This window comes from Vigna angularis, chromosome 1, assembly GCF_016808095.1.
Source record: "Vigna angularis cultivar LongXiaoDou No.4 chromosome 1, ASM1680809v1, whole genome shotgun sequence".
NCBI classification, from domain to species: domain Eukaryota; kingdom Viridiplantae; phylum Streptophyta; class Magnoliopsida; order Fabales; family Fabaceae; genus Vigna; species Vigna angularis.
In genome coordinates this window covers 60306374-60376877 of record NC_068970.1, presented here as the reverse complement: position 1 = coordinate 60376877, position 70504 = coordinate 60306374, and the positions used below count along the sequence as shown (strand labels likewise).

General features: G+C 29.8%; 9 protein-coding genes across 11 annotated transcripts in view; 5 read left to right on the top strand and 4 right to left on the bottom strand.

The window, feature by feature from the left end:
* The window catches only part of LOC108323843 (protein BONZAI 1-like), a 12485-nt gene extending 7583 nt beyond the window's left edge, over positions 1 to 4902 (top strand). For both annotated transcript variants that reach the window (XM_017556618.2, XM_017556617.2), the window contains exons 11-16: positions 3087 to 3163; positions 3238 to 3375; positions 3457 to 3621; positions 4067 to 4180; positions 4303 to 4399; positions 4486 to 4902. In XM_017556618.2, coding sequence (XP_017412107.1) covers positions 3087 to 3163; positions 3238 to 3375; positions 3457 to 3621; positions 4067 to 4180; positions 4303 to 4399; positions 4486 to 4580 — 686 coding nt within the window. In that variant the 3' untranslated portion in view covers positions 4581 to 4902. The remainder of the gene's footprint in view (positions 1 to 3086; positions 3164 to 3237; positions 3376 to 3456; positions 3622 to 4066; positions 4181 to 4302; positions 4400 to 4485) is intronic.
* Positions 4903 to 11430: 6528 nt separating this feature from the next.
* LOC108325386 (ethylene-responsive transcription factor ERF115-like) lies at positions 11431 to 15264 on the top strand. The gene is made up of 3 exons (XM_052872934.1): positions 11431 to 11464; positions 11735 to 11983; positions 14675 to 15264. Exons 1-3 carry the CDS (start codon positions 11431 to 11433, stop codon positions 15097 to 15099), a joined length of 708 nt encoding a protein of 235 aa, XP_052728894.1. The 3' UTR covers positions 15100 to 15264.
* Positions 15265 to 24024: 8760 nt separating this feature from the next.
* On the bottom strand, positions 24025 to 40192 carry LOC108321891 (uncharacterized). Of its 2 annotated transcripts, XM_017553828.2 has the most exons (7): positions 39784 to 40192; positions 28279 to 28467; positions 25030 to 25288; positions 24870 to 24906; positions 24665 to 24770; positions 24375 to 24485; positions 24025 to 24293 (listed from the first exon to the last, which is right to left on the bottom strand). In XM_017553828.2, the coding sequence occupies exons 2-7, from the start codon at positions 28402 to 28404 to the stop codon at positions 24177 to 24179; spliced, it is 756 nt and encodes a 251-aa protein (XP_017409317.1). In that variant the 5' UTR covers positions 28405 to 28467; positions 39784 to 40192; the 3' UTR covers positions 24025 to 24176. The 2 variants fall into 2 exon arrangements, with proteins under 2 accessions (XP_017409317.1, XP_052727539.1); XM_052871579.1 differs by lacking the exon at positions 39784 to 40192 and having other exon boundaries at positions 28279 to 28788.
* Positions 40193 to 47621: 7429 nt separating this feature from the next.
* LOC108320754 (probable beta-1,4-xylosyltransferase IRX10L) lies at positions 47622 to 51151 on the top strand. The gene is made up of 4 exons (XM_017552308.2): positions 47622 to 48150; positions 49398 to 49786; positions 49863 to 50104; positions 50427 to 51151. The coding sequence occupies exons 1-4, from the start codon at positions 48045 to 48047 to the stop codon at positions 50938 to 50940; spliced, it is 1251 nt and encodes a 416-aa protein (XP_017407797.1). The 5' UTR covers positions 47622 to 48044; the 3' UTR covers positions 50941 to 51151.
* Positions 51152 to 53562: 2411 nt separating this feature from the next.
* Positions 53563 to 56298, top strand: LOC108334399 (uncharacterized). Its single transcript, XM_017570231.2, has 7 exons — positions 53563 to 53718; positions 53894 to 54077; positions 54193 to 54242; positions 54782 to 55082; positions 55177 to 55365; positions 55566 to 55748; positions 55967 to 56298. Exons 1-7 carry the CDS (start codon positions 53633 to 53635, stop codon positions 56198 to 56200), a joined length of 1227 nt encoding a protein of 408 aa, XP_017425720.1. The 5' UTR covers positions 53563 to 53632; the 3' UTR covers positions 56201 to 56298.
* Positions 56299 to 57138: 840 nt separating this feature from the next.
* On the top strand, positions 57139 to 59558 carry LOC108334678 (uncharacterized). The gene is made up of 4 exons (XM_017570585.2): positions 57139 to 57460; positions 57599 to 57657; positions 59100 to 59217; positions 59306 to 59558. The coding sequence occupies exons 1-4, from the start codon at positions 57249 to 57251 to the stop codon at positions 59382 to 59384; spliced, it is 468 nt and encodes a 155-aa protein (XP_017426074.1). The 5' UTR covers positions 57139 to 57248; the 3' UTR covers positions 59385 to 59558.
* A 1321-nt stretch (positions 59559 to 60879) lies between these two features.
* Positions 60880 to 62401, bottom strand: LOC108335040 (uncharacterized protein At4g14100). The gene is made up of 2 exons (XM_017570962.2): positions 61855 to 62401; positions 60880 to 61370 (listed from the first exon to the last, which is right to left on the bottom strand). Exons 1-2 carry the CDS (start codon positions 62378 to 62380, stop codon positions 61162 to 61164), a joined length of 735 nt encoding a protein of 244 aa, XP_017426451.1. The 5' UTR covers positions 62381 to 62401; the 3' UTR covers positions 60880 to 61161.
* Positions 62402 to 63025: 624 nt separating this feature from the next.
* LOC108323780 (succinate dehydrogenase assembly factor 2, mitochondrial) lies at positions 63026 to 65804 on the bottom strand. Its single transcript, XM_017556514.2, has 4 exons — positions 65447 to 65804; positions 65205 to 65331; positions 63503 to 63571; positions 63026 to 63394 (listed from the first exon to the last, which is right to left on the bottom strand). Exons 1-4 carry the CDS (start codon positions 65638 to 65640, stop codon positions 63248 to 63250), a joined length of 537 nt encoding a protein of 178 aa, XP_017412003.1. The 5' UTR covers positions 65641 to 65804; the 3' UTR covers positions 63026 to 63247.
* Positions 65805 to 68183: 2379 nt separating this feature from the next.
* On the bottom strand, positions 68184 to 70194 carry LOC108323779 (uncharacterized). The gene is made up of 4 exons (XM_017556513.2): positions 70002 to 70194; positions 69481 to 69742; positions 69052 to 69246; positions 68184 to 68910 (listed from the first exon to the last, which is right to left on the bottom strand). Exons 1-4 carry the CDS (start codon positions 70091 to 70093, stop codon positions 68515 to 68517), a joined length of 945 nt encoding a protein of 314 aa, XP_017412002.1. The 5' UTR covers positions 70094 to 70194; the 3' UTR covers positions 68184 to 68514.
* Between the last annotated feature and the right edge of the window lie 310 nt (positions 70195 to 70504).

Below are 70504 nucleotides of genomic sequence, written 5' to 3'. Positions count from 1 at the left end.
ATTCTCTGTATAATGTTCCGATTCTTCCTTGAGTGTTCTGAACTGAATGAAGTTTTCAGCTTATTATAAACAAACTGAGTAAAGTTTTCAGATATTGTCATTGTACATTGTCTACGAGCATCCAGGACTTCTTGTAACTTTGAGACACTTTAGATATCCTCAAATTAGTCTTTCCTTCAAGTTGTTGCACAATATTGATTTCATTTTCAATGGATGGAGTTATAAATGGAACCAAATTAAGGATCCAGGAATTAACCAAGTTGTTGCAACTTGCAATGCTCCCAGGCTTCAAAGTTCAGATCTTGACCTGCTGGATTTGCTATGCTTCCATCAATGAATTAGTGCTTGTTCTTCAAGACCAATGCCCCCTTCAAATGGTTGTTGCCCACACATGACAGTCCTCCTGTTAGGATATAGGGTATTTGGGATATAAGGGTATAATGGGAAATGGGATTAGGATAGAAGGTAGAGGAATTGTATAAATAGATTGTTTGGATAGTTAGAAGGCAGTTTTTTGAGTACATTGTTTGTTAACAGGTCATTGACCTGTGAAGAGGGTTATGCCTCTGGATCTTGTATACACACACTATTCTTTCTGTTAATAATACACAATTCACCATATATTTCTCTCTGTTTTCTGGGTGTGAGAGACTGTGAGGGAGTTCTTGATTAGGTTCCCAGTTTTAGGAACCTATCAATTGGTCCGACCTGTCGGATCCCAAGTCGGAGAGGTGAAGTCGCGCATGATGGATGAAAGAGTGGCGGCAGTAGAAGGGCAGATGGAGGCGGTAGAGATTGCGATAGCCGAGACGAAGGCTGATACGGTGTTCTTGCGGCATGAAACCGGGGCATTGAGGTAGAATTACGAAGCAATGCGCCAAGATATCCAAGCGATCCTGAAGATGTTAGGGGATCGTAATCGCGACCTACACGGGCCACGCCGAGAGGGAAGTTAATCCTCTGTGAATGAGAACGAGGACGGACCGGAGGGGGAGAGAGGAAGACGAGGAGAAGGGCGACAGGACAGACAGATTAATTGGAGAAAACGGGTGGAGTTACCCGTGTTCGAAGGTGGCGAACCGTGGAACTGGATCAGTAGGGCGGAAAAGTTCTTCGAGGTGCAGAGAGTGGACGAAGACGAGAAATTAGAATTGGCTTTCATTAGTATGGAGGGGTATGCTGGGAGTTGGTTTCAATTTTGGAGAGAGAAAACCAAGAACCATTCTTGGGAAGGGTTGAAGAGAGCTTTAGGGATTAGGTTCGGGGGAGGAACGCAGGGAACGGTGTATGAGAGGCTATCGGCCCTTAAGCAGGTCAGGACTGTGGAGGAATACATGAGAGTTCGAAGTGTTGGTGGGGCAGACCACCAAAATTCCAGAGGAACAGATTCTGGGCTACTTCATGGCGGGACTCCAGGAGAAGGTGGGCGACCATGTCAGGCCGCATGATCCCTAAGACTTGATGACAGCCATGCGAGTCGCCCGTGATGTGGAGAAATTAGGTGCGCATACGAAGACGGGAGGGGGATCGGTGCCCAAGAACCAGAGTTCGTGGGGACGAACGGCGGGGGTGGTGGCGCGAGTAGAGTTCCAACGCGATAGGCAGAGTCAAGGAGGGGCCGCGGAAAGTGTCGATTCCGTGAAGAAAGAGGCGACCCTCGGAGGCGGCGCCGCAAGAACCACTGGCGACTGGAGGGAAAGGAACACCCGCAACCTACCATATTCAGAGTACGTGAAAAGGAGAGAAGAGGGAAGATGCTTCCGGTGCGGAGGGCCTTTCAGCCCAGGTCATCGATGTCCAGAGTGGGGATTGCGAATGTTGATCTTGGCCAAAGAAGAAGAGGAAAATTTGCCACCGCCCAAGCCCCCTGACTTGAATTGAAGGGCAAAGCCAGTGGGTTTCCTTCATATGGTAACCCGATGAGGAAGAGGAGCCATGAGACCAAGCTTCCCCATTCCAACCTTGAGGACAAGGTTGTTTTGTAGCGGGTGTAATGTTAGGATATAGGATATTTGGGATATAAGGGTATAATGGGAAATGGGATTAGGATAGAAGGTAGAGGAATTGTATAAATAGATTGTTTGGATAGTTAGAAGGCAGTTTTTTGAGTACATTGTTTGTTAACAGACCATTGACCTGTGAAGAGGGTTATGCCTCTGGATCTTGTATACACACACTATTCTTTCGGTTAATAATACACAATTCACCATATATTTCTCTTTGTTTTCTGGGTGTGAGAGATTGTGAGGGAGTTCTTGATTAGGTTCCCAGTTTAGGAACCTATCACCTCCCTTATGAGAACTGGTGTTATTGCAACCAGTTGATTGACCTACCTTCATTGGGATGCCCATAAGAGACTTGAATGATCTGAATTACCGTTGCTCTGTATAATGGAGCTTTCAACACTATTGATCCTCTCACTGAAACCTCCTCTGGAGTTTGAGTTTATTGTCATCATAAATGTGTGAAAATGTGAATGATGTGCTGCAGAGTTTTATGTGTGGTCTGTATGACCTGTGTTGTCAACCTGGAATCAGTCATCAAACATTGAATCTCGAAAACCAGTCTTGTAAAGAACTGGTAGAACTTGTTCAAAACCAGGCATAATCTATTTGCTTTATATTTTAATTAAAAAACTCAATATTAGCATGATTGATACAACTTCAATCCAGCTGATAGTTGATAGTTATATTATGTTTTCTTAGTTTCTATTTATTGTTGCTTTGTGTGGTGTTGAATTTAAAGGTCTTCAGACATATTTGATTTGATTTCATGTTTAATTTTGAATATTATATGTTATGACATTTATAAGTGAAGTTTAATTCTAAATATTATGAATTTATGGATATTATACTACTTTGTCTTTAATATTGCTTAATATATTTATATTGAAATTAAAATCATATTATTTAGTTATTACTTGTTCAACTATGGTTATATAATTGAACCACTACTTTCATTAGTTAAGGACCTGTTCAATTTTTAAAGTTCTAGTGATAAGATACATTTGAAACTTTTCATCTAACATTCTGGCGGGTATGTGGATGCTACGGGTTTTCATTGACTTAACTCCTCCTGTTTACCAGCTTCAAATGGAAATCCACGCCTTCCAGATTCTTTGCATTATATCGATCCTTCAGGACGGCCAAATGCATACCAGAGGGTGAGAAATGATTCTTGGTTTTGATTCACAACTTTTATGTGACTGATCCATATTGTACGGATATTCTTTTCCAGGCAATTTCAGAGGTCGGGGAGGTCTTACAGTATTATGATTCAGACAAGCGATTTCCGACATGGGGATTTGGAGCACGACCAATTGACGGTCCTGTCTCCCATTGTTTCAACTTGAATGGAAGCAGCCATTACTGTGAGGTAGAAATGTTAAATCTGATCTTGCTTTTGTTTTCGTATTAAGATTGTTTAATAATAAAAATAGGTGGTGTCTTTTTGCAGGTGGAAGGCATCCAAGGAATCATGAAGGCATACACAAGTGCCCTGCTTAACGTTTCTCTTGCAGGACCAACTCTTTTTGGACCTGTCATAAGCAATGCTGCAAGGATTGCCAGCCAATCTGTAGCAAATGGCGGAAGAAAGTACTTTGTCTTGTTAATCATCACCGTAAGAGTTGGAATATGCAGTTTTCATTACTATTGCTTTTTGTCTGGGAAAATGTTAGTTATAATTTTTGGTAGGTGGAATGGCGATTCCACTCATTAAAGTGAGAAAGTGTGTAAACTGAGAAAGGTTGCATTAACTCATAATTAAGTTCACGAGGTACTTCACATTTTAAAAACTTAATCATTGGACTGGGATTGTCGATTCCACTGTGACTCACATCGTATTTTTTCCCCAGTACAAAATATGGCTAGTGCTTCACTAGTTTCTCAAGTATTTTTTTTAGCATTGCTTAGCTTATATTGTTTGGATTTGTGTCAATAGCTGAGGCATACTAATATTTGCCTTCCACACACGAAAAAATTTGCCTCCTGAGAACATTTTAAGATTTTTCCATCAACTAGCCTTTTCTAATGCCTGGACTGAAATTTATTTAATAACCTTCCAGGATGGAGTAGTGACAGATCTCCAAGAAACAAAAGATGCTCTCGTTAAAGCATCGGATCTACCATTATCAATCCTTATTGTTGGTGTTGGAGGAGCCGATTTCAAAGAAATGGAGGTATTAGGCTATATAACATGTAGCACTTTACACACAAAATCACAATTGTTTAACGTCTAAAGCATTGAGCTATGTCTGGTATGCCACTGCAGAGCTTTATGTAGTTTTGTTCAATGTCTCAGATTTTAGATGCGGACAAAGGAGAGAGGCTTGAAAATTCATCTGGTCGCCTTGCTTCACGTGATATAGTCCAGTTTGTTCCATTTCGTGACGTTCAAAGTAGGTATCAGTTTGTTTGCAAATCATGACTTTTTGACAAATGGTTTCTAACTTGGCAATCTCTTGCAAACTTCTCCCTATTGCAGGTGGAGAAATTTCAGTAGTTCAAGCACTTCTAGCTGAATTACCTACTCAATTTTTAACTTACGTGCGGAGCAGAAGTATCCAACCGACTGTTTAGTAATGTAAAGTCTGTACATTTACAAAATTTCTATTCATTGATATTGTGGAATTTCCACGCTGTTCCATTTTCGGTATCTTCAATCGGAAAAAGGGCTTAAAGGGCAGATAACTCGTCCTTTGTTCTAATTGTTGATGTTGATTAACGTGTCAAGATGAGTTCACCAGTGTCCCATCCAGCCACATAGTTGGAATTTCATTTTCTTCCATGTTTTTGGGGGGCTTTTCGGGTTAATTCGGCCCCCAAAAAATCTACTCTTGTACAGTGTAACTCAAATTTCTCATTATATGTTCTAAGCATATTAAATATATTTATTTTTGAATGAACGAATTTAAAATTATGGAGGTTCTATCCTCCACTAATAAATAGATGATTTATAATAAATCCATCCTATGTTGTAACAGGTAGTAAGAAATACCGAGACAGGAGCCTTTTCTTTCCTTTGTCCATTTTGTTGTAAAAATGCTTACTAAATATATGACGAGCCTTCTAGGTAATGTTATATAAACTATCCTTATTCCAACCAGCATTTTGGAACAAAATTAAGGGACTCTGTAAGAATTAGATCTAGGATGCACCTTTCATCTTCAAAATTGCAGTTCATTTTATTTGGAAAAAGGTACACACCAAAAGTGATGCCTACAACAAAGGGCTGGTGACATAGTTTAAATGTTTTAATATTAAAAGGACATAGTTTAAATGTTTTAATATTAAAAGGATGGATTAATTCGTCTTGTTCTATAATATTAATTTATCCGTTTCACAACGATTATTAAATATAATTAAATTATGGACCTAAATATAAATGAATTATAACTTAATTCTCTTTATTACTGTTATTTAAAAAATACATTCAAATTTGCACAATATCATTAAAAATTGGTGGAAGGAATTAGAATATTCATTTATGTAATATGTTTTCATTTGTTTGTGTACATACTCCTATGTGAAAATGGGTTAGTGCATTGTGGTTTTGGGTTAGGGATGTGGATTGTTATGAGTTTTTAGTTTAAAACGTTGACATTAGTGTGAGGTGTGAAAAAAAAAGTGATACATTAATGGAATTAAACAAAAGGAAAGAGATAACCACAAAAAAAAAATACATTCGAGATATTTTAGCTTTAATATGGTATAATGGTGTTATGTTTTTTTTTATTAGCAATAAAGAATATAAATATTAAAAGAAGCATGCAACAGACCCAAAGTAACAAGAAAACTATCAACCAATACACCAAAAAAATTTAATGAGAAAAACTGCTCTGAATGATGTTAAAGGAATATTCAGAAAACAAATGAGTAGCTATGAGCCCCATTCCATAGCTTTACAGAGCAAAAACGATGTAAGAAGAAACAACATAACTCTGCCGAAAGAAAATGCAGTGAGAGAAAAAACAGAATTAATCTTTCTTACCCTCTCTCCTTAACCAATAGAATATATAGACTAGACCCTGGACCAATAAAAACCTTCTATTATTTTGTCAAACCAAAGACAAAATAAAGGAAAAAACAGACAAGAGAATATCCTTTCACACAAAAGACAATTCATACCCAACCTACATAAATATTCTCAGACAAATAACTATCAAAATATAGAACAGCATCCCTAAAGGAACGATGGTGTCACTGAAATTATGTAATCTACAAGGACTAAAAAAAACAACGATCGTCCCCGCTAGCTTTGAGTAAACATTCATTTTCCTTGTATATGCCTTTGCCACCAATTCATAGCCCAAAATTTGTACCTTGCAAGAAGGACTCTCTAGGCCATACATCCGGAAACTTGTTGATACGTTAGCATAGTAAAGAAGGTATTGTGTATATGGGTAATAAGTATTAATATGATGTGATGCTATAGCAAGTTGCACCTAAGAATTTGAAAAACATCATGTCATGATTTTGGCTGAGAATTATCAAGGTTAGCCAACAATAACATTCCCCATCCCGAGCTTGTTAACTTAATCTAAAGACAACATAAAGTGAAAGATCATAAACATATGTGAATGGGAATGTATGCATGTGAAACCAAGGTGAGACTAGCATCCTATTGATGTTATGCATAAGATTGGACACAAGCACTAGTCTAATATGAAAACCTCACATTCATAACTTTATTATTTATTCATAACCAACTCTTAGTTTGAGCTAAGTTAAACAATATTGTCTTATGGTATGGTTAGGTTTTGAGTTTGAAGTTAAAAGCTCAGACTTTTTGACACATTCAAAGGAATTAAAATAGAATTCACCCAAACCAATAATATGTTGGAAGAAACAATAACCTTTAAGTGTTATCCTTTTATTTTAAACAAAAGATTTTACTTTTCATATTATTTTTTGTAAAAATTGATAAATTTTTTTAATCCTTTTAGATACATATATTGTCTTTCTTTTTATAATTTATTCAAGGACCTAGAAAATAGTTTAAAAGTAGTAGTGATTTTAAGGATGTCATTCAATTATTTTATTCATAAAAAGTTCAATTATAAATAGATTTTTCTATTAATTGAATTTTATTTCATAATAACCATTATATCTCTAAAACTTTTTCTAAACTCTTTATCTGTCTTTCTTCTATATCTTTGAATTCATCCTTCATCTATTTGAAGATCGGGGTACACCATAGGACTGCTGGCATCGAGGTCTATAGTCTTATCTAATTAAAATCTTGAGCAGAGTAAAATCATCTTTTGCTCTTGTTTTGAGTTTTGTTAGAAAATCTGTTGATTGTGGAATTATAGAGGTTTTGATGTGGAGTTCAAAGGCTCAAGATGAGTCTTTGTTTTGGTTATAATTATTAGGATGTGTGTTTTGATCATTGACCAGAGTTTTCTATGCGTAGGTAACGCAACCTATGTAAGGTAGAGTTTGTGGGGTGCAACTTTTGAGTTTAGGAGCGTGTATCCGGGTAAGGAAAAGTTGGTAATAATTTGAATACTTGATGAATAAATTGTTTGACTTGTGTGTGTGGATTTTTAATGGTAAAATGAGATTGGTTGATTGTGTGTTTCTTGATTATGCTAATATGTGATGAATAAGATGATATGCTTGTAGGACATGTGGTATGAATTGATCTTATAATTTTATTTTATGAAACTTAGAAATTTTGTATGATAAACTTTATCAGTAAATTGTTTGAGTATAATGATGGAATTGAGTCATAATTTATTTGCTTAGAATATTGATTTGGGTTGTTTTAATATGATTGTATATGGAACTTATTTGATTTAGTTAGGATGGTCCAATTTGATCCATCTTATGGTTATTTTGAACTAAAATAAGGTATTTTAAACTAAAAAGGAACTAAAGTCACATAGATAGTCAAGTTGGACAACCTATTCAAGTCAAATTAGGGGTTAAAACTCTAATGTAGTGTCGAATGGTACCATGGAACTGCTAGACACCAATCGTAGGATTCAAGTTAGTGAGCTCCAGTGATCTAGAGTGTCGGACACAACTCTAGGACCGATGGACGAACTATATGTGATATGTGGTTTTTTGGCTATTTTCTTGTGACTGTGTTTACCTATTTGGTGATGTTTATTGTGAATTAAGATGAATGTAGTCTTTATATTGATGTAAAAGAGTGGATAGTTTGGAAAGTTGTTACAAAGAGATGTATATTTTGTTATTATGGTGTTCCTAAGGAGAAAGGCTACTTTTGTGAATTTAGTGTTATGCATTGACTAAAGATACGTATTTATGAGAAGTCATCCTAAACTCTAACTCTACTAGACTTACAAAGTCACTAGAGTATTGTAGTCTATGTATTGAGAGTTAAAGAGGATGAGGGGGGTTTTATAGCAGGATTTGTGGTGGGACCCCTTTCTTGACAAGTTAATATGGTCGGTCTTGGTATAGCCGACCTTGGTGACTAGCTCATATGAGTATAGTATTGATGACAAAATCCTTACCCATGACCAGTGTAGACAAGAAAGTGGGCCTCAACTATTGCGTTGGTCCAAACTCTATTTTTTGGACCAACTTTGTTTGTAAATATTATAATAGATTTATTTTTGGGTGTTGTATTCATAACCAAGTAATATATGATTTTCTTTGGGCCTTGTATTTACGCCTAAAAGGAGAAATGTATTAATTTAGGTTTTAAATTAGGATTTTCTATCCTAACAGGCGCAAGATTGAAGAGCTAGGTTTAGCTCTCCTTTATGCGCCTCGTGGCATGGGAGGTGTGACCTTGCCACTTAAGGAAGTTACACTAGTTACATGCTCTCTTTTGGCTCCAAAATTCAATTTTCTAGACTTGAATTTTCTCTCCTTTTATGGAGACCACTTGCTCTCCTTTTCTCCTATAAATAGAGAAGCCCACCTCTTGTAAAAATCATTCATTCATGTTAGTAGAGAAACTCTGTTGAGATTACTCTATACCCTTCTTCTTTTGTAAATCAACCTAAGCTAGACTTTTCCTTTAGGTTTCCTCTAACCATATATCCTTCATTAAGAGGTGACTTAACCTCTCTTAAGAGCACTCCTACACTACTATATCACCATAGTCGAACCTTCAACCTCTCCACTTCTTCATTGCTTCCACTCAACCTTGTCTTCTCTTCAAGTTGCACCTTGAATGCTTGAAGGAGGAGTCATCAAGTATGGTCTCTGTATTGTAAAAATGAGAAAAATGAACAACATATGAGGTAGAAGACTTATGAATTCATTGTTTTAAGGTTTTTAGTTGAAAGTAACACTAGTTTAGGGAAGAGATTTGACACCAATTATTTTCGCATTTTTACTCCATCCAACCAAAGCATATTCAAACGAGGAAAAAAGAGAGAAAGTTTTAAGTTTGGTTCTTAACTGAAACATATTCTTAATAGATAGGCTTCAGTTTTTCCATAACTGAAGCCTATATATGACATAAAATTTTTTTAAAATAATTTAAATGTAGAAATGGAGACAAATTATTTAATAATTTGAAATAATATATGAGTGCATGGTGACAAGGGAAGGGAAGAGAATGCAACGACAATGAATTTGCGTTTCGCAATTGTAGAGGAATGTCTAGGAGAAGACATTGACCGTGACCAAGTTAGGCAATGGTGAAGAGGAACAATGTGTCTCTCATGAAGAACCTGGACACGAAATGCTTGCGATAGGAAAAACAAAAAATAAAAAACACAAGAATGAGAGAACGAACATCTCATGAGGGAAGATACAGTACAACAATGTTCGTGTCACAGTGGAAAAGGAGTGAAAAAAAAAAGGAAGACAATGGAGCAAGGTTCACGTTCGTGGTGACAATGAAGAAAGGGTTAAGAATGACAATAACATTTGCGTCTCCCAATTGCATAGAAAAGCGAAGAGTTAAACACGGTGCAATATAACAAATGTCTATAACGAGATTCTTAATATCTGAAAAAATAACCCTAGGAATAAGTTTTGATTCTTTATAAAAGGAAAACATATTCTCTTAAACAAAGATAAAATTAAAAAATAATAATGATATTTTTAAAACTTTTAGTTGACTTTATGTTATATAGATTTAATAAAATTTTATTGGTAACATTTTTTAAATTGTTTGTAAAAATATAGGTTTCGATTATTTAAATAATTAAAACCTATATTAGTATAGGGTTCAGTTATTTTAGAATCATAATTTATAGTTGTGAAAAAATTTCAAAACTACAACCCCATTTTAAAAGGTTTTATTTTTTTTTTAAATCAAAACCTATTACACAATCTCAAAAACGTATTTTTACAATATAGTGTGATGCTAATTCTTTACATGAGATACACACTCCTGGTGTGCATTTATACATAGTTCACTGATAAAAAAAAGTTGTTTAATTACAATAGAGTAGAGAATGAAACTATTAATCATAATATAAGATTATATTGTTATGTAAAGATAAGACAAAATATGTACTAACAATAAAAGTTATTTGGTTTGGTTTGAATTTTTTTTTTTATACGGAATCAAATCACACTATAAACACCCTTAGTATAAAATATTTTATAAATATAAATCTATAGGTAAATATTTTATTTGTCTTATAAATAATATTTTTTATTGGACACTCTCTCATGTAATATAACCTTAATCCTCAATGTCATATTTCAAAGAAAAAATTATAATTATATAAATTTTAAAATAGAATACTAAATAAAATTATATTGTTGAATACTTGTAATTGATAATTAAACATTCTTACATAACAAAAAAATAAAAATTTAAAAAGGAACATAGATTATGTATGCTCTATAGATAATCTAATTAATTTATAAATTTGTATGCAAGTCTAAACACATTACACAAAAAATAGTTAAACTCGATTGATATTCAAAATTTGAAACAACCGAGAAAGAAAATGAAAAATTATATATATATATATATATATATATATATATATATATATATATATATATATATATATATATATATTTAAAATAAAATAAAACAAAAGGCCAAAATATAAAAATAACGGCAAAATTTCTACAAATCATCTAATAAAAAATGTTTTAATAATTTAAAATAAAACAAGTACATGAAACATCGTAAACATAACAAGCATATCTTCATAAATGATGTGAAAAGAATTAAGAATCACTTATATTAATAGTCATGCTTAATTAATATAAAAATTATCCACTAAAATTAAATTAAATTAAAATAATATAGCCACAGATACATACCTGTTTACCCCTGACTCCGAAAATCAATATACATGAAATCAAAGTAATAACATTATTGTAATAAGTTGGTAGTAGGCGAGTCGTAAAAGCATTATTAGTCTCATACAATAAGACAAACAAGAAAGAAAAATGAATTTAAGAAATGGAAGAATTGTTTCAAAAAGTAAACGAACAAAAAATAAAGTAAAGGAGGGAGAAGACGAATACGATGAACAGAAGACTTTTGGGTTCCTCCTTCTTCGGTTTATTTATAGTCCTCAAAATTTCATATCATTCAAAAACCCTAGCTTCTTCCTCACTCCTCCTCCTTCTACTTCCGTTTCTTCTCCCTTTCCACCATCGCCTTTACGTTCGATCCACCCAAAAACAATAACATCAATTTCACGCAGATTCAAATCCCTCCCACGTTCACCAAAACCATACACAAAATTTCACTCACAGTCATCGCAGAACGTCCGAGTGAAGAATTACCTATTTCATCGTACCTTTCACGTACGTGATCGATATCTGAGTTGCAAAAGTGGATCGAAAGCATGGAAAGAGGCCACTTCCTTTGGAAGAAGAAGAAGAAGAAGAAGAAGAAGAAGAAAAAGCGTTTCCGTTTTATTTTTCTCGATCTAAGCAAGACGTGTCAGCTGTGGTATCAGCCCTTGTTCAAGTCATTGGTGGCAATCCACTGCCCGAAGATCCAACCACACTTTCTCACTCCACTGCTGTTCAGAATAATTCGAACGAACCATCACATCCACCACAACACCAAGGTATGTTCCTCCCTGCGCCGTTATCATATATACTATACACTGCACATTTTTCTCTTTTTTCTTCCATATAGATTGCTTTCGTAATTGATATTTGAGGAGTGATTAAGAACCGTGGAATATTGGGAATTAGAATATAGGGTTCATGACTTGATGCAGAAACAAGTATTATGTTCCCCTGTTGTGTTCTTCTGTATCTTTGCTGAAACCAGAAAAGGACATATGTTATTACCTTGTGTAGCTGGAGATAGCAATCTTTAGGGTTTCTTGATTTGTCTCTAAAAATCATTGTGTGCTTCTGCGAGTTAGGTTACTGCATACATGAATGTTGTTTTGTTTGCACTGATGTGTTGTTCATGGTTTTTCTCAAACTTCATGAAAAAATTTCATAAAAAAATTGTATTCGCACTCCTCTTTACACTATTAATTATAGGACCAGGATATATACTTAACAACTCTTTTTTTTCTTTATACTCATACTTACCATTCTTGATACTTTTCCTCATTATTTAACTACAAATATACCCTTTATTGTATATTTTTAAGTAATCACAATCAAGAGTATTGTATATAAATATACCATCTCTGTTAGTTATAACCATGTTTAATAAAATTTTAATGATGTGAACTATAGAAAGAGAAAAAAAGAAGTGAAGGAAACTCTTTTTTCAACAGATGATGCAAGCGTAAAAGAAATACAACGAAACGGTTCAAGTTATTTTTATTTGCTATAATGTTATTAGTATATAGACACAGTTCTAGATAATGATGAAAATTGATAATTTCTTATATTTATAATACAATCTACTTTAAAGATTACAGTGAATAAAGTTTGGACGATCGTATATAGTGTGGAAAAGCTATATTCTAGTTAATTAGAACATTGAAGTTGTCGTTGTGCGTAGCTATTATCAATGTGGGTGATTTATATTTTTCAGAAGGTGTGTTACGAGTTAAAAGGTTGTTTCGTGTTCTTGTGATTACAAAAATAATTTATTTTGTCCAGTCCTTTTCGTGTTTGTGTTGTCTTATATTTAGTTTTAAAATCAAATATAAAACTAGTTTTTTTTTGTTATAATTTTAAAATGCCAGCTTCAATACAGCTTAGTTATAGAATGTGAATGTAAGTTGTATAATGAAAATAAAGATCTAAGACTAAAAGTAATAGTTTACGGACAGGCTGTGAGTCCTTTTTCTCACTACTATTTCTATTGCAACCTAAAATGTCTTGCACTCCTATGTTGCCAACAAAAGAGAGATATAAAATCATTTAAATTTCTCTCTTTTTTTTTACCATAAAATGATAGTTTAAAAAAATTTTACTTAGATAAATAAATAACCTTAATATGGCCACAAGACAAGCCAAAGGTCAACATAAAAAAAGTGTAATACATGTATTAACAATCAGTAAAGGCACTTAGTGGCAAATTAAACTGATATAATGCAATCTGAACAAATCCAGGTCAGAGTTTGCGTATTGTAGCTTAGGAAAGGTGTAAGATAATTAGTTATAAAATAATTAGCATTCATAAAATATAATTCATATTATATTATGTATCTCTTTATCATCTTTATATTTTTTTTAGGATTAAATATGATTTTAATCTTTGCATTTAGGCATAAAATTAGAATTCATTTTTTTTTAACTTTGATAATTTTTTAACTTAATTAATATAGTTATTTTAACTTAGTGATATTAAGCTTTTTTTTTGCATGTTAAACAATATTTTAAACTAATATTTGAATTAAAAAAAGTCAAACAATGTAAATAGCTCAAGCATAAATCTAAAGTATCGTTTAACACCAAAAAAAAACTTAATGCAATTGAATTTTGAATCAAAATTTAAGATATAACTGAATTTCAATTTTATATCAAAACTCTCTCATTTTTAAGTCATAATCACCAAATAAAGAAAAGGAAGAGAGAAAACCATTATTTGTAAATGTGTACAAAAAAAATAATTAATGTTCACAAAAAAATGACCAGATTTTTTGTTTGCTCAAAGATAAAGAAAATAACATTTGTTTTAGTAAGATAAATTTTTCATTAATAACATAGTGAAGAAGTTGTGTCCAGATTTAAACTCATTTACATAATTCTAGACAATCCAGACAAAGTCATGTTATATGCCATCCCATAATAGTTGTTAGTATGTGACGTGTCTATACACATATTACATAATTCTAGATAATGTCTTAAATTATTTTGAACACCAAAACTATTAATTTTTATTTTGAAAAATAAAACTAATAAAGTTTTAATACATATAAGTATGTATTTATTGAAAGAGTCATAGTTTATTCCACTATAAAGTACAAATTTTAGAATCTAAATTATAAAATAAAAAATATATCTTTCTGCTAATTATCAAATAAATCTCAATTAAAAAATAGGTTTTATAAGAGACTGTGAAAGTGTAAAAGATAAATTAAAACATTATAAGATAAATTAAGATATTATAAAATAGGCTTTGAGAAAGAATTCTACCCAATGTTTAAATTTAATGGCACCATACTATCTCTAAAACAAAAAAGTTTGGAGTAAATGAAAAACCACTTACGACTTTCCAAGTGTTTATAATGTCAAGTTATTAAAAGTAACATATACTTGAACGTGACTTGCGTGTGCACAACGAAAGATGCTCGCAAGGTGTTTGCTGAAATTCGTGACGTGTGATGTGGCTATGTGTGAAGGAAGCGCAAGAAAACAGTACAGAGGAGTGAGACAGCGACCATGGGGGAAGTGGGCCGCGGAGATTCGCGACCCGAAGAAAGCAGCCAGAGTTTGGCTGGGAACTTTTCCCACCGCGGAGGCTGCTGCACTTGCTTACGATGAAGCAGCTCTCAGATTCAAAGGAAGCAAAGCCAAGCTCAATTTTCCAGAAAAAGTTCATCTCTCAGGGGAATTAGGTTACCTCACAAATCGTCCACCATCGTTACAAGCCTCTTCAACTCCCTTCCAACTGCTTCCTCGTCACACTCCAACTGATAATGATGCCATTCTTTCTTCCTCTTCTTCGCCATCGTCTTCAACCTTTTCGATGAACTCCGCAGCTTCTTCTTCCGAACCTCCTACCAAACGGAAACCTGATTTCGATGCCAAACAAAAACTACATTAATTAATTTACGCAATATATATGCTTATCTTATAATCTTTATCAGATATCAATGTTTATTATGTATGGTATCAACGAAATAATGTTGCAAGTTCAAACAACCCAAGTGTGTATTTTTTTCATTGACATGATATGATATCAATAATGCATATGAAATAAATTAATTAACCGTGTATTGTCTCGTTCGCGTATATATCCATAAATTTTGATAATAAACAGCACACAAATATAGTATTAGAAACCTGAAGTTTCAAAGTAGACATGAATGAATGAGAGAAGGTAAGAGAAGTTGAGAAGCAGAAGATGAGCAGTGTTTATACGTGCTTTAACTGCGTCTCATAACAACCCCGTGGAGTCAGTGTGAAATATTCTTGTAACAACCATTTATGACTACGAGAAAGATAAATCTATGAAATGACTGATATATATATATATATATATATATATATATATATATATATATATATATATATATATATATATCGATTTTGTGTGGTAAGAAATAAACAAAGTGGTGTAAAAACATTTCCCACAAAAAAAAAGTTATTTAATATAATTTCTATCCATTTAAGTTCTTTAAATTTAATATTCATGTATATAAAATCGACATTTTAAAAAGGGATTTTTATTGATCAATAAGTCTTGTAAACTCTTCTTTAACTGGTATGAATTATATATTTTTACGGAAGTATGCAAAAATGTAGGAAAGTTTTAAAAAATTGGATAGTTTTTATATCATGATTATAAAAATAAGATAGTTGATTTAAAATTTATATATTAAAATAAATAGTCATATTTTTTAATTAAAATCATCATGAATTCTGACAATGTTTTGATAAAATTATGAAAAGATAACGTAATCAAATTCTTTTTATAAATATGTTTAATAATGTTAAAAATAGTGATGACTTTCAATTTATAGAATGTTGGTTATTTTGATTTATGGTAACTTCATTTTGATATGATTTTATGAAAAAATGTTTAGAATTCATAATAATTTTAATTAAAAAATATTATGACTCATAACGATTTGTTTTGGATCTATGAATTTTAAGTTAATTATTGTATTTATTAAATTCACATGGTAACATACCTTGTTTCTTTTATTTCCGTAAAAGTAATAAGAAAAAGAGAGACGTTTGAACACGGACGAAAACGCTGACCTGGTAATTTGAAAAAGATAGGGCGAAAACCGCGTTACAATAATTAGGCGCCGGGCTTCCAAACTAAAATCTAGAAGACACTGAACCAACAGTTGACCAATTGCATGGTCTCAAATATTCCTTCTGTCAGACACTAAATTACCAACTCTGCTTTCGGACCTATTAATGCCTTTAGTTTTATTATTATTATTATTATTATTATTATTATTATTATTATTATTATTGATGCTTTAAATATTTTTCCTACATTTATTGGTCTAAAAAGTTGTTAATAATCTGATTAATCTAAATTAAGTTGAATTCTGTTATTACAGAAAAAAAATACATTATTCCTTTGAACTTTATCCTAAAGTGACTTTTGTTAACAAATTTACGAACATTATTGGTATGCAATAAGTTATGCAAATGTACTTAGAGGAGTAAAATGTAAAAAGAAAAAAGTTGTGGATTCTAATTTATTTATTAGGTCAAAGTAGATATTGCTTGAGCTCAACGTGTTTTACAATCTTAAACCAAAGTCTATTAGTTTTTTCAATACAACTTTTTGTTAACCTATTTGAAGATTCCGGGTGTTCCTTTTTTAGAACTGCCTAATTACAAAGACTATCAATTTGAAACTTTATCTTTTTTAAATCATTATTTCTTATGTGAAAATATCAAAGTTTTAGAGTTGATATAGAAAAATAACGTTAAAACTGGCAAAACTTAATTCTTGAAGAATGAGCAATAAGTTAGTGCTACTTTTCTTTAATTATTTAATTATTAATTATAGTCTTATTTGTAACGTATTCTATTCATTAAATATGTAATTTTTTGTTTTCTAATTTTAAAATTTACATTAGTTAACTCATTTTACTCGTCTATTCTTAATAAAATGGATCAAATTAATATTTTCAATATTACATGTTTGAATGAGTCAATTGAGATAAATCAATTTATAAGAGATAGATAATGTTGAAGAAGCCAAATTGATTTATTATGATAGATATACTAGAGTATGTCTAAACAATTGGATGATTTATGTGTACAAAGAAAAATAAAATTGAAAGAATAGTTTCAACTCACTCGCATTAAATAGTAATCATTTAAAATTAGATGGTTTATTTTTTATACGCGTTCTGAATAAAAAAGCTCACAATACATTTTTAAAACATTAGTGACTATTTAATATACACGTCACAGGTAGGACATAAACTTCGTTTTAGGACAAAGAAAACTTAAATACTTAAAAATCTTCTTAATAATTACGATAATATTGAAAAAATAATTATATCTTCAAAACATAACATATAATCAGTATTTATTATATTTAAAAAAATTATTAAAATATGTTAATAATTCAATTTTTATTATCCAATAATATTTTAATCGGTAAACTGTACTACTAAAATGACGGCAAAAGTTTTCATTTAAACTTTGAATATGTTGTGCTAAAATTTATTGGTAAATTTAGCAATAATGATATTTTTCAATCCATTAGTATGTTTGTATGTAATTAAATTTTCTAAAAATTCGTTGAAAACTATTTTCTAAAAATTTGTGGTTAATTGTATTTTTTAAAATCTGTTAATAGATCTATTGGTAAAACCAGTCTCAATTTTCTTACCAAATTTGATAAAATATTTATTGTAAATTAAATAGTGATAACTAAGAATAAAAGCAGAAAAATAAAAAAGAGGAGAAAGAAAAAAATGAAAGGAGGAAGAAAAGAAACTAATAATGATAGCGGAGAGGAGAAAGAGGTGGAGGAAAATGGGGAGGAGGAGGTGAAAACAACAATAAAGACAACAATGGGGCGTTAATAGTGGTAACAATGGTGATGACAGTAGTGGCGGAGAAAGAGAATGAAAAAAAGAATAGAAAGCAGAAGAAACACTACAAGAAAATATCTAAATAATGACCAATTTTAGTGACAAAAAGTTATTAGTAACTATTAGTAACCAATTTAGATACTAATTTATAAACTAAAAATTATTAGTAATTAAAATAGTTTATAAATTGATATTTAAATTAGTTACTATAATGAATTAGTTTCTAAATTAGTCACTAACATTAGCTATTAAGGTTTTGACTACTAAAAGAATTGGTCTCTAATTTTTGAAACAAAAAATAATTAGTCATTATAGTGATCAACTTAGAGACTAATTCCTTTGGTAGCCAAAACTTTGGTAGTTAATGAATTTCACCAACGAAAAAAAAATCATTAATAATTATGGACAGATAATTATTGATGGATTCATATTATCAATAATTACCAATGAGTTTTTGGTTATCAATAACTACCAATGAACTTTATTATCCACTTATAAAATTTATCGATGAACATTTTATAGACAAACTTTTTCATCGGCATTTTGCTTTCTTGACAAATTTTTGTGATCATACTAATGGATTTTTGTAATGCTCAAGGTATATTGATTAGAGTGGGATTTTCATCTTATTTTCAATTAAGATTGTTGTTCAAGGAATATTGATTATTACTTAAGTTAATGTCTACTGTTCAAGTGAGATTGCTCATGTGAAATTGTGAATTATTTAGAAAAGTATGTTTATAAGTGATATTGCTCGTGTAAAATTGTAAATTATTTAGAAAAATATGTTTATAAAAGAAGGTTAGTGTGTTATATTTTAATGTTGTATAAAAGAAAAATGATAACAATGAGAGCAAAAGGTCAAATTATGTGGTTGGAAGCATATGATGTTTGTATACATATATTTATGTTATATGTAGTCCTTTATAGGTGAGGTAAGAATACCTAGTATGGCATTATGTAACATTAGACACAAAACTCATTAAGATATGATGAGATAGATAAGAAATGGAGTTGTGATAAATTAAAGTAGGTTTTGTATCAAAACTTATAACATAAGATCTTGTATCCTGACGTAAGATCTTACAATTGGTTTTAACTTATAGTGAGTGTTAGTCTTTGTTAAAGAATGCCTAATATGAGTCTTTCAAAGATGATCAGTTTGACAAAGTTATTGTTAAATCATTGAGATGAAATTGAAGATTCTTACATATGAGATGAATGTGATTTAATAGTGATTAGTTGTGTTATTTTTTAGAAGGAGAATGTGTGATATTTGTTGAGATGAGAATGATAGTTTTTTTGCATTAGTAATATGTTTGTAAAACTAAAGTATGTACTAATTGGGTTGTTGTTTAATACATGGTAAGAGAATAATTGATTTTGTAGGTTGTTGAATGGAGAAGAAACAACATTATTGAAAACATTTTATTATTCTTCTTACTATTTTGGATACATATTATTCTTACAAGACAACAATATTCTTGTAATAATTTTGTTATCCTATTATTTATAAGTTTTTAAGAACTTATTATTTTTAATAAAGATAAATAAATAAAACTTTGATAACTAATTTTACAGACCAATTTAAACTCTAGTTGATAAATCAATTATAAATTTGTATCAATAACAAAGATTAGTTTAAATACCAATATTTTTTAGTTTAAAAAATAATGTCTAACTTAATTAATATAATAACTAATCACTTTTATTCTTTAAATTAGTTTTTGTTTAATGATTTTTGTTGTTGTAATGTTACTTTGTTTTTTAATTATTTTTTGTATTTCTTCTCATCTTTTCCTCTTCAACTAAATATCTTTAATTTATTTTTCTACTCCATTAACTTATTTCAATGATACCTGTTTTTCTCACCTATATATACCAAGTAGTTAATTTAGACTAAATAGAAATGTTAGAAGAGAAATTTAACTATATATATATATATATATATATATATATATATATATATATATATATATATATATATATATATATATATATATATATATGATTTTGGTGCTAGAAAAGAGTAGGACTAAGGAAATGATGATAAGATTGAGGTCAAAGGAGAATAAAAGTAGTGGATGATTCAATGTCACTCTATTTTGCAGCTTGGAAGTTACGATATAAAAAGTCAGATATCTCTACTCGAACACGTTCTCGTCAATTTGGTTGAACTAAATTTGGATTCATGTTATGGCCTTCTTCCTTTTGCTTCATTCCATAATCTTAATGTTATTTTTTGTCAAATTTTGCGGCATTGCTGCCGTATTACCTACAACTACAACTCATAATTCCTACCAATTTTCAACATCTTCCACCTTCGTCCATTATTTTTTTCCCGTTTTGGTAAAATATAATTTTAATTGCCTTATTGTATGTTTTGTTATACACACTTCGTACGAATATCATTATAAAGTAATTGAAAAGGAGAAAAAGATAGCTTGCAACGCGCTTTTTGTGCTTTAAACATATTAAATGAATTAAGCGAGTGATGTTCGTTGATTTTCTAACTCTTTATGATGATCATAACTAAAAGAAGATAATTGGGAAGATGAATGAATCCATTATTATGGGTATTGTACAAATTTGTTATAATGTTATTGAATGGGTATAGGAATAGATAAGTAATGATTAATTTTTTAAATTGTGTATGGAAATCAAATGGATATGTACATGTTTGTCCCATTTCCATATCTATCATTTTGAATATACACATTATTGTTTTAAATAATTAAAACACTATATACATTAATAAAAGAGATTTTATACTGGATATTTTTTAATTTCTACTTCGGTTCTTTAATAAAAATATATCCAAACGAGTAAAGAAAATGGGACTTCAGATTTCGGTTTAGAACCAAAGCATATTTTTCATATATAGGTTTAAATGAAGCCTATGTGTGAAATAAAACAAAAATAATTTAAAATTATTAAAATGTAAAAATGACGGTGAATTATTTAATAATTTAAAATTATATGTGAAATTATTTAAAGAGGGAATAAGGAGATGAGAACAACATTCACGTGGCAAATGAAGAGAATGCAAGGAAAGATAATGGAGCAGTGTTTATGCTCGCAGTGATAATGGAGAAAAGACTAGGAATGGTAGTGACAATCGCGTTTCCAAGTTATAAAGAAAAACAAATGAGTTCACGATGTAATGAAACATATGTCATTGGTGGGAATGTAAAATTTCTAAAAGATTAATCCTACCAAAGGAATATACTTTGGTTATTTGTAAAATTGAAACTCATTCACTCTCACACAAAGATAAAAAAATTCAAAAATATAATGATATTTTTTAAATTTTGAAAGGACTTTAAATTTAAATTTTAAGATAACTGCCTTAACATTTGAATATATAAACTTCAGTTATTTTAGAATCTAAAACCTAAATTATTCTAAAAATTTTGAAAATGTCACCATGAAGGTTTTGTTTGTCTTGAAAATGAAACATATTAAATGATTTTGAAAGCATTTATGCATTGATGTTAATTTATTAAATAGTCTAACAAAATTATACTGAATTTTCTTTCCTTGTGCTATGTTCGTTGGAATGTATTGGAACAAGAGAATAATTAATTAGCTTGTTCTCATATAGGAATTACAATGAAAATTATCCTTTTAGTGTATAACCACATGCAACCCTTATTTTAAAATGCATTGTTTTTTGTTTTGTTGTGCCAATACATCTCATGTCATTGTTATATGTATTTGCTTTTGCTATACCAAGGCCAAATACAATATCCATGGTGTGGAGTGTATTTTTGTTTATTTATATATATATATATATATATATATATATATATATATATATATATATATATATATATATATATATATATATATATATTAATGAATAATAATAATATTATATTATAACAACTTTATTTATTTATTTAATTATCTTTTTTTATTTTATTTTATTCATTTAAATATTTTTTATAAAATAAATCTAATTTATTTAAATATCATTTAATATTATTTTTAACATCAAGAATAATTTAATAATCTTATTTTTCTTTCTATTAAATTTTTTTAAAATCTATCATATCACTCAAATCATTAATAAAAAAAAGTGAACACAACTTTAGTTTCTATTTCTAAATATTACGTTTTTTGTTCAATATTAAAAAACTTTTACTTGTTACATACTAATATTACAAAACAAAAAGAAAAAGTTAGTCCATGCTATCTACTGGGCTTAAGTCCATACGATGTTGCCGAAGTCACCGATCACTGTAAAAGAGTCTCTCCTTGGTTGGATATTTGTCTTTGTTTTTTCTTTTGCGTTGTTGGCTTCTTGATCACGTTCAATAAATGAGTTTTACTGTTTAATTGTGACATACTTTTTGGGTTTTTCTCCAAGTTCTTTCGTGCATAAGTTGATTGTTACTTCAACGATTTTCCTACGTTTGGTAAGCATGTATATATTGTATTCAAAATTTATGTTGTCTTATTTTATTTAAGATTGCTTGATGTATGACTTGAAATTAATGTCAGTAAGTTTACTTAATCTCCATCTATCAACGTGTTGTTTCAAGAGTTATTAAGTTATTCCGTCAATTTCACAAAATTGACTCGGTAAAAAGTTTATACACAACTATATAATATAATTTGACATTATTTTTATTTGGAAATTATAATATACTTTTTTTCTTATTTAAAAAAATTAAGCATAAAAATAAAGAAACATATGTATGGCAAAAACATTGACTCTAATAAGAATATTGAAGAGTATGTATAATAGTGATAAATACAACAAACTACATAAAATTTATTATGATAAATTTTAATACTATATTAAAAAATGAGTTTAAAGTTAAATCATTCTCACTGTATTAATAATGATAAAGAGAATTTCACACTAATTTTTATATTATAATTTAATTTTATATCTAGAAGTAAATTTCAACACAAGTTTTAAAATATATTTTTTAATAACTTTTTTTATTATGATAATACTAATGATGATAATAAACGTAAAATTTTAAGAAAATTATGTTTATTATGTTAATAAAGGAAATTGTAGTAGGGTGTTATATTTTGAAAAGAAAAATCCTCTTATTGTAAATGATTTTAATTTGAATATAAATATAATCATATACCTTTTTATATGTTTGATTTGTTTCATTAATAAAAGAGTTATTAGGAAGTATGTGTTGTTAAGGTTTCTTCCCTTATGATAATAAGATTTTACTTACTTCTAGAAAGATTTTGGTCAAGAACTTTCATGAGCTCATCGCTTTGGAGAATTTGGCAACAATTCACTTTCATTATTAAGAGCCAGTTTTGATTTGAGGTGAAAGCGTTTACTTCTGCATATTCAAGTGTAATTTGTCTAAAGTGAATCCTGTTCAATCAAATTGTTGATAATCTTGATTCCTCCTTTGTCGAGTTTAGAGTTGAATTTGTTTCGATTTCACCCTTGAATTTTATAAATTGATGTAAGATAATTTGATGTTTTTGTTTGGTATGTGATTGTTCTAGCTTTATATTTGATCCTCTTGTTGTTCTCTGTTATCATATATTTTGCATAAGTGGAACTCAGTTTCAGATGAGTGAGTGAACAAAGTCTGAAATTTCAAAATAGATTTGTATGTATTAGATTGTTCTTCAAACTCTCATTCTTTTTATAAGTACGAAAGTTAATTTAATTATTTAAATATTACATTCTAATTATCTCTAATCAGTATAAGATTTGTAATAAATATTCTTAATTTTTTAAAGTTGAATTTTTCCTCAGGGTGTCATGAAAAAAGAAAAAACTTGTGTTCTGAGTTGATTCTTAGTTTCATGTTGCAATTTATGGTAAGCATCAACTAGGTTGGTGAAATAACAGCATTTTGCATCGTAACCTACACCAAACATCACTATTTGATGCAATAACCTACCTACATTGGTTTCTATTGGATGTGAATGAGGACAAGTATAGCACCAAATTAAATCTGTTGAGACAACAATGGCCAGTCTATATTGTGCCAGTCTTCTATAATGTACTTTATTTGGGGTACAGAAAATAGCATACAAATACATAAATTAGAAAGAATAAAGTTTATTTTTTCTAGTATGGTCTGTCCTTATTTGTTAGCAGTTACTTTAATTAGATATCCTGAAGTCGGACTAATGGCAGTGGCCCACCGAATATCTCTGGTATATTACTTTCATCAATGTCTTCTAGCAGTGTTGATTTCACCTTATTTTTATCCACAAATACAATCTGCAAGCAAATCCAACTTCAACATCTCAAACACATACTATATATTATTTAATTAGATACAAACTGAATTTAAGACATAACCTTCTTCTTGGTTTTGTTGTCAATGAAAGGGTAAATAATTTGCCACACTTTCATAAATATGTATGGTGCATTGACAATAAACAACTTCCCCAATCTTTCCGGGTAGTAATCCTGCATCCAAAAATTTACAGCCATTACAACGTATGAACTTCAACTCCAGCTTCACGCAAACAGACACATGTTAACATTGACCTTATTCCTAATTCATGTGTGACATATTACCAAACACACTAATCTGTCTTGTTTGTACCATGTCAAAACACTGAAACAGGCAAGAAATGGTGCTATACCTGCAAAACTGATAGAGCACCAAGATATCCACGAACGTCACTGTTTGAGTATCCCCATCCCTTAAGTTCAGCTATAGCAGCAAACTTTTCTTGACCAGGTGGAATACTGATACACCAAGAGGTATGTTAATTACCTTTCATACACACAATATCTCTAAACACATAGTTCCAGAACAAAGATATTAAGGAATAAAATTGGGATTACCTTGCACATATTTTGTCAAACACGTAGACGACAAACCCTGTATTACAAAGAAGTTATATACTTATCAACGAGAGACAAACTTGTGCATGTGCAAAACACAGTATATCGTGTATGACACTAGAAGTAAATATTAAATGGCGTTAACTGGAATTAAACACACGTTTGAATTCATCTCCACCATCTTTGTTCTGAAAATGTTTTCTACCGATTACAACAGCTATAGGTCGACCTATCTTGTCATGTCCTTGCACGAACACCTTCTCTTGAGCAAGTTCATTGCGAACTTCTGATACGGATACAGAACCATTTGGAACAAAGGAATGTCTCCATTTCAAGTACTTGAGGAACATTGTAGAAGCCTTCTCCAAATCTAAATCACGAGCACGTAGGAATCTTCTAATCGTAAAATCATCTTCTTCCTGCAACCCAGAAATCAAAATCAATTTTTGAGCCGTAATGTAATCAACTTTTTAGAAAGGACACTATTTAAGTATATTCAAATTACGAGAAATTAAACATTAATAATGGTTTAACAATGATTTGATAATGAACAGCATAACAAGTCTAAAGAACAAATTTTACTCAAATAGGTTTGGGATGACTCTTATTCTATCTTTTTAAACTTTAAATTTAATTTAATCACTTATAATATATTTTTTATTTGACTCAATAGACATATTAAAAAACACTACTCCATGATATCTTTTAAATCTCTTCTTTATGAAACATTTCAAATCTATGCCTATTTAGAATAAATTTAAATATTATAACTAAATCTCACTGCTTTCGTATGTTGTTATTATTTATCCTTCAATTAATATTTATAATATTCTTATTATATTTATAAGGTAAGTATTATTTTAATAGAAACATAATCCAAGAATCCAGATTAATCCTATAAATATAACTAAAATCAAAGATCACTACATATAATAAATTTAATTATTTATAACAATATTTTAAGTTCCATAATCACTACATATAGTTGGTTCCATTACATTATAAAAAGCGAAAAAATTACAACTATAAAAAAGAAAATAGACAAAATTAAGAAAGGCAAAAATATATAATTAAACTAAGATTTTGAATAAACATAAAATGAACAATATTTTTCTCTCCATAAATCTCAGTTGTTTTTCTTTAACAATATGGTTTGACACTCAAGGCAAATACTTAACGATAGATTAGGATTAAATGGACATGCAAACTACCTACATGTGAAAGAGTTCGTGAAGAAATTGATCAATAATAAGTAACTTAAGTAAAAATAAATAAAATAGACAGTTTACCAACAAAACTATTTTGATCAACATTTTTTGTTCTGACACACACAATTCAACAAAACTTTCATATTTATTAGGCATTATTCACAAAAATATAATTCAGGACTTTTATTCACAGCCCAGTCAATAATGCGAAACTTTCTTATAGAAACGTATAGATAATTTTGTAAGTACACTATTACCGTAACTAAAATTAATATGATACATTTGTTTAGATCAATTCATATTATACTTCTAAACAATATGAATTTAATCAATTTAGTCATTGAATAATTTAACATTGTCTCTACTATGTATGTCAAAAATTAAATATTAGATAATAATAAGGTTTTCTTTTTTTTTTATTTGAATTGTTTTCAAGTTCTTTTTCTTTTGGCCTGCATGTGGTCTTAAAGTTATTATGTATATAAATGGAAGAAAAATAATCTTTGTTAGTGATGAATGAATTGAATTGCTACAATATAGCTATGGATTATGACTTTAGATTTTTTTAAAATATGTTTGATTTTAAATAGGAAATCACAATAACATCATTCAAAAACGGAAAGTGTTGACTGTTAGTTCAAAGGATATTAAAGTCTTAAAAATAATAATTTTGTATAATAGAGTTCTTATTTAAACGTTCACATGTCCTGTACGAAGTATAAATGGTTTGAATGAAGAAGACAAAAATAAAATTTTCTTATAAAAGTATAGAAAATGATTACTCCAATTAATAAAGAATTGAATCAATTATATTTTGCTCAATTGAGAATATATTATTTAATAGAGAAAAAGGTTGTATTAATGATATCTTTTATTAAAATATATTATTTTTATTAATGACTTAATTTAATTTTCTTAAATTATTTTTTATCATTATCACATTATTTAGAATTCGAGAATAAGGTTATGTATTTTTTTAACCTTTTGAAATTTTTTGATAAGACTGTAATAGATATTATAAATTCTAAATCAAATAATATTTCAAATATAATAATTATCTTTAACAATATTAAATTGACAAATATGAATATGTTCTCACATTCTTATGTTTCATGATGTAATTATTTTAAAATTCTTACCAATTATGAATTATTATTTTCGCATAAAAAAATCAGTTTCACCTCACACATTGAAAAAGAGATACATTTATTTCGTTTTTCAATGTAATTAACATTTTATAAATAACTCACATAATAACAATAATAAGACTAATAAATTTGAAAAAAAAATTCAAAATCGGACAATAATAAGATAACTTAATAATCCCTCGTGATAAAATTATATCTGACAGAGGCCTTTAATATTTTCGCCTCATGTCAGTGTCGGTTGGTTGATGCATTACTTACTCAATGACAGTGTGTAGTGTATGATTCCAATTAAAAATTTATCATCAATTATTACACTTATTTTACAACTAAAATAATATATAAATATTTTTTTTTTAAAATACAAATAAAATAATGATAAAATGACGTACATTTCCCTTCATTTAATACATGTTACAAAAAAAAAATTTTAAAACACAAATTTTTATATTTTTAAAAATATAAAAAGTTTGTATCAAATGATATTTCTGTTGAATCAATCATGAATATGGTTGGATAAAAGTTGAGATATGATTTTAGAAATTTCAATGCATATTTTAAAATTTAAAAGGAAGAAAACGTTAAAAGTAAAAACACTTTTAAAATGTACGAACAAACATCTAAAGAGGTTCTGTGAGTTCTCATTATATCTCTGTCAATTCCTCACCAAGTAAGTTATATAGTGATAAATGATGAAAACGAAAGATCACAAAAGGTGTTAGATAATTGGTAAGAACAGTCAAGAATAAATGGTAATTGAATTTAGTTTTTTTTATACGGAATTTTTTTATATTTATTATTATTATTCTATATTGTAATTCTTAACATTTAAATACTTCATAGTTATTAATCACATAACTACTGAAAACACCTTAAGATCTCATCTCATTTTGATTTTAAAGTTAAATCCTACGGTACCTTATGATCTTAGAGTAAAAGAGAAATTAAAAGAAGAGTTTTATTAAATTTATAGAAATATTAAGAATTATTTAAAGCAGAGAAATTTAAAATAAATTTTAGTAGAAAATAAAAATGAAAAAGAATAAAATAGTTTACCTTAGCAGAGGGATCTCGTGCTTCAACCATTGCCCTCAAGAGACGGATTTTGTTGAGTTCAGTTTCAGTGCAATCATCTTCAACACGCACTTCTTCTCTAACCCTCGTCACGTTCATGGCTTCCATTTCAACCTTCTTCTTCTTTTCTTTTCTTCTGTCGCCAAACTCGTTTCGCTTGAAGCCAAGAACCTTAACCCAGATTTTGATGGTAAGTTATGGAGAAGATGTAGAAGTGATTATATATATAGCATCTTAAACCAGAAGGAAGGCCATCGACCAGTACGACATTGATGTTGAACAACTTAATTTGGTACGCAGAAAGATTGGCATGAAGGTAAACAGTATAGAGAGCATTGAATGCTAAAAAGCGAGAAAGTTTATTTATCTTTTCTGAAAAATGAGATTGAAAAGAAGTACAATGGCCTTTATTGGAAGATGAAGTTGAGAATGATGCATGACTGGTTTCTGTATCGTATTGCTTCCGTGAAGAAATCTGATTGCAACTAATATCGATGCCATAAACCAGATCCGATTAATTATATTTGGTCAATTCGGTCACCCATTCACTGCTCTCTAACTTAGGTTAACAAATCACATCATATTAATTTTGGCTCATTCTATATATATATATATATATATATATATATATATATATATATATATATATATATATATATATATATATATATATATATATATATATTAATGAGATATAAATATAACATACATAAAATATTATTAACAATTTTTTTTAATAATTCTTTTTAATTAGTTCATAGTTATCACATAAATAATGATAAAAAAAATTATTAAAAAAATATTTTTCTAAATTAATTTGAACTTTTTAATTTTCTCATCTTTATCCACTTGCTTACACTTAATCTTTAACAATTCCATCTTAATTTCCTTCTAAATTAATACACTCCTCTTAAACACAAACATTTTCGACCATATAACTTAAGAAACTTAAACTTATATCTATATATATACTACTGCATTTTATAATAGCATCTGTGTTAATGGAAGGACAGCATGTTATTATACTTTTTACTGTTTAAGTTCATTTCAAAGAAATAAAGAAGACATGAAACTAATTATTTGATTATTTTTTATAGAGTAGAAAGAAAAATTATGTAATTTGATTAATTCGATATAAATTAAAAATAATGATAACATAGATACACTATTTTCTTAAATAATATGTCTCTCTTTGTTTCGGACAGATATGAACTTAATTCTCATTATTTCCTTTCACACGAATTACCAAAAATCGAATTTTATGGACTACAATTTGTTTTGCTTTTTCCTTATTTCGAGGGTACCTTTGACAACAACGTCAACTTTTTGCACAAATGGTCTGGGCCAATTATCACGTTTTTGAATTTATGCGCCTCTTTTTGGTTTTTTCTAATTAAAACTAAACATTTTTTTTAATTATTCAAAAAAAATATATGGTCTATTTTCAAACTAATTATAGATATAACATTTTCATGTGATAAATAAAATTTTATATTAAATTATAGCATATTTTTCACCTATTAAAAAGAATATTTTATACCGTTCTTATAAAGTCTTTTTTACATAAGGATCAAAATACTAAAGAATTAATTTTTAAAATATGTTACTAGATTGATTTATTATTTAAAACAATATATTATAAATAAATAAAATTATTAATGGAGTTTTATATTATAAAAAGTTAGTATCTTTTTAAAATATTTTATTGAATATTGATTCTATAAAGGGATTAATTACATATTTAACAATATTTTAAAATAATTTAGAAAACATATTTAACTAAAAAAGTAATTTTACACGTATTCATGAAATAAATTAATTACATATTTAACAATATTTTAAAATAATTTAAAAAACATATTTAACTAAAAAAGTAATTTTACACGTATTCATGAAATAAATTAATTACATTAAATTCTAAAAATACTTCACACACACACACACATATATATATATATATATATATATATATATATATATATATATATATATATATATATATATATATATATATATTAACAGTAAAATATTTTTAAAAAATATCATTAAATTAAATGGAGTTAAGTTATTTAAAATCTACTTTTTAAAACAAAATAAACCAGTGCAACTTACTTACATATATAAAATTAATATATAAATAAAATTAATTTGCTTAAACTTTAGCATGTTTTATTTATTTAACATCTTAAAAAAAACCATTTGTATGTTTATTTTTGGTACTCTATAAATATTTTCTAAACACTCGAGTTGAATGTGAGTCATTTTGTTGTAATAATATTTTTATCATTTAAGAATATTTATAGTATTATATATTAAGGAGTTGTTTAAAAATATTTAATTAATAATTTAATTTTTATGTTTAAGTTTTTTCATTCGTTTTGGTCTATATATTTGTTTTCGGTTCAATTGAGTTTTAATATTTAAATAGTGGCCTATTCCATTAAATTAGCTTGAACTTGAATGGTAATCATGTGTCGTACCAATAAAAAACTTAATTGATATTTTGTTTTATATTTTTTTTTCTAACTCATTTGAATCTCTATATTTTTTTTATATGGAAACATTATGGTCTCATTTTCCTTTCAGCGTCCTTCTACATGAATTTTTAAGAATGAACCCAAAAGTCATCATTAGGTTTATGTGTTGACTTTTTGATGATGTAGTTTACAAAAATAAAAATCTTGTATTTGTGATATTAGAAACAATCTTCAATCTAAATGAAACAATCTCTATGAATTATATGTGAAGGAAAAAGAGTTTCATTTAATAAAAAATCATGTTATTTTTATTTAACTAATATAAGACTCAATTAAATAAAATAAATATAATAACAAAAATAATCATATATTTAAATATAAAAAAATAAATTATTAATTAAATTTTTTAAAATTTGGTGAATTTAAATTTGTTTAAAATTGTATTGAATTCCATATGTAAGTATTTTTTTAACTTAAAATAAAATATAAATTAAATAGTAATGGACATGTTTTATGTAAATAGACCTAAAGTCCCACCCAAGTTATATGATTAAATTTGATAGGAATTTATTTGTTTTGGCTCAACTGTATTGTTAGTTGGTTCATAACTCACGTCACATGCACATGATATGACAGCGCGTGGTTCGCGTCAACTCAAAAGTCAAGTCATTCTCACAGGCTAATAAGAAGCTGCCTGAATTGGTCTGCCAAATTAAATGTAAGTTTCAATAAAAAAATATCTTATTTAATTATCTTAAAACTTTGGGGACTTAGTTTAATAGTAAAAAAATTAATCAATAAATATTTTAAATGTATTAATTTAAAATATTTAATTTTTCATTCTGTGTAGCACTTTTAAATTTAATAAGCTACCAATATTTTTTAGACTAGTTAAGTATTATAACAAAAATACTTAATATTTAAAACGTATAACTTGTATAATTTTAAAAATAATTTAATGAATATTTCAGTAAATTAATTTTAATATTATATAATATTTACTTTAGAAACTATTTAAAAAATTTGATGAAGTATAATTCTTTATTCTTAAAAACACAACAATTTAAACGTTACAATTTGAATAGTTTAATTTCTATTATTACACAAATTAGTTTTTATCAACATACTGAAATGACGAATAATTATTATTTATACCAAACATGTCATTTAATTACCAAAATGTTTTATCAATATAACTCTTCCATTTAAGGTATGACATGAGAGTTTAGTGAAAAAATTGACCTAAAGTTTTATTTTCTCTATAATTATTATCACTTTGTCCAAGCAATAAAGAGTTAAAATTTTGCTTGAGGTATAAAAATTGATAGTGTGTAACAAGTTACGATGTTGAATTGTGACTTATATTACAAGTTGTTTTGCTTAGACAATAATGTAATGTTTAAGTGACATGAGATGCAATTTCAGTTGCTTAGGTGATAAGAGAGTACTTAAGAGATAAAAGTATAATATACATTATATCGTCTTTAAAGTTGACATCATTTAAGTGACATACAATGAATTTTTTTCTATTGTTTGAAGGTAGATTGCTCGAGCAAGTAAATCCACTCAAGTAACGTATTTGTAATGGTTTTTATTCATTACATTGATAATTTAGTATTGATATATGATGATAATGTATGTTTTATGTGTATACATATGTGTTGGATAAAAACAAAAATGAGACCCATCCACATGTTGAAAAGAAGGGTCAATGTTTTCATATACCATATATTGAGGAAGAATGTCTTCCACTTTTGCTAAAGCTCCGTAAATTGCTCTAATGCACCAACCATGTTTCTTGTCCTTTCTTCCTTCATTCATTATAAAATGAATGCAAAATGTGCAGCAAAACACAACTCACCAAGAATCAAACGGTGAAGAAAGAATTCAAGAGGAGAAAGAGAGAAAGCCATGGGTACTACCGTGAAGAGAGAAACATCATCCAGAGGTGAAAGACGCTGTGTAGTAGAAACTGTGAGTATGCAAAAGAGAGTTTTTTGTATACCATCTGAGAAGGTGAGATTTATTGAGAGATCCTCAGAGAGTGAGAGAAACACTGTAATCCTATTTTCATAGTGAAGATAATTTTCTGGACTAGGTCCCGTGGTTTTTCCGAGAGGATTTTCCACATTAAAATTTCCGGTGTTATTTTTCTCTACGTATACACTTTTATTTTTACACTTTCGCATAGTGTCCATTTTGGGTTAGCAGAGGAGGGAACAAATACACTATTTCCGAACAATATGTATGTGCACTACATGTTTAATTAAAAGTATGAGAATGTATTTAGTGTTGAAATATAATTAAATGAAATATGGTGAATAGATATAATGAGAATGACATATAATAATATCATGATATATTGTGATGATTGTATTGTGGTCTTATAGAAGTGTACAAAAATCCATTAATGGAAGTTAATATTTTTGTTTCATTGATAATCTAAATCATATATATATATATATATATATATATATATATATATATATATATATAAAAGTTTTAGCGTTTTTGTGGAGCACACTTAATAGGAGCTTTTTGAAAGGTGTAACATAAATAAAATTACTATAATATCATTAAAAGTATAATTGAGAATTTTTATAGTCTTCCATAGTGAATCAGACATAATTTGTTGTCATAATTTTTTTATTGGAAGATGTAATAATGTAAATAGTGCAATTATAATAAAATTATATATCCTTATGATATAATTAATTCATCTTTGCAGTGTATATTATAAAATCGATACAACCGTACCTCAAACAATAGTATTCAATATTATAAATTATGAAAGAAGAGAAATATTCTAATAAAAGTTATAAAAGATTATTCATTCCTAATTATCTTTAATATATATATAATTATATGTTGAGTAAACAAAAACAGTATTTGCATTATACTAAAAAATGTAAATATTGTGTAAATTTATTATATTTATATAACTAATAACTAGTATAAAAAAAACAAATACAGTGTTATTTGCTAAAAAAAATCGTACTATGACACAGTTTATTGGTAATAAATAAAATCAATTAATAATTTGAATTTATTGACAATAAAATAGTCATCGATAAATTTTATTAACGAATCATAAAATTTGATGTTAATTAATTCATTGACAAATATTATAATTGGGTTTTTATCTTTTTCCTCCTTCCCTTTCTCTAATTTTTCTCATATCTATTTTTCTCATCCTTCTTTGGTTATTATCATTAATCAATCATTCTCACGTTGCCGTCATCATCGTGCTTTCTTCTTCTCTTTCTCTTATGTTTCATTCACCTCTTCTTCTTTAATACATCTCATTTTAATATAAAAAAAATGTTTCATTAGACTTCACCAATTTTTTTTGCATTTTATCCACGAATTTATCGACAAAAATATTTTTTAATAATAGGAATTACGAATTACAAATAAAATAGATCGTCAAACATATTATAAAAAAAATATTTGTCAATAATACAAATTTTAATTTGTTGATAAATTTTTACCAAAAAATTTATATACATATTGATTATTCAATGAAAATATTTATTGATAATTAAAATTTCAAATTCATTGATAAAATACATTGATAAATTTGAATTTATCAACAAATTTATTTTTATCGATAAAAGCATGTTGATAATTACGAAAATTTTAGAGTAACTTTATATTTTAAATAAAAATAATATTAAAGATGACCTTACGCATAATGTAATCTCAAAACAATTATTATAATGTGATAAAAAGTGGATTTTTCTTCTCTATAAAATTCAATGTACTTTTTTAGTTTTATAAATTAAAATAAAAAGAAATGTTTGTCAATCACAATATCCCAGTCTATTCTTTGTCAAAACTTTTTTCCTAATAATAAATACGAAATTAGTGATGAAAGGAATGGAAGAGGTGAGTAAACTCTAAGGTGATGAATTTAGTTTAGTTTTTAAGAGTTATATTTTCATTTTAAATTTGTTTTTTTTTATTTCATTTTCAACTCCAAAAAAATTACTAAGTTTTATTATAAAAGTGTTAATAATGTGAGCTTATCTTGATAAATATCAATGTTAGCAATACGTAGAGTCGTCAAAAGAAATTTAAATACATTAAATATGATTTATTATAACTTTGAGTTAAGTTGGATTGAAAATAAAAAATATAACTATAATGGGTTAAAATATTTGACTTAACCCACTAAAATATTTTTGTGTGGACAACACTGACTTATCAATTCACTCAAAAAAAATTGTTTTTTTACCTAAATATAAAATTAATGTTAAATTAAAACTTTAATTTTCTAATGCATTATATATTATATGAAAATTTGGAAAATTTAGAAATGATGAAAAGTAATTTTAAAGACAGAAAACTTAAAATGTACGAGGATACATAGATAAATAATTTCTTGTGACATTTCTATTTTTTTAAATCATTATGCATTATCTCTATTATACAATCTTTAATTGTTATAAAATTTTAACTTTTAGACATTTTTATTATAATGCTGTAATTTTTTAATTTACATATTTCAAAAAGTATAAAGGTGTGTGATGTATGAATGCGATATATGTATTTGATACTACACATATCTTATCTTATATTATGATACATTTATTTTTAAAATAATAAAATCTGATATATGATATATGTATATTAAAAAAAGATATAATACTTTTTAAAAATATAACTACTATTGTACGCATTCAAATTAAAATCATTTAAAATCATATATATATATATATACAGCATAAAAGATTATAAATTATTATAATTATATTAATATTATTTTATTATCATTAGATATTTTATTAATAAGTAATTTTGTCTTATAATAAAGTCGGTGATTCAGAACGTGATTTATTTATTTATTTTCTAAAATCACTTTTTGTCATGATTTCACCATTTCTATTTTTGTTTAAATTTTTATTTGTGATTTTAGGTTGTTAGTTTTGCTTACTCTACATTTTTTTTTCCAAAGATATTTTCGACCAGTTTTAGACTATCAACAACTTGTGGAGTCTTAAAATCATTAAAATAAGATCTCAAGCCAACAGCATTTTACTATGCAACAATTATCTCTAATTAGAAATCTATGTAGAAAGTCATGTCGCTATCAACTAATCCAGAAACAATGACATTTGATGGATGAACAGAATGTGCAACTCACATGTTTGACTAGGTTGAGGTTTTCAATCTTAAAACGGGGTTAATCCTTCCCTGTTTGTTTATTCATTTCACCTTGCCTTGATATTATGTTTAGATGGATAAATTAAGAATTTTCAAGAAATTTAAATACTCATCATATACATATTGTTTTATTTATTAAAATAATTTTTGTATATAAGTCAATTCAAAATTATTGATTTTTTTATTTCAATAATATATTCCCATTACCACGAATTGCAATAAATTGTTTAAATATTAAATAATATTTAAATGTAATAATAAATTATATTTGTATTCAACTATGGTTGGTCTTTTTTTTAATAAAATGATGTAAGATTTGTTCGAATTGATTATAAGAAGGATTTATAAAATACGTTTTTGAAGAATGAGATTAGATATTAATGGATTATTTAATAAACAAAAAAAACAAACTTTGTTAAAATAAATTCTAAAATATGACTTTGATATCATATTAACACAAAATTTTTGTGTTGAGATACTATAATTCCTTTAATTCATATTTATTAAAGTTATTTTTATGATATAGTTGGCTAGACTTTTTGAATTGATTCTTTAATCGATATTATTTGAAAACTTTTATAGATAAAAAAAACATAGTCCAAGTTGATTAAAAGTTTTTAAAATTAATGTTAAAAAATTGAACAAACTTAGTAAAAGTTAATTTCAGTGTCACTGATTTTAAAAACAACTCATGTAAACACAATAAAAAGTCTTTTTAACATTTGGATTGCTCCGTCACAACCTTTAGTTTGAGTTAACCCCTCTTAACCTTTGGTTTAGGACGACCTGTCTTGACTTTTCATTCGGGTTGACATGTCTCGATCTTCAGTCTGCACGTCTTGACTTTCAGCCCGAGCCAATTTGTTTTGACTTTCTATTTGAGATAACTCGTCTTAATTTTCAACATGCCCCGTCCTTTGGTTTGGATTGTCTCGCCTCAACCTTCGTCCTGGACCAACCTTATTGATGTTTGGACCGAGATGACTCATCTCAAATTTCTCCTTGGGACAAATTGTCTTGACCTTCAATTCGATACAACTTGCCTCGACCTTCGACCCAACCAACTAGTCATGATCTTTAACACGGGTCAACCCGTCATGACCTTTAGTTTAGGCCCTTTCGTTGGCTTGGGTTAGCCTTATTGACCTTTGGCCCAAAGCGACTCATCTTAAATTTTTGTTCAAAATTGTCCATATCAACCTTCGGTCCGAGTTGACCTGTCTTGGGTTTCGACCTGAGATGATTCAGCTCAGCCTTTATCTGAGACCGAATGAATTATTTTTAAGAGTTAATTAAAGTCTTGTAATAAGGTCAATCCTACTTTAATTCTGATCTCAACCCATTTGAAAGAAGATTTTTAGAATAAAATTTATTTTCCCCTTCAGTTAATGACTTCCTAAATAGAGATTTATTTAAAGATGTGCTAGCGAATTGATAGTTTTAAGTTTATGTTTGACTATACTAATATTTTTTTATAAATAAAAAATCATACATATTTCTATCAATGTTCATTGAATATGAAATTGATATCTCGTATTCCTTTTATTTTGATAACAAGAATATTCACATCCACCACTAAACAATCTCAAATATTAATTAAGTATTCTTTTAAATAAAGTAAAATAAAAGCTTAATTTTGTTGTTGTCAAATATAAATAAAAAGAAATTATAATTATATAAGTCTCAAAACAAAGTAGTAAAAATAGTTACATAAATATTAAATGATTATGTAAAAGAGTAAATAATCATACATAATTGAGTTTTATAATCCAACTTTGGACCTATAAATGATTTAAAATAATTTGATTGATGTCGGAAAAAAAATAACTCGACTCATTTCTATTGAAAATAACTTTAGTTGAGGTCGAGAAAAATAATTGCGTTTCATATGAGCCGAAGGACGGACAATGATACTTTGACAAAAAATAATAATTTTACATCTATTTGAAGTTACTTTTTACTACCTTTTTTTCATAAATAGAAAAGTTCATTTATATTACGATTATTTTACTTTTATAATTAGTTGTGAAATAATAATTATAATCTAAAATAATTTTTCCGTCATAAGATACGGTTGATGTTGACTAATAAAATCTTGATGGACGTTCACAGGAAAATAACATTGACTTACATAAAAATCCATTCGATGAGGGAATATTTAAATAAAAAAGAAGAATTTAAAGTAAACATAATTTAAAATTCTTAATTTTAAATAATTTAATTTTTTGTAACACTATAGAATTTGAGATTTTTTTTTAATTCTTTATCTAAATAGCATATTTAATTATGAAACATTTCAGAGTTTTTATAAAACAATAATTACCCTCTTAAATTTTTTTCAGCCATATTATAAAATTAAAATCATAGAAGGGAGTTGTTGGTTTTTTATGAAAGTTAGGAAGGAGGTAGCAAGTTTTAATTCATTTTATTCATGGTGTTAAGTTTTGATAAAAAGCTATTACATAATGCAATAGTTGATAATAAGATATATATCAGTGTTATTTGATCTCTTTTATTAGTAATATATTTTTTAAAATATTTTTCTATCAAAATTATCAATGATTAAATATTACTGCCAAAATGAAAAGTAATACATTAATTTTTGGTAATATTTTTATTTATTTAACCGGAAAATAATATAATTAAAGATCATTGATGATAATGATCTAAATTATTTAAGAAAGAATTTGAGTTACAATAAATTGCCAAATCTATTAATCTTTATAATCTCGAAATGTATATATCTCATCCAACCAACTCTTTTTAATTTCTTTAAATACTCTCATTAACTTCTTATTTTATTTTAAATATTTAATTTAGATTTAGTGAACATATCTTGGGATTACTAAGTTCTTACGTTTAATCAAACAAAACGCAAGTAATCAAATAGAAAACATGACAAGATTAAATTTGGACCATTTTTGATTCGTGAGCTTCAATGTTCGGCCTCACTTAATCCACTGAATAGTGATTGAAGTTAATATTATAGAAGCAAGACACCCATATAAATTTGAAAAATATCTACTTTGTCTTTCTTCTATAATATGGCAACGAAGCTTTATGTGGGCACACACATGGTGACGTGTGTTCTTGTCTTCAGATTTCATTGAGAAAGTGTGGAAAGCTACATTCTGACATAACCTTAACTTGAAGAGAGATCGTTATAGTGTGGAATTTGAAGGTTATTATTAGATGATTTTTGTACGTGAAAAGTGACTTTTTTTATTGTACACTCTAAGTTTTTTTAATATAATTTTTTTTATATATAATTTGGCATACTCTTCCAAATCTAAAAGTTTATTCTAGATTGGAAAATCTAATTCTTTTAAATATAAACATATTTTCTAGATTGTAGAATTTGAAATACTCTTCTCAACTAAGAAAATTTTCAAATCGAACAATCTAGAGTATACGCACAGAAGAGAAAAACAAACCAAAGAAGATAAATCTTATACCTTCACCGTTTACAAGAACGATGATAATAGTAATAAATAACTATCACAATGAATGACACCGACAGAAACACAACCAAAAGAAAATCAGAGTGTAAAGAAGACAAGAAAACAAGAGAAAGAGAGTATGAAAGATGAAATAGGGTTATATTTTTAATTTTAGTTAGGGTAATTTTTATCATGGGTGTGCAAATAGCAATCTTCCACTACAAAAAGGCAAGATAACTTATGAAAACAAGAGCGCAGTTGTGGCTTATAGATCAGACATGGAAACAAAACAAAAAATGGATCTCGATGTGAAAAGCTTTGAATGTGTGCTTGTGAAAACAGAACATAACAAAAGACAAACACAGCGAAGCATTTTGATGCAGTTAATGAAGAGAGCTACTAACCTCTTTGGTTGTAATGAGCTGTCACTGTCTCAACACTTGAGGGCTTCAATGGCCGTCTCTGTTCTTCTTTCCGACAAGTTTGTCTGAAAATTGACAATCTCTTCCTTCTCTGTTCAGTATGCACCCAATTTATAGGAACTGATAACCACTTTGATGGTGAAAAGAAACCATTTTCTTAGAAACTGGGTTTAAAATTTCAAAGGCACTTTGTTTGACTTTGAAATTCCGTTGGTTGGTATGATTTTTCTTTGTGAATAATCTGGTTTTGACAAGAAGAATGGTGCATTGACCGAGCTCATGCATGCACCACCATGAGACCATGAGACCATGAGACCATGACAGAAGTGCAGCGAAGAGAGAGAAGTTGGAGTAGTGTTGCAGTGTGTAGAGATAATAGAGAGAGTGAGTAAGGTTCACCGAAAAGGGTTGGGGCCATTATTGCATGTTGATGCTGACTCATGCTTCGCCAACACACGTTGCTGACTTTTTTTCTCTCCATCTTGTTTTATTCAGCTGCTTCTCCTTGGATTTATGTCACTCGGTTTGGATATTTTCCTTTTCTTTGTATTTTTCTGGATTCAGAATTATCCTGTTGGAATTTAATGACTATCTGATAAATATTTTCTTTATGTGGCCTATTTAATATATTTAAAGTTTTAATTTCAGAACATGATATCCGTACCAAATAATTTCCTTCTCATATTACCTATATTTCGAATTTATTCCTATTTTAATAGAGAATTTTTGCAATAATTAGATTGAGCATCGATAATTTTTTTTTTTTAGTTTTATAATCTTTCTTTTTCTTTTACAATACACTTTTTTTTCTAATTATTTAATTTATTCTATATTAACGAAATTCACCTTGTCTCGAAGGTAAATGTTACATGAATCAAATGGTTTTTATTTTTTATCTTTGAATATTTATAATTTTTTTAATATTTTTATTTATTTATTTTACATAAAAATATTTTATTATTAATTTCAAGGGTTCAATCACATAAATCATTTATTTAGTAGGTAATATAGAAAATTGATGTTTTTTTATTTTCTTTAATCCTTAATTTTCATTTTTTTTTGAAGAATTTTGGTTTTTCTAAAGTAATTTTAATTATTTCTTAAGAGTTTTATTAGTTTAATGTTTTGGAAACTTTTGTTTAAATATTCAAGATACTTTTGTTTATATATATATAATAATAATAATAATAATAATAATAATAATTGTAGTAGTATCTGATTCTTTTTTTTCCACATTTTGAAAATATGAAATATTCAAATTAGTCATAGTAATTCGAGTGATAAATTTTCGAGGACGAAAATTTTTGATGTATGGGAGAATGTAAGAACCAAGTTATTCTAATACCCAATTCTGTAACTTTATTTTAAATAAAATAAAATAAATTCCACTTTCCAGCCATAATCTTTGACCATTTTTCGTGCTTGCACCATCTCTGAGTCATCAAAATCATTTTTATTTCAACCCTTCTCCAACTGTATCCCACCTTCGTCGTGAAGCCACTCGGTGCACAATTATCATCATTTTACTCACTTTTGATCACGGAGCATTGTTTTAGGGAAAAGACAAAGTGAGTGGAATTTTAGGTAGGAGTTCACGTGTGTTAGACAAAAAACGGGGAGGAGATCAATACGAGGGATAGGAAGCTACTGGAAAGGAAGGGGGAGGAGAAAAGAAGAGGAAGAAATCTGGAACGAAAGGATTAGAAGAAGCTCCAAGAGGTGTGTATTTATCGTTGTTTTCATTGTTGAAATATATGATATTGACTGCATATCAAAGGTTCCGTATTATGTTGATGTTGTTATCAACTTTGATACTATATTCCTGTCATCACCCTTGTTATCGATTTCCTCTATCATGTTAATTTACGTTCCACTGTAACCATCCCCATCACCATTACACTTCACACGAAACCTCTTAGTCTCGCCGACGTCAACCGCTTCCATCACTTCACAATCTCTCCACCCATCTGTAGACCCCGCGCTCATCCCTGTTATGCCTAACTATCGCCACGGTCCTCTCACCGTTCTCTGTGATGAAACACTCTCCAAGCCATGGATATTTTTCTCACCATGTGCACTAGATTGTGAGTTCTCCACCGCCTTCATCGTCAAACAAACCCAATACTACCACCTGCTTTCCATCATGGCAACTACCGAGCAGTGTGAGCTCTCGGATCGTCCATGTCTTCACCTCGCTGCTTCCGTGAGCTTCCCCCAGCCATCCTCCCATTGTTGCCTCTCCCCGTCCTCTGCGACGGCATCGCCTTCAGCATCGATCAACCCAACCTCTTTTCCATCTGAACCACCTTCAGATCACTGCAAACCACTCTCGAATCTGCAACAGCCATCATCTCAGCCACCGCGAGCCTTCTTCACACTCACCGGCACCACCTCAACACCATCGTGCTCTCCTCCTTCCTCGCGAAGCCCACACCCTCGCTGTTGGACAGAGCCGTGAATCATCACCGGATCTCTGCATCGACCCCAGCCGCACCTTCTCAACACCGGAACCCGCAGGAGACCTTGGCTTCTCTTCGGTCTGGCCTCCGCGAGCCAGTCACATTCCAATCGAACCCATATTCACCATCGCGAGCCACCCTCTTCGTCGTGCGACCCTTATCCGCCACCACAACCGAGAAGCTCTAGCCACCGCCACTCTCTCTAGATTCCAATCGCGCCACCGCAACCCTCCATCGCGGACCAACCTGCCGCCGCGCTTGCTGCCGTCGCCGCCAGAGCTTAGGGATGGATGAGAATCTCTCTTACATGGCCGTCGAGGGAGTGAATGGGAGCAACCCTTCTCTGCTTCTGCCAACGTCTCTTGCTTCCTCCAATGAGGAGAGCAACTTTGCTGAAACAAATTTAGGTGTCAGCCCAATCCATAGTTTTAGGAAGAAAATAAAATAAATGTTTGGGCTTGTACCTTTTTGTGTACAGTAAAATGAAAATAAAAAGCTTGGGCCTCTTAGCCTTTTTTTTTAAAGCTCTGAATAAGATTTTGTGCTTTAGTCATTTCGTTTTTTTTTATATAGCATAAGCAAAAATAAATAGAATTGGGTCTTATGTTAACTTTATCTTTTTATCTTATGTTGTGTAAATATCTATTTTTGGCTCTCTTTATTCTTTCTTAAAATCATAAAAATCACAAAAACATCACATCATCATTTAAAGAATCTAAGCCAGAACTACGTAGGCCTTGATTCTCCACCGAAAATGGAGATACGTAGGAGCAAGGCAATGCCTTGTCAGGTTCTTTCCTCACAAATATCTAAATGTTTCCTCAACATCTAAATCATGATCTCTGTTGTACTCGTGATGTACTAGTGTTCTTCTAGAGCTTATAACATTCGGTCTGTGTAAGTCAGAGTGTTTGTGGTTTACTCATTAAGTGTTCGATTGATGTTTTATTCATGCCAGTATACTATTTTAATTGATTATTCTACGTGGCTTTAAGAGTGTATGTATGCATTATCATTGTTGGCATTACAGTGAAAGGGTATGTGATTCAAAGCGATGAAAGTGTATGGTTATAAGTGGTTTATGATGAAAATATGAATGATTAAATGAGCATTCCACGGAGGAACGACTCAGAATTTGATTATTGAGATTTGTAAAGTATGACTGTGGGAAGTTAATGCTGGCTGTTCGATCCTGATGTTCCGTGAGTGCTTGTCCTCAAGTAGAGGGCGCACGTCATGTGTGGGAACGGCAGGAGGTCGTTGTCCTTAGAGGTACTTTGGACGGACGTACTAACCTCGGGTGGCAGCTGATGAGGATGCCAGTTACTACACCACCCGGGTGCGTGAACGCCTGTAACTACGCAGATTTCATACAGTCCGGACAGTCAGTCGTGTTGAGTTTTATTTTGTACGTGCGTTAAATTATGTGATGTATGATGAATGCGTATGTTGCTATGTATGTGTGGAATAAACTGTTGACTGGAACTTATATGTTGATGCATGAGTTAAATTACGTAAGCTTACCCTTTCGTTTTCCTTGTGTTGTCCTTTGTCCTTGTACGTCCGTCTTGTCATTGCGATGATCATCCGTGTGGATGTGAGCAGAGGGAGACGAGCGTTTGAAAGAGGCGCTGAATGAAGAGAACCTGGTTGATGTTGAAGTGAAGACCGAGCAGTGAGACGCTCGGCTAGTTAGTTGTTGAAATGAGTGGTCGTTCGACCATCTCTAGTTTTCATTTAAATTGGTTCCGGCCGTTCGATAATTGTTTCTGTAAACCGTTCGGCCAGGTTTCTTGTACGTTCGACTTCTTATTGTAATTCTTATGTGTGACGTGCGGCTTTTGCACATTTGTCCGTTATGTTGGTTTTGTACTCAAGGACGTTCGTCCTTGCGCGTTTGTTCGTTTGAAAGTTTTAAAATTTTCAATTTTCTAGTGGAAAACTGTTTGAATTATTATTATATGTGATTTTCTAAATTTATAGTTATGACTGTATTTTTGGGATGTCACAGTATGAATATTGCTTATTATTATCTAAGATTGAAATTTTAAAAAAAGAGATATTTATATAAAATTTCAATTTTTATTGGTTTAATATTTATTCTTTGTGAGATTTCGATGGTGTATTATAATTTTTATTAATATAAAAAAAATTCATTAAAATTTAAAGAAATAAATAAATAAATAAACATTTAAAATATTTTAAAATTTTGATGTTTTTTCTAATTTTTTAAAAATATTTTTTAATTTTATCAACTTTGTTTTATTAACGTTAATAAAATTAATAAATATTTTTGTTTTCATTTAGTATTTTAATTTGAAATATATATAATTATAATTTATTTTTAAATATTTAATATTTAAAAAAATGCGAGTACATCTATTTAATGTTGAATATTTAATAATTTTATGTTTATTTTACTGTGATTTTTTATTTTTTTATAAAAATTGATTGTTGATGTTGAAATAATATAAAAATAAGTATGAATATAAATATAGATATATTCGTTATTTGGATGAAATTTGATAAAAATGTACATACGTTGCAAATATAGGGATGTGATAAATTTTCATTTTAGACATGGATATGAGAGATAATGAAGGAGGTCCTTATCCCATCCCTTATCATCCTGGATATCACTTTCTTAGATTAGACGGGTAACATCGTTTTTAGTAGTTTCTTCAGTATTCTATTTTTAATTTAAGTTTGGATTATGTAAAAGTTTTTTAATTTTCATCTAAATGAAAGGAGATTTTACATCTTGTTTTTTACTGATTGTGCATTATTTGAACTTGACTAGTATAGAACAAATAAAATTCTTCTGAATATTTCTGTTTGGACCGAGTAAAATAATATATAGAATTAAAAACAGTTTATTGTATTATTGTAAAGACCCGGATAAATATCCAATAGCAGTTAGTTTAATTAAATTAGAAAGTAACAGTTTGGTTATATTAGTGATATTTAAAAGATTGAACATTTAGTAGAACTTTAAAAAAATAAGATTTAATTGGAAATCGATGAAAACAGCTAATACTACTTATAATAATAGTTAGTAAACTTATTATTATATATTATTTTATTTATAGTGGTTTTTATTATAATTTAAAATGAAATATGATTGTTTGTTTAAATTTAAATATGAACATAATATTCCTACTTGGTAGCTCACACATAACTTTATTAGAATAATTCCATATCTAATATTTGTCCTTTTGCTATATGTGAGAATTCTCCATAATAACAATGGTCGACATTTTAAACTCAATGCAAGAGTATCATTTACAATCTCTTAGAGTTCAACCTAATCAATTTGATAATTTAATTCCACTTTTTACTTGTTGATTAAAGAATACTCTTAGATACACCTTAATAATCTCACCCCATCTTTCTTATTCATTTTGTAATAAAGTTTGAAATTGGTATATGGTTTTGGTAAGAAAAAAATTTGGCTGTTTTCTTTTACTTTTAATTTTCAAAAATAGCTTGAATGAGGTTACGTTTTTCTTGAATTTTAAAATTTATTAAAAAGTTACTTTTCAATAGGTTTTGAAATTCAGATTTTTCTTCAATGAATTTTAAAATCCATTGAATTTTTTTTTCTTTAAATAAATTTTAAAATCTCTTGAAAAAAATTTTGAAATTTTTTTTAATGAATTTCAAAATTTATTGAAAATAAAATCTTTTAACAAATTTATTTGTTAGAAGAAATTTTTTTTAACAAATTTTAAGTTCGTTTAAGTCTTTAAAAAAAATTTCAACAGAATTTAATATCCGTTAAAAAATTCTTCAACAAATTTTAACATAAGTTAAAATTTTCAAAAGATCTTTTAATAAATTTTAAAATTTGATGAAATACAAAAGATAGGAGTGTATAACTTTTTTGAATTGTAGAAAGAGAAAATATTTAAAAAAAATTGTTTTAAATGAATTTTTTTACAAAGGATAGTTTTAAAATATTTGAAGATGCAATAAAAAAAATGTCCAAATAGTTTAGCTATTTTCGTCCCAAAATAAGCCCAACCATTAAAATCTCTATTTCTGTTCACCATCTACGCTAACCATTTAAAACATTCACTACATTTACTACACCATTAAATAATTAAAATTAAACATAAATATATTTAATTATCCCTCTAATTCGTTCGTACACTTATTTAACACACGTTCTTACAACACATTATATAAGCATTAAGGGCATTTGACATTCAAAAGATATCTTGTCATGTAGATAGATATATGGAAATAAACTGTCTGAAGTAATTTCCATGAAAACACGTGATATTAACAAAGATATCTTAATTTTGATAATAAGCTCACCAATTTTCAATACACTATTTATTATTTTGTTAAATTAATTGAGGGTAAAGTTTTTTATTTTTTTTATTTCAAGTACTTGAAAATGACTCTATTATTTAAACCAATCCTACTCATTCAAGTGTAATTGCTTTCTGCAGATGGTATTTATAGTGTACAAGAAAAACATATTAATCTACCAATGTTTACCATTTTATCATAGATAAGGTGAAACTAGTTTGGTATTCAAAGATTCCCAAAATTATATGGAAAATTGAAAACAACACGACAAAAAAAAGAATATTCGGCTATATTACCATTGGAAAGAGAAAGTAGAAAAATAAAATAAGATTATAAACATATTTAGATAAACTTATTCCTAATTATTATTAAGAGAATAAAATAAAAACGTTTTTTTCTCTATATAATAAAATTAACTTATTGGGAGGTTAAAGAAATTTTCAAAAAAGTACTAGACAATAACTTTTACACGTTAATTTATATCGGAATTAATTTTAACTCATACAAAATTCATTCAATTTTTTAATGAGTGTTTATAGAAAATTTGTACAAATAAACCTTATAATATTTCTTTGATTTCCGCATTGAAATCCGGAGACTTCTATTTTTTTTCTTCATAATTTCGGTTTAAGATTTTAAGAAAAATCATAATTTTAAAAGTTATATAAAAGTATAAAGACTTGTACATGATAATTTTAATCTGATCTACAAGTAAATTCATATTTTTACTAATTTCCTTATTTAAAAAAGCAAAATCACATAAATTAATCTTATTGTAATTAGTATGACTAAATTTTTATTGAGTTTATTTTTCGTTATAATAGTTTTGAAATAATCCCTATTGTTTCGATTTTTTTATTAATAATTTCCTAGTAAGAGAGTATTTGGCATCTTTCATTACTTTGATTTCATTTAAAAATGTTAATTTCGATAATAAAAATTATATAACCAAAAAGTGAATTTAAGGCATTTTGGAGGGAGAAAAACATAAAGTAAAACGAAGGGTCGGTTAAAGCTAAATTGAAGAGAGTGATGTCATTGAATTTTGGTGTCTAAATTGTGAGATGGACTTGGCATCAAACCTCACAAAGAAAATTGCAAATCCTTCTCCTCCAATTCATCACCTTCTTCTTCTTCTTCTTCTTCTTCAATTTTCTTTAGCATTGTTTCTTCAAGTTAAATCCACATGCTGTTTGTTGGTCCCTCAATGTTCAAATCTGTCTCTCTCTGTTGCTGCTGAGGTCCTTTTCCTTCTTCAAAGTGTTCTCGTGAAACCCCATTGCCAAGAAACCTCCCACAACTACTTTCCCATGTGACTTCTCAACCTTCACCTTCTTCTTCTGACCAGAATTGACTTCCTTATAATAAACACTTACTTTCCTTCTTTTGGAGTTCCACCCTTCATCACCATCACTCCCCTTTTTCCATTTTTCAATCCAAAATCATTTCTTTGCTGGGGAACCAAAAATGGGTATGTGGAAATTCAGTTTTTTGGGGTTTCTTTGTGCCTATTTTCTCTTTACAATTGGTGCCGTGGAGCTGGGCAGAAACCAACCAACTGAAAGAATCTCAGGTTTTTTTTGCTGATTTTTGTTTTTTAGCTTCTTCCTTTTGCTTGGCTTTACTTTGGTCGTGATCGATTAACTGTGGTTATGTTTGATGTTGATTTTGACCGCATTGTATTGCGGTTTTCAGTGTTGTGTCTGTGGTTACTGTGAATGAGTTTGATTAAGATCCGGTTGTGATTGAGGTTGATTAGGATATTTGTTGCATAAGTTGACGAGTTTTTTTTTTTTTTTTTGTGAAGTTATTGTTTCAACCATTGAGCATTGGGTTATTCAGCATTGAATGTGGATGGTTATTCTAAAGATCCAAAAGTACCAAGCTCTTTAATTAGATACTATAAATACTGGAATTTGACTGTATTTTTGCTTCAATATTCAATGTTCAATGACTGCGATTGGGTTAATGGTTTGGATAATGAATAACTGCTTAGGTTGCGTACCTTAAATGGTAATGCATGCCAAATGACGCCTTAGGACTATTCATGGTTGTGCTTGATTTCAGAGAACACATAACAATTAATTAGGGTATCTGAGAAATGTTTTGGTTGGTCTGCCCATGAACTTGTTTACGCTAGTAGATTGTAGATTGATAATTTTTTGTCTATTGGTTCTGTTATTTCTATAGATTGGCAATCTGATGTACCCAAAGGCATAAAAACAATGTATTGTAAACACATTTTTAAGGTTTGTTTTTCAAAATCTAGGGGGCTCTCTTACCGGCTTCTGAGTTTCAATTTTGATAGTGGACTATTGTAATAGAAATTTCAACATTTCTGTTGCCTTCCTCTCTTATCCGAAGAGTTAAAAGTAAATTATCTTGTTTACCAACAGAAACTTGATTACAATTTAAATTGGAACTCTACAATTTGCAGAATATTCACTTCTTTTCTTGCATTTTGAGCCTTATAATGCTAAAAAGGGGGGAAATGTTAGCCAAAATATGAACGCTACTCCCTGACAGAACACGTGTCTAAATTTTATGAAGACATTAATATTAACTTGCCACAGTGATGTATAGATTTTGAAAACATAGCATCAGGAAGTAGCTGGAATGGTTGTTAAGTTAAACAAGGTATATATAAAATTATGGTCTATCCTTTTTGACCCTTGGGATTTTAAGGTGTTTATAAGCAGTTTTTTGTGCTCTCTCTCATTGAATTACATTAAGCAATTATATTTCTGGAGATATACTATAGTCCAATACACTTTTTATATCTGTGAGGTTATAAGCATGGTGTGGTTGAACCAACTGCAGGTAGTGCTGGTGATGTATTGGAAGATGATCCAGTGGGAAGGTTGAAGGTTTTTGTATATGAACTTCCAAGTAAGTATAATAAGAAAATTCTTCAAAAAGATCCGAGATGCCTCAACCATATGTTTGCTGCTGAAATCTTTATGCACCGGTTTCTCTTATCTAGCCCTGTCCGTACCCTTAATCCGGAAGAGGCTGACTGGTTTTATACCCCTGTATACACCACTTGTGACTTGACACCAAATGGCCTCCCTTTACCCTTCAAGTCACCACGAATGATGAGAAGTGCCATACAGCTTATTTCTTCAAACTGGCCCTATTGGAATCGCACAGAGGGGGCAGATCACTTCTTTGTGGTTCCTCACGACTTTGGGGCATGTTTTCATTACCAGGTACAAATTTTGTGCATTGTTTTCAATTTTCATTATTTATACCACTTTTATTATATATTTATATTAATTTTTACAGGAAGAGAAGGCAATTGAAAGAGGGATTCTTCAACTGCTAAGGCGTGCTACATTGGTTCAAACATTTGGACAGAGGAATCATGTATGCTTGAAAGAGGGCTCAATTACCATTCCTCCATACGCTCCACCACAGAAAATGCACACCCACCTAATTCCTGATAAGACTCCCAGGTCCATTTTTGTATACTTCCGAGGACTTTTTTATGATGTTGGCAATGACCCTGAAGGTGGTTACTATGCAAGGTAGGCCTTATTACAAGTTTAAAGGAGAAGGTCTGAGTGTAGCCTTTTATTTCTTTCATATAATAGATGCATAAGAAAGCTGATTTACATTTTTTTCGAAAGATGCAATTACTAGTAAGGACTTTGATTCATATAAATATTGTATTTTGTTTAACTATAAAAGTCAAGTCAATCATATTAAGATCTATTCCTTACCTAAAATTGATTCTTTCTAAACAAAACATTGAAAGTCAAGTGTGCATCAGTGTATGCAATAACAAAAGAAGCTTGGATCAACAAATAATCCCTATTGATCAAACGGCCATGTTCTGTAATCTTGCAGAGGTGCAAGAGCAGCAGTGTGGGAGAACTTTAAGGACAATCCTCTATTTGATGTCTCCACTGAGCATCCGACCACGTACTATGAGGACATGCAACGAGCTGTGTTTTGCCTATGCCCACTTGGATGGGCCCCTTGGAGCCCAAGATTGGTAGAGGCTGTGATATTTGGTTGTATACCTGTTATTATTGCAGATGACATCGTGCTGCCATTTGCTGATGCAATCCCATGGGAAGAGATAGGAGTGTTTGTTGCTGAGGAGGAGGTTCCAAAGTTGGATACCATACTCACATCTATCTCACCAGAAGTCATATTAAGGAAGCAAAGATTGCTTGCTAACCCTTCCATGAAGCAAGCAATGCTTTTCCCACAGCCTGCTCAACCTGGAGATGCCTTCCATCAAGTTTTAAATGGACTGGCAAGGAAGCTGCCACATGACAACACCGTGTTCTTGAAACCAGGGGAGAAGATCTTGAATTGGACTGCTGGACCTGTGGCTGACCTTAAACCTTGGTAACATTTATATTGCTTTTTCTGAGGCCGTTATAGGATTCTTTATTGTTCTTGCTCAATCCTCCCAAAGTGTTCATAGGGGTTGATAAATGAGATACCTTTATTTTTGTTTTGTAAATTTTGTTATTTCCATAGATAATTCATTAGGTCATGTAATCCGTTTTGCAACATGATTGAGGTTTCATAGTATGCTCCAGATTCTTGTTTCCTCCTAATACATGTCTTATACTGCATGCTGGACTCTGTAAATTGGATGGCGCTGCAAATTAAGTTGTGATGGCAATTAACTTCACAGTAGTTCTTGCATGTATTATTGTTCAGAGACAGTTCTATTTGAGGTAGATGGAATACTAAATGTTGGCACTATTACACAGAATATTTAAGTCTTGGTATGCTGATATTTTCATGTTAAATTGATGATATCAGTTTGAAATGAAGATTCAATATTACCAGCACATTGTTTTGGTCAAGGTAAAAGTGAGGAAGAAAAAAAAAGGAAAGGACTTAAAAATTGTACATTTCTATATTTGGTTGGACTTGAGAGAGATTTACAAGTATTTAAAGATAAAAATATTTTTATTTATTACACGTATTTTTTTATGCAGGTTATTTTTGTAATTTTATGTACATATTCTTTTTTTCTCTATTTTTTTTATACTACTGAACAATTTTTTTATTCATAGAAAAAGAAAAGACAAATAAAAAATCACTAACAAATGGTTATAGAACCTACTTTATGAGCCAATAGAGTGCAAATTAAGTCTTTTATGACAAGAATTTCACATCTTTAATTGAATCTATGCATTGTTTTGCTTATAAAGACTATTAACCTAATTACAAAGACTTCTAAAATATTTAAAGAGATTCATTTACAAGGTATGACCAATGACGCCTTCGTCTTATGCCTTCACTAAAATTTAAGTTGTGTGTTATAAAAAGAATATATTTGTAGTTAGTTTCTTAATATGATTGTACAAGATATAAACATATGCGCTACTGTAGATCGTTTAAGAAATTTTATTACTAATTTAAAAAGTTATAAGAAAATTAGTTACATTTATTATTTTGAATTTTAAATCATTGAAGTTAGGAAAATTTAAAAAAAAAAAAGAATGTTACGATACACAAAAGTGTTTTGATGAAAATTATAGTGATGACATCTATCAAACATTTAATTTCTTTTGTTCTTAAAAAATAATTTTTAATTCTGATTATTTTATACACACACACACATATATATATATATATATATATATATATATATATATATGAAAACACTTTATATTTTTATTCACTGCTCACTTAAAAAAATTAAAGTATATAATCAATTTGGATTTGTTTTTATTTCAATGGAAACAATCTAAATTTTACTGAATGTTAATTTTTATTAGTTGTCTTCATTTTTTTAACTGATGTAGATTCAAAAGAGAGGTTAAAAAATAAAAGTTATAGTCGTACTAGAAATATTAAATTATATTAAAACATTAATCGTTTTTAAATGTACGTGATGTTATGGGAAATTATTAAAACTTGTAAAAATTGTCTTTGTCGAAAGAAATAAAGCTCAATTATTACATCACGTCTGTTTCTATTTGGAGAAAACTTCTTCAAATACGGTTTTAGGATAGAAAAATAAGAAAAAAAACAAAAGTCTTCCAAGAAATAAACTTTTGGAGAAATTATAGCTTCTACACATTAACTTTAAATTATTTATGTAAAAAATAATTTTACTTTTTCCATAATACTTTTCTTCATTTAAAGTGATTGTACAAAACTGTCTTCAATCAAATGAGATATGAAATATTAATACCCAAAAGAATCAAATGTTGTTGAACAAGTAATCATCCAAAATGAGATAAATATTGTCTATACGCGTCTTTAAAGAAAATAGGTTGAATTTTTTCCCAAAATAATAATTTTTTTTAAAGAAATTTTCTAAATGAATCTAATGTTTCTTTACTTCTCCAAATGGTTTAAAAAAAGAGAAAACATAGAAAATAATTTAAGGTCTAACAAACTTAGGTTTTGTAATATTGGTTTTATATATTTGTTATTGTCATTATAATGGTTTGAAGAGAAAAGTGAAAAAAATAAAAAATTTAAAATTTGACACCATCATCATTATTTTATTATTATTATTATTATTATTAATCACGACCAAACTATATGACATCATATTTGAAGTACTATAATATCAAGATCCAAACAAATTACAAAAATTAATTAGTAATATCTAGTTAAAGTTCTTAATAACAAAAACTCATACAGACTTAATGCAAATATAAAATGATGCTTACGTCGCATAAATGATCTATTATTGATAAACATGCCCAACTTCTTCACTCATGTGTGTAGGGTCAAAAATCATCCGTAAATATTGAATTATTTGTCCGAATTAACTTTCAATAATAATTTATGTACTTTCTGTTATTTTAGCTTTAGTTTTTGGAATAAAAAAGCAATTAAAATTTTGGAGGGGTCGAATTTTTAACTGTTACAAAAATAAAATGACATTAGTGTTTTTTTTTTAGAAATTTCTTTTAAAAAGGTGTATTGGAGAAAAAGAATTCTAATAAGCTGAGTTTATTTTAATAATTTAATAAATATTTCAGAGTCTGAAGAGCCTCTGTTAATGAATTTAATAACCACAAATGATTGGTTGCAGTAGTTTTTGCACATTCCACTGAAAAATAGCCATGGCAATGGCTTCAACCACTGCTTCTCCAGTGACAAATTCAAGCTTTTTCACTCCCCAAACATGGTTTCAGAGTAGACCCTTTAGGTTCCTTACTCCCACAACTCATAAACATCACATTTCACTCACACCCTTATCTTCATCTTCTTCTTCTTCTTCTCTTACTGAATAAAGCTGCACTTGCACGGTTGCACCACATTCACATCTTATCTCTCATCTTATTCTCATTTTCTTTCCCTTCCATTGCTTTTTCTACTCTCAGTTTGCACTGTCTGGGAGGAACAATGGAACATAACAGTTATAGGACAAAGATCAAAAGCACTATTCTTCACCATCTCTTCCAGAAGGAGCGACAGAGCCCTTATTATGACAATCTATGTCGTCCTGTTTCAGATTTGCTTCCTTTCATTGCCAATGGGATCAGAGGTGTCACCACCAATCCAGCGGTGCTTACTTTTCTTATTTGCCTCAAAACTATCTTCTTTTGCATCAGTTTCTATGTTATCTTGGCTACTTTCAGTGTATTGGTCTTGATTGCTGTACGATGGTCTCACATTGCAGATTTTTGAGAGAGCTATTTCATCCTCAAATGCCTACGATGAACAGTTTAGGTAGTTTTTAACTTGATCTTGGATTCACAAGAGATAACCTTTTCGCAAGAATAGGAAATGAAGTCCATAGTTTTGCCCTTAGCTTCCTGTAATGAGGAGAGATTTGAATACTTACTTTCGGTAATTAATTACTGTTCAAATCAATAATTAATAACACTATTCAGTTAACATATGTATAATGGTCAGTTTATCCCTTAATCTGAGTTTGTAGGAGGTAAATACTAACTTTTCTCTCTTCAGAGGTAGAAGAGATCAAGAAAGGGAAACCATTACCAAATGCTACTTCTTACTATATGAATGGTCAGAACAATAAAAGATAGTTAAATCAATCAAAATACCATATATATATATATACTGTTAATGAATTTATGGAATGAATACACTCATTTCACATTTTTAAACTAACAGTCAGAGGATCTTAATTAACAAAAACGAGACCTGCGGTTTACCTTGATATCCAGAATATGCAACTGATGTATGATGATATTTCTTTCTGGGTATGATACAAAATATTATTAATTTGATTTGCAATCAAGTAGGAAATTGGTAGGGGCAGGAAAAGACACAGAGGGTGCCTATTGGGAATTAGTAGTGAAAGACATACATGATACTTGCAAAATCTTGGAGCCAATTTACAATGATTCAGATGGGGTAGATGGATATGTATCTGTTGCAGTTTCCCCCAAGCTAGCAAATGATACCAAGGGGACAATTGAAGAGGCAAAATGGCTTCATAAGATGATTGGGTGTTCAAATGTTTACATTAAAATTCCTGCAACCGACGAGTCCATTCTTTCTATGAAGGAGGTTATTTCTCTGGGGATAAGTGTGAATGCCACAGTAAGTTTGTTAATTATGTGCTTTCTGATGCCACAAATTTTGATCCTCAATAGCTGCAGCAGCAATACCCTCAGAGTTTGTGTTTTTGAAACAGCTCATATTCTGCCTCCCTAGATATGAAGCAGTGATTGATGCTTACTTGGATGGCCTTGAGGCTTGTGGGAGAACTGATCTCTCCAAGGTTTCGAGTGCAGCAGCATTCTACATCAGTAGAGTGGATACTACACTTGACAGAAAACTTGACCAAATTGGTACCTCTGAGGCTCTTGATCTCAAAGGAAAGGTGTGAAGCTGTTTGTTTTTTAACATTCAGACAGCTTCGTTTGAGAAAATGTTTCATACTTTAGTTTTTGTTTTCACTTTCAATCTAAACATGTTGTTTATTTTAACCTTATTTCTGTTTTGTAAAGTTTGTATAAGATATAGTTAACTCCTTTTCAGTTTGGGATGTTTGGCCTGAAAATGTTACAACAATTGTGGTAGGGTGCAATTGCTCAAGCAGTCTTAGCTTACCAACTTTATCAGAAAAAGTTTTCTGGTCCAAGATGGGAACACTTGGAGAAGAGAGGTGCCAAGAAGCAGAGGTTAATGTGGGCTTCAACGAATGTGAAAAATCCAGCTTACCCTCACACATTTTATGTTGATTCTCTTATTGGACCGGATACGGTGAGTAATGCAAAAATTATATACTTTCAAATCTATGTGCTTCTAAAAAAGACCTATAATTCTATCATATACTTAAAAATTGTTTATTTAATGTCTACAATCACTATTTTATTTATTTTTAATGAATGCATATATTATATTAGCTATATATTAACTACAATATATTTTTATTATTAGGTTGGTGAAATAACCTTGCCTTGTATTTTATGGGTGTGTAGATTTCAACGATGCCAGAGCAAGCTCTCAAAGCCTTGATGGAGCATGGCATTCTTTCAAGAACTCTTGATGCCAAAGTATCAGAGGCTCAACAAATTTACAATGCAATTCAGAAGTTGGGGATTCATTGGCCTTCTATTGGATCACAACTCGAACGTCAGGTGCTGGATTCCTTCACAAAAAGCTTTGATAATGTGCTCAATTGCATTCACAACAAAACACTTGTACAAGTCTGAGGCAACACTGCTTTCATGTTAATTAATTGTTTATGGCTCAAAATTGTACCAGAGACTAAAAAATCTATGTACTAATAAATATTTCCTATACCTTTCAATTTTTAAACATGTATTTAACTAAGAAAACTTACTACTAGTCTATAAGCCAAATTTTGGCACATTGGGATGATGATTTGGTGTGTCCCAAGTTAAATATCGAAATAAAATCAATTTAAAATGTATAAAAGATATAAATATTATTATCAATTAATTTTGTGAGATTGAAGTAAATTTAAAATTTACTTCTCGAATTTTCAGTTAAAGTTTAATTTATTATATATTTATTGTTAACTAAACATATTATTGAGCTTATCAAACTTAAAGAAAAAATGTATTTTCAATAAAAACAGTTTATGGTAATTTTTTATTTCTTTCAGACTTTAAAAATAATGTATTTTCAATAAAAATGGTTTATGGTAATTTTTTATTTCTTTTCAAGCCACTGGTGTATAATTTTTGAAAATATTTTAACAAAGAGATATTTATTTCTTGAATAAAAAAACAATCATATTCAATTGTAATTAGTATTCCATTTTCATTGGAACTCTGTAATTCCAACTTCACTCTAAAAAAAAAAAGCCTATCTTTTTATACATAATTACACGATGGATTTAATTTGAGCTCTATTTAAAAGAATTATTTCTTTTTCAAGCCAATTCGAAGTTATATAGAGTCACATGTCAAAAGTTATTATCACATTTCTATTATTTAGTTTATATTTTATTTTTTTAAAATAGATAACAACAATTGTATTGTCATTATTTAATATTTAGTATTATTTAAGTTATATAAATACATTTCCCTTTTTTACCTAATATTATAAATAAATAAAAAAGTAAAAATGTTTATTTTCCCTGAACATGAAATAACGAGTTTGCCACGTTTGCACATCCCCTTCTTTCTTTTCACGACCATTCTCTTTCTTCTCTTATCTTCTTCTTCTCTCTCTTTCGTTCTTTCTTTCTGTGATCCTCAACTCAACAACAAAGCGGGGCCTCAGAGAGCAAAAATGGCATTGCAGGCACCAAGTCTTCACTGCGTCCCCACCGTGAATGGTGGCCTGAGAAGACCCTCCGCCAGCCCTTTTGCTCTCAAGTCCTCATTCTTCTCTGGTTCACTCAATCTTCATCTTCATCCCAATCACCGCCACCTCATTTCAGCATCACCTAGGATTTCCATGCGCGTCGCTTCCAAACAGGCCTATATCTGTCGCGATTGCGGGTCAACCTTCATTTTTTTGTTCTTTTCCGCGTTTTCAATATAATACTGAGAGATATGCGATAATTGATATAAATTTTGTTGTTGTTTGATGCAGCAATTATATGGTTTTGGTAATGCTATTGTTGTTGATTGATGCAGGTATATTTACAATGACAGAACTCCCTTTGAAAAGTTGGCTGATAACTATTTCTGCCCTGGTAATTGCTCCTTCCATGTTTTTCTTCCCAAACTTCTTTCCCCTTACTAACCACTCGCAACTGTATCTTACAACAATTTTTGGATTAAAGTTACGACAGTTTACAACAATTTTTGGGTACGTGTGGTGTGCACAAGCTTATGACTTACTAGATAGAATAAAGAAAAATCACTTCTCTGTGAAAATTAATGTTTGGAGAAATTATATGAAAATTTTTGGATGAATATACATACAAGACAATTTTTTTTATTTGTATTTTAGAAGCAACATTTTTCGCTCTTTTTTTTTCATTTGATTTGATGCCTTGAAGCATGTTTTTCTGTATTGAAATTTCCGAAGTACTTTCCAACTTCAATCTGAATATAACCTTATTCACAAGAGCCATTTTATATGGTAACATATACACTTTTACGTTAATTTGATACAAGATACAAAAATAAAATAAAATGATCTAAAAAAATTTAAGTTTTATATTTAAAAAAAAAAAAGATGAGAGTAAAAAATAAATAAAAGTAATATAAACGAATGTAGAATATTTAGGTTTGTGAAATAATATTTTCCTTTGTCTTGTTGATATTCTTTCTTCATGCGCGAGTTTTGTAAAAGAAATATTAAAAGATTAGTTTAAGTTATAATATATCATAATTCAATAAGATTTTACCATATTAATACATTCTTCTATTCATTAAGATCATGTACAGATAAACTCAATCTTTTTTCTTCTAAATATTATAAAATATAGACAGTGCATCAAAATAAGTTCAATCTTGTTTCGCAATGGAAGATATAAGATTGTTTAGTGGTAAAGTTGGAAGAAGGCGGGAAAGGATGTGGATTTAACTCCTTTGGTTTAGCGGATTTTGAAGAGATTGGAAGAGGATATGAGTTCAACCCCACTAACAATTAACATTGTCCACTAAAAAAAAATCTTGTTTTGCAATTGGAAACCAAGATTAATCACTTGATACCTCAATGAGTTAGCCTCTTTGTAAATTGAAATGTTAGTGTTTTAGATTGATATTGGATGATAGGGAATCATGTTGAAATACTACCAAGCACAATGTTAGGTAAATATTTATATATTTCTTTTTGTGTTGAGAAATTGACCCCATGTCTAAAATTGGCTTTGCAATGAAACAACTCTTTTTTTTTTATAGATTTTTTTTTTACTTATTTTACGATCAAGTTGGTTTTGGAATAAAAATACTCGAATATATATTAAACAACTTCTTGACTCAAAACACACTTCTGAAGAGATGGTTTTGCAAATCAATTTAAAAAATGCTTGACTCAAACACACTTCTGAAGAGATGGAAAAATGTGTTTATGGAATGGTTAACGGTTAGCCGGCTCTTGGTAAAAATTAGTGGAAGCAGAAAAAAACGAGTGGAAAGAAGTTGGTAAAAGTGCATATGATTGCCATAAATAAATAGTGTTTTGCAGTTTGTGGTGCTCCAAAACGAAGATTTAGGCCATATGCACCAGCTGTCAGTAAAGATGCCAATAGCACAGATGTTAGAAAGGCACGAAAAGCTGAACTACAGAAAGATGAAGCAATTGGGTAAGCTATAAATCTTTATCTGTTTCTCTCAGTCATTATATCTCCACATTATTTTCGCATTAACATCATGCAATAAATTTTGCACCAGGAAAGCACTTCCTATTGCAGTTGTCGTGGGAATTGCAGTGCTTGCTGGATTATATTTCTATCTGAATAGCCAATACTAGGCTGAATGAATGTTTGATTGCAGTTTATGCCTTCCTTTTCTGTTCTTCATTCTGTCAGAATGACCATACAATAAATGATACAATTATTTTTAGAGAGAAGAATGTTCATATTTGTCAACCCTGGCGGGTCAAGGATGCAATGCAATGTTGTTAATAGAGGGGAGAATTGATTTATTTACTTTGTGCCATTAACCTGATAAAAATCATTTTGCAAAATTTGTGTTTTCAACAATGTCTAGAGTTTTCTAAGAAAATGTGGTGTCAAGATTTTCTTCTCTAAGGAATCTCTCGAACACACAGTCAAACCCTCGTGCTTGTAGCCTTCACGAGCTTCTTTATAGCTGGATTGAGAACTGTGGTCTCAAAACCTTTTCAAAACTATACAAGGATTTGCGAGCATTCTGAATAAACAGTAAAATCCTGCACTTAATGATCGTCATATTTTTCAGGATTTTTAAACGAATTAAATATTGGCATTTGACATAAAAGATTAAGATAGTGTTAGTGTGAAAAAAGAGTAAAGAATCTCCACTTTACGATTCGAGGAAAGTATCTTGATCAAGTTCCAGATTTACTATATAAAGTTTTCCGTATTGTTTCTTTGAGGTTTTTATCCTTCCTATAATTGGACGAATTTGAAATAAAGAAAGCCAATAAACGGCTAAAGTAGACTACTAAAGTACTACACAAATAATGATATTTTGACATCTATTTTTTTTTTTTTTACATTCATACGTTACTATCTTACTTTTAAGTTTTTATAAATACAAAAGTTTTTTTATGATATGTTATTCCTGGATCAGTTGTCAAATGTTGTGAAACAATTCTTTTTTTTCCGTAACACAATGTGATCAAAGGCAAAGGAAACAGGAATTTAAAAGTGAGCAAAAATAGATGGATTTTCGATTTTGTACCTCTTTGTTTCCCTGACATCACAAACTCTTGCACATTTTAAATATTGGAATCTGTCCAATCGCTCTTACATTTTTGCCCCTTCAATATTTTACATATTATAAAATTTCTTCTCACTGAACTTTTGCATGTTGCAACTAACAACTAAAAGAAAATAAACTAAAAAAATAACAGATTGTATCTTAAAGTAGAGACCAAATGGATATAATGCATCAAAGAATGAGAGACTCCATTTTTTATTAGAGAGACAGAAAATTAGAAACAAGCCCTACACATATGAGAAGACTGAGTAATGGCAAAACTGCATTAAAATTTTGAAATCTAAGACCAACCAAATTAACGACAAGTAACACTACATCAAGGATCAACATATAGCAGATTGGAGATAGATTAGACTATTCACCTGGGAGGGTTGGACTTAAGTTGGGATTACAGACAAAGTGAATGTAAGAAAGGCCAAACCTAACCTACACATCTAAAAGGGCGAATCGTATCTAGAACCAAAGATGGGAGAGATTAAAATTAAGTTGGAAACAGAATCAATTTTGTTGGAATAAAATAAAGCCATGTTGGAACAGAGACATATCTTTCTAAATAAGGAATCTAAAATATAACAAAACGTAAAAATAATACATTGTTTTAGGTTTCCTGGGCAATGTTCTTTTAGAAATGGTCTTGTTTACGGCAGTGTTCGATGCTGAATGTGGAAGCATTGTTTAACAGGAATTCAAACCACGAATTATCACCACGTAGGTGGAAGACTACGCACTTGTCTCTAAAATTAATTGAAGACAGTCTAAATTATTTCAAGAAATTATTGTATGTGCTGCAAAAGATAAAGTGCAAACTCCATTCTCACTCACGATTACTTAGCATAAGCAGAATGTGGCATCTCTCTCATTAACATTCCATGAGAAGAACCACCAGGAACACCATCTTCTGATTCTAAGACGACCGCATTCGTTTTGTCCGATGTCTCGTTCTTGATCTCATTAAAACAGTACACAGGAGCCTGCCAATATTCATCCTCAAGCACTGCACCTACCTCAAATGTCATCACATGAGCAACCATCCCTGCATCCACCGTAGCAATATCCACGCAACATTTATTAATCATTTATAAACTAAAGACCAAAAAACATAAATAGCTATTAACGAGAATAACGATATTGCAGAAAAGTAGTAGCATGAATGCTTAGAGTTTGGTTAGAGAAATTTCTAAGCAAACACTTTTAGGCCAAACAAATTAAAAAAAAAATGGAATCAGTTTCTCCATTATCTAAATTAACTTGTTTACGAACTACTTTATAAAAGTTATTTCCCGATCCTCCAAAATCTAATTTTTAATTCATCAATAAGCTAATTTTAGTTCACTGATTAGCTGATCGATTTTTTCATTCTTATTTTTCTCTCTCGTTGTGAAATTTTTTCTTTCAAACATAACTTAGTAGCAAATGACTGAGGACATGTTTGCTCACAGATTTAGTGTGTAACAGCATCTGATAGAGAATTACGAGGAATCGTGCAAATGAAGAGAAAAGGTATACAGTTGACTAACCGGAGAAGAAGATCCACTTGACGGGTCTTCGGGTGAGGACATCCTCGTAGTAGGTGATGAAGTCGACTTTCTCCCAGACGTTGCAGAGGAAGTTGTCGACATGCTCTTGGCCGAGGTAGTTAGCGCCGTCGAGCCAGTTAGGGCGGAGAATGCCAACGTCGAAGAGGATGATTTTGCAGGTTTTGTCGAAAGGTTGGAGCGTGTAATAAAAGGAGGTTCCGTTGTCCCATTCGAGGTCGTAGGTGAGTTCGCCCAGCTGGTGTTGAATGATGTTGAAGTTGCGGCCATTGGGCCAGTCGTACCATAAGTCCGTCTTCTGGAGATCGCCGCTTCGGTTTATGAACAGAACCGAATGAAACTGGTGCGGCCAATCAGCTGGCACTGGAATTGAGTCATTCGCTGTTGTGAATAGGAAATGTTGAAGAAAGAGAAATAAGAACAAGACGTTAATGGCTTCCGCTGCAGAGGCCATTGCAAATACAGGGCAAGCGTGAAGGGAAAGAAGATAAGGAATGTGGCGTGACATTGACCATTGTAGAGTCAGTGAAAAAAGATAAAAAAAAAAAAAAAGTTATATATTATAATCGTGTTTACCTGAATAATTGAACGAGTCAATACATAACATAACTATAAAAATGGAAATGGTTGTTTAGTTTCTTAATTTAAAACGAAGGGCTTTTGAATAAAAATTATTATTATTAGTAAAAATAACCTTTTTCCACTAAATTACATACATCAAACTATCAAAAATTTGTTGATCACGGTAGAATTAAATAGATTTGATTCCATGAACTTTTTGTTTATAATACTAAGAGTTGACATCCTAAACAGTACATGTTTCGCAATGATATTTTAACTAACTACATTTCTAATCCAAAAGTTAATCTCATAACTCGTAAAAAGTGTCTCAGAATCTTCGAATTACAACAAGTTTTGCATCTTTACTTTTAACTTTCAAATTTCCCAACTGTATTTGCTATCATCTGGGCCATGTCAAGCAGCAACCTCAAATTAATGAAACCGAAGTTGTAGCAACGACACCGCTCTTTTATCAGTGTAGTTCATTTGCTTTTTTGTTCTGAATAGAACAAACCAATTCAATATTCAGATAGTAACAATGACATACGAAAAGGATGAAGGAGTTCAAAAAATGTCGAACAAAGACACACAATTAGAACGGAAAATCCAGAATCAAGCATTTCGAGCCACAGTATAAATCACTCATCAGCTATATCAAGCTTCCAGAATGCCATCAGTTTTCATCCCTTTTACTGTTCTCTAGTAGCTACCATATATACCTTTATTTTGCAGTTACATAACTGTAAATAGTAGTATAAAATACGGTAAATGTGTTTTTTCATTGTTACAAATGAAAAGATCGTTTATTCCGAAGCTACTGGTTCCCAGTAATGGGACCACCCCGGAATTTCTTGATATCATCCCAGCCTCTTACCCATGGTTGGCCAGGTGTTGCTCTTGTTTCAGGAGCAGAATGACTCTCAAGATTTTTCATAACTCCTTCTCGCACTGCAGTAAAGACCTGTGCAACAATCGACAGGCATGAGAATTCATACCCCAAAGAATAACAAAAATCTAACCAGGTAACCAAATTGGAATTTCATCATTTAAATAACAAAATAAGACTCACTGGGTTTGTGCTGATTGATTCCGGGGGTTGCTCTTGCCCAGATATCCAGTTCCATAAATCTGGATTCTCCTGTAAAACAGAAACATGATTTTGAGGTGAACCCGGTGACACAGACTCAAAATCAACGTATGTGCCTCCCAAACATGAGCAACAAGTTGTTATCGCATTTCCATTATTTATCAGAACAAAAGCATCAAACAAACTACATTTATCATTAACCTTCCTTCTCATTTTACAGATTCAAGATCTAATTTGCTCTTAAAAGTGTATAAATAAAACGGTTAAGTTCCAAAGGTGATAAATTAATCTCTCCTCTCCAACTTCTTTTAGAATAATCTCACAAATTATCAAGATGATAATCACCACTCCATCCTTTATTGTACTATAAGAAGCCACACTTCCATTTAAATTTTCCACACATAAAAAGGCCCTCTTAGAGCGGACACATCAAATATTTACAAGAAAACTAACCCGAATAAAATAAAGAATCGTTACATTGAAAAAACTCATCAACCTTTGCATAATCGTAATTATTTGACTGAAAGCCATTTTCACATATGAAGAGGAAAAAGCCCCCAATAAATGCATAAAACATGAGAAATTACTAGGTGTCCAGGACCACCACCTCTCTATGGTGCCACCAATGTTCATATAACACATACGTAAACTTTCCTGTTTATAAGAAAGAATTAGTAACACTTGATAATGTATCATATGAAAGTTAGCAAGGACCATTTAATAGTTTCTCCGCCTACGATCATGTTGTCAAGATAGGTTCTTTTAAATAGATAAGCATGTTACCTCCAAAATACATGTAACTATACCCTATATTCTTGTATATTAAAAACTCTTAATGTTTGAATTTCCAGATGGCACTATCACCGTACTAACAGATTATTTTATTAAATGTGTATTGTAAATCCATTATTTCTACTATAAATCCTATTAAGTTAGTAAGGGTGTATTCTATTGGAATTTCAAAAGATTTAAAAAACTTCAAAAAAATGGCTTGTGGTATTTAATCAGAAACTTTCAAACATACAAAAATATTGGGGTATTCAATCAAAACTATCAAGATTTGTTTTAGGTGACAACAAAATCAGTGGTATTCAATTGATATTTCAAAAGACTAAAAAAATATAAGGTACTCCAAATCCCATAAATTTCAATGGATTATGTCATTGATTAAATTTTTACGGATTTTTTGTGATTTTTTATTTCTATGCATAAATATCATTCCCATGAAATCCCTCACCAAAACATGTGAGACTTTTCTATTCAATATAGCAGCAATAGAGTTCTCTTCCAATTCCGGATGGTATTTCTACATTTAAGTAACTGTTTTCCATTATAGTTAACGAAATGAAAAATGCAGCTACTAGGAATTATACAAAAACAACATATAAAAAGGAAAAAAAATTAAGAAATTAATGGAGTGTTAGCAACATGTCGTTTGACAAGCCTCCAGTAACAGTCTAACTGCTAGAAATATAATTGTTCATCTGATCCAACTGCAATGAATTAAGACCCCTCGTAATTTTCACAGAATCTCTCAGTGAACACCAAAATAAAGCTAAGCAGTTTGATTAGCCAGTGTTATTAATGATCACCCTAATTACATGATGGTAACTACAATAGTTTTAATTGAAATATGACAATCCAATCGAAATAATAATAATATATAAAGTGGAAAAGAGAGTACCAAGTCAAGAACATGAACTAGAGCTCGAATGCGATTTTCATCCAATGAGCGAATATTATCCTCCACCCATTTCCCAAGCACCAAATCGAGTTCCAGGAACCCTCGCTGCTTGCTTCTATACAATAGCCTAAGGGAATTGCCAAAAAATAATGATTAAAAAAAGGATGATCATTCATTAACACATCACTTTTAATATCATTTAAGAACGAAAAAAAAGGGAACGGAAGATTGAGAAGGAGAACCTGTTGAACAAGCGTCTTTTGCTTTCTTCGTTGGAAAGATCGATATTCAGAGATTGAGAGTGAGAATCGTTGGCAGCGTGGGATGTGAAAGGGTGAAGGGAGAAAAGGGTTCTAGGAAAGGGGTTCTGAGATTTTGGGAAAGAGGAGGAGTTGAGAAGGTTGGTTATGAATCTTGTGATACGCAAGGAAGCCATGAGAAGGATTGGGTTGTTGCGTTGCTTGTGGGTATCTTAGGCAGGTTTATGCAAAGGTGGAACCTTTCTGCTGCTGGTGGCGCTACCGTGGCTATATTTCCTCCACATCCCACATCGAAAACCGAACGCATCTCTCGTAACACTTCCTACTGTTTTTCCTCTGTCAATAAGAAGTAAAGGTGATAAAATATAAAATATTAAAGCAATTTTTTTTAAATTTTCTCTTTTAGCTATCTCTGATTTTTTTTTTGATAACTAGGATAGTGTTAAAAAGTTATTTGTTTTTAAGTAATTGTTTACCGTAAAATAAATACTTCTTTTAGTTAAAAGTAGTTGTTAACTCTTTTAACACTTAAAATTGTTGACATTTTTTTCTCTTAAATTACACAAAATACAAGACTTCTCATTTTCTTAGAAAGAAAGAAAGAATGGAGACACTAAAAAGAATACCTTAAAACTACTTCAAAATTTAAGGGTAATTTTATTCAAGAGAAATTCATAAATACATTTATGTGGTTCTTATAAAAAAGAGTTATTATCCCCATTCACATCTATCTTTTTTGGGAGAAATAATTAAGCAGACAACCTTTTATTTTCTTTTACTTTTTTGTTAGATAAGTTTATATATAAATACAATTGGATAATAGAAATAGGTTGAATTGATATTTATTTCTGAAACTAGATTTAATCTAATAAAACATTTAATGAGACTACAACTAATAAAGTTCCTTATGTTTTGACCACGAATATTTATTGATTGAAAGTACAATTGATATAGTTAAAATGGTCTAAGGAGATTAATACAAATTAGTTTAATAATTGTGATTAAAGTGTGAATATGCGATAATTATACCAATGGTCAGTAAACGTTCATTACGATTTTTATAAATAAAGTTTCAAGTAAAATAGTTGGTGATTATTAATTATTGCATCTAATACTTGAGTGTTTGAACTTTTTCTGAATTAAACGTTAGAATACCTTTTACTAATATTATTTGAGTGACTTTAGGTAAATGAGAGTATTGTATTAACGATTAGATCAAAATTAATCACAAAAAAAATGGTAGAAAATAGAGGAAATGGTTGAATTTGGAAAATAATATTTAAACTATATAAAAAGAACAAAATGCTTTTTAAGGAAAGAAGAAAATAAAGAATGAAAATTATAAAATGAGGTGCACAAAGAAGAAGTGTCTCAATTATAGTTAATTGTTGAAATATTTTTTTTATTGATTTATCAAATGAGTTATTTGAGAAAATCTTGTTTCCAAAGCTTACACACAAATGAATTAAATTTAGGGTTAATGTGTACTTGATTACTATATTAAAATAAAGTTTTAATTAACTTTTAATTATTTTTTAAAATTGTATGAGTTTATAAAATATTATAAATTGTAAATAGACTCCTAAATATTTTAGAATAATTGTAAAATTACTCTTTAGTTAATTTTTATTATTTGAAATTTAATTTTTAAATTAGGATCAAATTCCATCTACTTGAACTTAAATGTAATAAAATTTTGCCTAATCTGATTTAGCACAATTTAGACCTAATTTAACTAAATTAACTAGGTATAATTTTTCTCGATATAACTTAGATCTAACCTAATTCGATGATATCGAACCTATATAAACCTAACTTGACCTTACTTATAATGATTTAGGTTTAAGTTTAGATTAAGTTAATATTTTTCATGTGGGTAAAGATTTGTTTAAATAATTGTTTTTATTTTCATTTTTATTTTTAAAGAATTATTATTTACTGTAAAAAGTAACTAATGAGTTATTCATAACTAATCAACTTTTGATGATACGAAATTTCCTTAGAAATTTTTTTAGCTCTATGATATTTTTGGACTATGTAGATGACGATCAAACCTTATAAGCTCACGCGTCATTCTCATACTCCACATATTTTGAGGATAATTTTATCTAACAAAAATTATAAATACATCTCCATTATTCTTTTTCTTTTTTTTTTAAATTCCTTTCTTCTATCATAGATGTTTTTTAGGTAGACAGTCTTTTTTTTATCGAGATATTTTATTACAAAAATATTTTTTCTAAAATGGTTTAAACAAACACATCTTCACTCTTTTTTCATTTTTAAAATTTTCTACTTCAACAATCTGATAATTTCTGATTATTCCTGGTGGTGTGTATCTAAACGGTGTATTAGAAATTTCATTCTTCCCATTTTGAGGCTGATTTTGAAGTATAACACACTTTAATGCCAAACAGCACGTATATATAATTTTATACATATAGATAGAAAGACAAAAAAAGATGCTTTTACATAGTTATAATTACATTTTTTAGTCTTATTTTTATTTAAAGTTAAAGTATTTAATTAATAAATAAAGTAAATAATTTAGATAGTGTGATTTTAAAAAGTTATTATAATAAACAGTATAATTTTATTGAAATATCTGTTAACATTGTAACATTTTTTTATTCATTCATCGAAATGCTACACCAGCTTATTGATTTTGAAACATTTAGTAAAATCGATTTATCAATTAGGTGAGACACAACTAGTCAGCTTGAAAGAAGAAGATAAAGTAGCAAGAGCTGGGAAGTAAAACTAGTCTGTAACATAACAAATGTTTGACAAAATTAGTATCTTATGATATGAGAAAAGTAAAGATAGCATAGTTGAAGTAACAAACATGCAGTAACTTCCTTTTCCTTAAGCATCAGTGATCACTGATCAGTGAAGAAACATCAAATATCTAGAATAATGAACTAGTCACTAAAACAAAATGACTTAGAGTAATACTACTTTTGTATGTGACATGACATTGACAATGACAAACATGCAGATTTCCTTCAATTCTGTGAAGATGGTCTGAACCTGATTGTTGAACTAAGTGCTTAAAAGTTAATTTCCCGTCTCTCTGCAAAGAACTTGCCTGTAATAGCTTGATCAGGAAGAAGGGAAAGCCAAACTCCAGAATCAGCACCATCCTCAACTGACACACTTCCTGCATAACCAGTGAGAGCAGTTTTCACCCAACCAGGGCAATAGCTGTTGATAAAAATCTTTTCACCATCTGGTCTCTCAGAAAGCTTGTGTGCCATGAACCTTGTGTATGCATTCACTGCTAGTTTTGACATTGAGTAGTCTGTGAAAGTTGGAGGCCACCCTCCTGATTTCCAAGTTCCATCTTCCACTTGTTTCAGAAAAGTTGCTACCATATCATCAATCAGCTCCTCTGTAAGTGTTTCAATATTACTTAGTTTCTCCTTCAATTCTTCATTCTCCAATCTCTGCAGTGTATGTTAACTCCACCAACTTAGACTCACCTTTTACATAATCACCTACCACTTTCTTAACTTTTACCATTGCTATCTAATTCATTCTAAGTATAAAAAATCTTTTACAGAACATGCAACATATTGTTTACTCACATTGCGTTTGCCGTTTAGTCGACCAAGACGCGAGCTCACATTTACGATGCGTCCACCAGCAGAGGATGGCTTCATCAATGGAATCATGGCTTCGATCATACGCTTGGTGCCAAAATAATTTGTTTCAATGACCAAATTAGCATGTTCAACGGAATTATTAGACCCAAAGTTGAAATTCACACCAGCGTTATTTACCTGCAGAAAAATGATATTACGGCATAATTACAAACACAATAAGGGCATCTGCTACTGCTACATTGCATGCTGGTGTTATACGGAGACTAAACTCAAAAAAATTATATAGTCTTTATGCTTTCATGTAACTCCTTGAGGTATCCTTTCAATTCAATTTCCTGATACCTTGACCAAATCTAAGTTTCTAACAATTTGGCACAGATTTAGTTGCATATCCATGTCTTAGAAGCTTACCAGAATGTCCAAGCCACCGTAATTTTCCTTCAACCAGTCACCGAATTCGCTGATGGAAGAAGGGTCGAGAAGATCAAGCTGATGGCATGCCACATCTTGCAGACCACCCTCTTGCAAGACTTTAATTGATTCAACTCCAACACTAGCATCTCTTGATGTCAGTATCACAGTAACTCCATGATCAGCAAGTTGTCTAGAGATCTCGAACCCAATTCCTCTGTTTCCTCCGGTAACCACGGCAATTGTTTCCTTGGACCACCATCTATTCATAAGCACAAGATTAAACACAGGTGGAAAAAGAGTAGGATCTCTAGTTCCATCAATCACGGATTCTCCATTGAACTTTGATCCAAAAATCAAGGTCAATACACAACAAATCACATTCTCTGAATAATTTAAAATTCATTTTAAACTACAGAACGGTGATAAATTGATTAAATAAAAAATTGTATAAAAGAGGATAAAGTTGAATCCTGAAGATTTGGCGATATATATGAGAAGGAAATGAAAAGAAAAGGAACCTCTGGTGATCAGCATAAGGAATTGTCCTGAGAAGAGATATCTCCTGCAACCTCTTATCTTTTCGCTCTTTAGCTTTTTCTTTGTGCCCCATTGTGTTGGTTCAGCAACAAAACCATGTGGTGTTCATGTTCAAAGAGATGAAGCTTGTATCTGTCTCACACAAACACAAATGAGTGGCAATGCATGCATGCATGCACGCCACGTTGTTGGTCTCACCATATATCTTGGCCTTTCGGTCAAATGTGTAGAGCTATACTTCAGGGAACAGAATTCTTACACTATTTTCAAAACCAAGCTCCCATATATATTTTATTTTTATTTATAGTTCTATTTTTGTATTTTTATATATGCATCGGTTATTTAAATTACATTATTTTTTAGTTTAACAATGTAATATGAAAACTAAATGTACCGTTATATATCAATGTCGTATATTCGTCAGAACCCATTTAAAATTCACTAAAAATCTCATTTGAGTGGAAGTCAAATGTTAAGAAAGAGA

What these genes read in the sequence shown, in the direction of transcription:
- LOC108325386 (XM_052872934.1), top strand. Translation starts at nt 11,431, where the DNA reads ATGAACAGAAGACTTTTGGGTTCCTCCTTCTTCG. An exon ending in TTTGGGTTCCTCCTTCTTCG is followed by an intron (nt 11,465 to 11,734) that starts GTTTATTTATAG and finishes TCGATATCTGAG; the next exon opens with TTGCAAAAGTGGATCGAAAG. An exon ending in ACATCCACCACAACACCAAG is followed by an intron (nt 11,984 to 14,674) that starts GTATGTTCCTCC and finishes CTATGTGTGAAG; the next exon opens with GAAGCGCAAGAAAACAGTAC.
- LOC108321891 (XM_017553828.2), bottom strand. Translation starts at nt 28,404, where the DNA reads ATGGAAGCCATGAACGTGACGAGGGTTAGAGAAGAAGTGCGTGTTGAA. An exon ending in TGGTGGAGATGAATTCAAAC is followed by an intron (nt 24,907 to 25,029) that starts GTGTGTTTAATT and finishes TTTGTAATACAG; the next exon opens with GGTTTGTCGTCTACGTGTTT. An exon ending in TTTGACAAAATATGTGCAAG is followed by an intron (nt 24,771 to 24,869) that starts GTAATCCCAATT and finishes TTGGTGTATCAG; the next exon opens with TATTCCACCTGGTCAAGAAA.
- LOC108320754 (XM_017552308.2), top strand. Translation starts at nt 48,045, where the DNA reads ATGGGTATGTGGAAATTCAGTTTTTTGGGGTTTCTTTGTGCCTATTTT. An exon ending in ACCAACTGAAAGAATCTCAG is followed by an intron (nt 48,151 to 49,397) that starts GTTTTTTTTGCT and finishes AACCAACTGCAG; the next exon opens with GTAGTGCTGGTGATGTATTG. An exon ending in GAAGGTGGTTACTATGCAAG is followed by an intron (nt 50,105 to 50,426) that starts GTAGGCCTTATT and finishes GTAATCTTGCAG; the next exon opens with AGGTGCAAGAGCAGCAGTGT.
- LOC108334399 (XM_017570231.2), top strand. Translation starts at nt 53,633, where the DNA reads ATGGCAATGGCTTCAACCACTGCTTCTCCAGTGACAAATTCAAGCTTT. An exon ending in TTTCAGAGTAGACCCTTTAG is followed by an intron (nt 53,719 to 53,893) that starts GTTCCTTACTCC and finishes TTCTACTCTCAG; the next exon opens with TTTGCACTGTCTGGGAGGAA. An exon ending in CTCTTATTGGACCGGATACG is followed by an intron (nt 55,749 to 55,966) that starts GTGAGTAATGCA and finishes ATGGGTGTGTAG; the next exon opens with ATTTCAACGATGCCAGAGCA.
- LOC108334678 (XM_017570585.2), top strand. Translation starts at nt 57,249, where the DNA reads ATGGCATTGCAGGCACCAAGTCTTCACTGCGTCCCCACCGTGAATGGT. An exon ending in TATATCTGTCGCGATTGCGG is followed by an intron (nt 57,461 to 57,598) that starts GTCAACCTTCAT and finishes TGATTGATGCAG; the next exon opens with GTATATTTACAATGACAGAA. An exon ending in CAGAAAGATGAAGCAATTGG is followed by an intron (nt 59,218 to 59,305) that starts GTAAGCTATAAA and finishes ATTTTGCACCAG; the next exon opens with GAAAGCACTTCCTATTGCAG.
- LOC108335040 (XM_017570962.2), bottom strand. Translation starts at nt 62,380, where the DNA reads ATGTCACGCCACATTCCTTATCTTCTTTCCCTTCACGCTTGCCCTGTA. An exon ending in CAAGTGGATCTTCTTCTCCG is followed by an intron (nt 61,371 to 61,854) that starts GTTAGTCAACTG and finishes CGGTGGATGCAG; the next exon opens with GGATGGTTGCTCATGTGATG.
- LOC108323780 (XM_017556514.2), bottom strand. Translation starts at nt 65,640, where the DNA reads ATGGCTTCCTTGCGTATCACAAGATTCATAACCAACCTTCTCAACTCC. An exon ending in TAGTTCATGTTCTTGACTTG is followed by an intron (nt 63,572 to 65,204) that starts GTACTCTCTTTT and finishes TCTGTTTTACAG; the next exon opens with GAGAATCCAGATTTATGGAA. An exon ending in AATCAATCAGCACAAACCCA is followed by an intron (nt 63,395 to 63,502) that starts GTGAGTCTTATT and finishes ATTGTTGCACAG; the next exon opens with GTCTTTACTGCAGTGCGAGA.
- LOC108323779 (XM_017556513.2), bottom strand. Translation starts at nt 70,093, where the DNA reads ATGGGGCACAAAGAAAAAGCTAAAGAGCGAAAAGATAAGAGGTTGCAG. An exon ending in ACGGTGGCTTGGACATTCTG is followed by an intron (nt 69,247 to 69,480) that starts GTAAGCTTCTAA and finishes ATTTTTCTGCAG; the next exon opens with GTAAATAACGCTGGTGTGAA. An exon ending in GACTAAACGGCAAACGCAAT is followed by an intron (nt 68,911 to 69,051) that starts GTGAGTAAACAA and finishes CATACACTGCAG; the next exon opens with AGATTGGAGAATGAAGAATT.